The sequence below is a fragment of the Ranitomeya imitator genome, chromosome 6 (genome assembly GCF_032444005.1).
Source record: "Ranitomeya imitator isolate aRanImi1 chromosome 6, aRanImi1.pri, whole genome shotgun sequence".
Taxonomy (NCBI): domain Eukaryota; kingdom Metazoa; phylum Chordata; class Amphibia; order Anura; family Dendrobatidae; genus Ranitomeya; species Ranitomeya imitator.
The window spans coordinates 95,506,484-95,578,572 of record NC_091287.1 but is presented as its reverse complement, the minus strand read 5'-3'; the positions used below and the strand labels follow the sequence as shown (position 1 = coordinate 95,578,572).

The following is a 72,089-nucleotide window of genomic DNA, read 5'->3' as shown; positions in this document are numbered from 1 at the left end:
TAGGTTTAGGGGGCAATCACTTTTTTCACACAAGGCCTTGTAGGTTTGGAATTCTTTTTCCCTTAATAATAAATACCTTCATATAAAAACTGCATTTTGTGTTTATTTGTGTTACCTTTGTCTAATATTTACATTTATTTGGTGATCTGAAACATTTAAGTGTGACAAACATGCAAAAGAATAGGAAATCAGGAAGGGGAAAAACTCTTTTTCACACAACTGTATAAATTTACGCAAGGGCAAACATGTCATTGGCACAACCTGTCCTAAGTTGTAAAGGGGACCACTTCCACCTCCAAAGCAGGTGTAATTGTGCATTATGATAAGCTGTCCTTGTATACACACACACAGAAACCAACAATACATTTCGGGCAGTTATAAAACTTCCAGGATGCATACATTTAATATGAAAATATAGGAAAGTCCAGGACATTTGATAAGCCTCGACATGAAGACTTCCTCATAGATCACTGATATAAAGTATACAAACTGTATCTTTAGCTGTAAGTATTCTTTATAGTACATGTCATTGTCATGTCACGAGCACAATACTGAATGTCCCTTTGTATCTTGCTGCTGTATTTTATTCCACATTCCTGCTGTAGATCATCTTTCTTTATGCTGTAATTATAATGCTGTTTGTTTTCTTGCACATTCTTGTAAGTAATACTGCAGAATAGATTCATTATTGCTGTGGTTGGTTGCTGGTCATATATAAAAGTATTTCCTTTTAGTATCTACTATATAATTGTCTAAGGGTCACTTCCGTCTTTCTGTCTTTCCTTCTGTCTGTCTTTCCTTCTGTCTGTCACGGATATTCATTGGTCGCGGCCTCTGTCTGTCATGGAATCCAAGTCGCTGATTGGTCTCGCCAGCTGCCTGTCATGGCTGCCGCGACCAATCAGCGACGGCCACAGTCCGATTAGTCCCTCCCTACTCCCCTGCAGTCAGTGCCCGGCGCCCGCTCCATACTCCCCGCAGTCACCGCTCACACAGGGTTAATGCAAGCGGTAACGGACCGCGTTATGCCGCGGGTAACTCACTCCGTTACCGCCGCTATTAACCCTGTGTGACCAAGTTTTTACTATTGATGCTGCCTATGCAGCGTCAATAGTAAAAAGATCTAATGTTAAAAATAATAAAAAAAATAAAAAATCATTATATACTCACCTTTCGCGACGCTCCGGTGACCGCTCCATGCAAGCGGCGGGTTCCGGTGCTAAGGATGCTATGCGACAAGGACCTGCCTGCGCGAGAAGGACCTGCCATGCCGTCACGGTCACGTGACCGCGACGTCATCACAGGTCCTGTGTGCCTGCGCGAGAAGGACCTGACATGACATCACGGTCATGTGACCTCAACACCCTGGGACCGGAAGCTGCCGCGTGCACCGCGCACAGGTGACAGAACTAGAAGGGGCCCTCGGATCGGAAGGTGAGTATATGTTTATTTTTTATTTTTTAACCTTTGACACTACGTGTCTGTGCTGTATACTACGTGACTGGGCAATATACTACGTCACTGAGCAATATACTACGTGGCTGGGCAATATATTACGTGACTGGGCAATATACTACGTGGCTGGGCAATATACTACGTGACTGGGCAATATACTACGTGGCTGGGCAATATACTACGTGGCTGGGCAATATACTACGTGACTGTGCAATATACTACGTAGCTGGGCAATATACTACATAACTGGGCAATATACTACGTGGCTGGGCAATATACTACGTGGCTGGGCAATATACTACGTGGCTGAGCAATATACTACGTGGCTGAGCAATATACTACATGGTTGGGCAATATACTACGTGACTGTGCAATATACTACGTAGCTGGGCAATATACTACATAACTGGACAATATACTACGTAGCTGGGCAATATACTACGTAGCTGGGCAATATACTATGTGACTGGGCAATATACTACGTGGCTGAGCAATATACTACGTGGCTGGGCAATATACTACATGGTTGGGCAATATACTACATGGTTGGGCAATATACTACGTTGGCTGTGCAATATACTACGTGGGCTGTGCAATATACTACGTGGCTGAGCAATATACTACGTGGCTGGGCAATATACTACATGGTTGGGCAATATACTACGTTGACTGTGCAATATACTATGTGGCTGTGCAATATACTACGTGGGCTGTGCAATATACTACGTGGACATGCATATTCTAGAATACCCGATGCTTTAGAATCGGGCCATCATCTAATTATTACATAAACAGTTTTTTGAATTCTATAATTCCAATTACATATTTTATTTATTTATTTACCGGCTTCCAGCTTTATCAAAAGCGGTGTTTACTAAGTACCCTATTTATTTACATGCACTATTGCTTTTACTAATTTACTTGCGACATGGTATGTGTTTACTTTGTTTCAGTTTGGGTTTTGCTTCAATGTAAGTCTATGGAGTGTCAGAATGAAGCTGCATTGATCAACAATGTGAAAGCGACTTACAAATTGTGTAAGTCGCTGGTGACTCTGATGCAAAGTCACATGACTCAGAAGAGGGTTAGAGTGATGCTGGAAAGCGGGGAAGAAGGCAATCAGTAAGTATTTTAATACATTTCTTAAATAATAAGAACAATTTAGGGAACAATATGACTGAAACTTCAGTAAATCACCCATTTGTGCATTCTGCATTATGTTCTGCACCAGTATAATGGAATTTCTCTCTTGTGCTGTATGTGTAGGTGTTGTCATGCTGTGTAAACATCACAGGTAGCACTGAGTTCAGAATGTTCAATATTGACCTTATGAGAACATAAATCCTTCCACAGTAAAATCTACATTATATTTTTCAATTTTTTAAATTTTTTTAGTTTCACAGATTTGTGCCATGTTTACCTGCTATGCCCTGAAGGACATGCACAGTACATCACCACTGAAATTAAAGAAGCCTTCCCAAGAAGATTTTTTTTTAACATTCTGTGTATTTGTGCATATAGTGTAGTGTCAGTGTGTTCATATTCTCACCCATTGCTGCCGTCTCCTGGATCCGGGATCGTTCTGCTCCTCTTCTCAGTGACGTCACCGCTCTGCAGACTTTCTGGATCACAATGCACTCTGTGTGACCCGGGAGTGGCTTTTACAAAGCCTATGGAACGTCTGCAGAGGCATAACTTAGGGTTCAGCTCCGGGGGGTAAAACATCTGAGTGGGCTCCTATCCAGTAACCTTGATTACAATCACGGTGGAACACTGATATTACCGTCATATGGTGATATATAGTGGTAAATACCAGTCCTGCAGAACATAGAAGTGATCACAGCACAGTTATAGATGGTGAGGTACAGATGATGTTCTTTCTGATGGACCAACATGGCAACTTCTTCCAGCGGCGAGTCGTCTGCAGAGATTACAACAAAGACATATGTGACTTCTCACATTTACAGCACCGTCCCAATCTATTCCCAACTTGCACAAACGCCTCATCCTATTGATACCCCAATACTGAGCCTCTGCTGCTGTATGTGTGCCTATCGCTGCACCTGCTGTTTGGCACAATAACAATAGTATACAAGTATACTTCCGGGCCACAGAACACAATCACGTATGCCGGCGCATGCGCAATACTGTTTTTTGGCTTTGCCCACAGATGGGCAAAGCATACTGCGCACGCGCGAGAGGCCAAAACTATACGCGAACGCATAAATTCCCCGACAAGAATGCGTAGAGCAAGCCAGGAGAGGGGAGAGACGGATGATAAGCCCCGCCCATCGGACCGGACCGAGGATATTTATATACACCGCTGGAGGGATAAAAACAGCATTTATGGATCATAGGTGGGGAGCAAAGGGGTATCAAAAGTGCTTGTATAATGCATAGGGGACACTGAATTGACTGATATTTTTACCTGATATCCCCAAAAAAATGGTGACAGATTCCCTTTAAGGAGTTTTCTGTATACATGTATTAGAAAATGTCAAAATATATTTAGCTGGCCAGGTGCGTGCAGACTTCTGTTGATATACTAACATGGAGAAGTGCAATCAGCACATAGATAACTTATCTAATGGCAAGTATTACTAACAGATAGGTGAAACTGTGAGGTAAAGAGGTGCGGTTAGTGAGAAGTTAGTTACTATGTTAACATGACTCAAATATATTTTGATAAGACATTATGACACTTCAGATTCTGATATAAAGTGAACTGAAAATTGCTTTTTGCTAAGAAATTGCATGACCGTTTACGTGTTTGTAAGGTCTGAATGGCCCATCCAAGTACCATAGGAACGCACAGCGGCCTCGGTCATGTTAATGGACTCCAGGGAATCAGCAGACATTTTGAAACTGATGTTGGAGCCAATAGCTTGCCACTTCGATCTATTTCTTATGGGTTGAATAAAAACAAACATTAGATCTTAGTGATATGTGACGTACAATGGTAATAGATATATTAAAGAGGACATGAAAATTTCTTGTATAGATCGAAAGTGACCCTTAACATCACTTCCTCTGTTTGCCTTAAAGGGGTTGTTTGGACATTTAATATTGATGGTCTATCTTTAGGATAATAGGAAGAACTTGACATCAAATATAGAATTTCAAGGTGATTTAATTGAGAGTTGCAATCCAAGGTGAGAACATAACGTTTCGGTCTGTGCATAGACCTTCCTCAGATGCACTGTATATAGAACAAACAGTATAGAGGATACAGCATAAACAAATTGATGTACACAGAAGCTTAAAATAAATACAATTAAAAACTGGAAATAAATGAGAAAGTAATAATAAATAGTAAATAAATGCATACAGACTGAATTCAGTGATAGTAATAAAAGGTAAGTGTAAGGATATAAATCTGGAGAGGAGCAAATGTTAAAGCTATTAGGGTTACCACTGTTAGGAATGTCATTGTTATTAACCCCTAGAGAGAGAAAAACAGACAAAACTAGGGAGAAAATTCTCTCCAGTAAAATAGCAACACTTATACTCCCCTAAGGTGTCGGCGCTGGTCTAGCGGTGTTGGCACTGGTTCTCCTAGGACTCACATGACATTGTTATGTCACGCAATCCCTGCAGCCAATCAAACAGACATAATTGACATCCTTAGATAGTGAGAGAGCAGCTCTCACTTTCTCCCAATGTCTTGATTTATCAAGGAGGGGAGAGGGAAGCTAACGCTGATTGGCCTCACAGATCACATAACACAACATTGTCACATGAGCCCTGGGAGAGCCAGTTCCCACACCGCCGGAACAGGACTGGCACCAAAGGTGTTGTGTTTTTTTTTAATGGGGGAAACATAGGGAGACAGAAGGGGTTGTCTGAGTAGATTACAACCCCTTGACTTGAAAGATGACAACAGAGGGTTTGCATATATAGGACTGGCACATGTATAATGCATATGGTATTATTTTGTGAAATTTATACACAACAATTTTTATATCAATTCAATAAGCAGATAGCAAAAAAGACGAAGGGTAGAAATAAGATCTGGTTGGGGGCATAACGAGAGAAGGCTGGGCCCGATAGCAAACATTTCAGTTCCGGCTTCACCTTCCCCCCTCTTTGAAAAAATAAGTCAGAACAGAAATAATTTATGTTTCTTTTTTACAAGCCCGAAAGAAAAATAAGCTGCCTAAAACTTCAGACCCTTATGGCCTATGTGAGTTAGATATGAGAATATTTGCACATGTCATTTCATGGTACCAACATTGCGGATTGAATTTTACAAATTTCATCAAAATGCTGTGGAGAACATTTACATCATAAATTGACCAGAATGGCAGTACGTCAATTTCATTATGGACTTTACCATTTGCAATGCAAAAAAATGAAAAATGATGCGAAACTGAAGCATATCCTTAGTGAACTCCAAAGCAGTTTTCTGTGGATAAGTCCGATAAAGGCATAAAGTGAATGGAGAATATCTACTGTCTAATGCCTCTATAGTGGGAATGCCTTATTTACCATAGATAGCCTTTTACAGAAGATGGGTGGGGAGGTGTTAAAGTACCATGGATCAAGCTTTTATAGAAAAGAGGGTACCCATGCTGTGTGGGAGAAGAAGGCAGCAGGACAGGAAAGGGGTACAAAGGTATGAGGGGCTCTGTAGCAGGCCTCCTCTCATCAACATTTCTGTCCTCTTCATACTTATAATTGCTCATTTTGACTTTCTACCCACTTAATTATTCTTCTTTCCCTTAGGTCCATGACATCACATGATTAAAACCTCGCTAGCTGAATCCTTCTAAACTATTTGTAGAAACAGGAGGTACATTTTCCCTATATGACTCATAAGTCACTGCAAAAGTCAAAAGCGGGGGGGGGGGGGGGGAGTAGTTGAAGAGGGGAATGAATTCAGCAGGCACAAGACACTTCCTGTTTCTACATAGAGCAGAGAATTAGCTGGTAGAAAGACAAAATGAGCAATAGTAAAGTACAAAGTGCTATATAATGTGATGTCGGCAATATATTAAGAGGATAAAAACTTTCATGGGAATGGAGCGCCCACTAGGGCCGTGGGGGTGGTCACGGCAGCAGTGACCTGGTCTGTGGTAATGGTTGTAGTGAAGGACAGGTGACACAGTAAATAAATCTAAGGACACAACAAGGTGCAGTCTTCACACTTTTACTCACGGTCTTTCAGGTACAATCCCCAGCCAGGGTGCTGTCTCCTCCAGGTCAGTGGTCCAGCTAGCTCTCAGGTAATTTGGAGTCCACTTTGCCAGAACCCCCTTCTTATGTCCTTCTCTGGCCATCTCACTGTACTGGCTCCCACCTCTCCTGCCCTGCACCTCACGCACAGTGTCCCAAGCCAGCAGCCTCGGGTCCTGTCAGGCAACGTCCTCTTGGTCCCCTTGACCCTATGTGGCTGCCTTTTCAGCAAATGTGTGTGGATTTGGCTGTGGCACATACAGATACCACAGCCTCCGGTTTGCTAGCTGAGCCTTGCAGTTCCTCCACTAGTCTGGGGCCGGTCCCCAACTGCAACCTGGTCCCTCCACCTGACTACAGTTGGTGTGGATTTGGCACCACGGGTGGATTCTTCACTTCCCGTGCCCCTAGGACCCATTATTTCTCTTCTCATTTTCTCTAGTCTTGGGACGAGCTCCTCCCTGCTCCAGTTCCCTTCACAAACTCACGGCTAACTTCTAACTCCTCCCTCCTGTCTCCATGACAACTCCTCAATTGTCACTCTCTCCACCCACACCTTCTACCTAGTCCCTCCCTGGCCTGGAGAGGTCTAGTGTTGGGTGCTAGTGTGTGGGTACTGGGTAGTGTACCCTCCTTACCCGAGAGTGAAGTACCACACCTCTGGCTGAGGTGTAGTATCTCTGTGGCGACAGGACCCTCAAGGGTGCCACAGGAGTGCTTCTTTAAAGAAGAGATGAGTGATTACTGTGGCTCTCTGGGAAGGGGCAGGTGTGTCTTGGCTCTGTTAAAGGGGAGGGGGGAAGGGGGAAGCAAAGTTGCCAGGGCTCTGATGAGTGTGATGGCATTAGATATCGGTTACAAATAATGTATACATTATACTTGCTGCCCAAACATGGGTAGACTGCAGTTTCATGAGCTCCCTAATATCCTTCCCACATGCCCCCATAGTCTACCATCAGGGGCAGACTCTGCTGGACTTTGACCGCTGTGCAGAATGTGTGTCTGGATCCCCCTGTCAAGCACCCTGGGCTGACACTGCCATGTGGCGAGATGAGCATCTTGCTTTAGGCAGTGGTCTGACAAAGGGCAGCAAAAGGCTACTGCTTCCCTGTTAGGCTAAATGCAGACACAAGTATTTTTTGTCATCCGAGAAAATTGGATCAATTATGCCACTCATTGACTTACATGGCAGAGCGCGATCCGAATACTGGATCAAATTTGGGCATGCAGTGAAATTTTTTAGTTAGACACACATAGGGCTATCTTAACAGCATTATGCGCCCCTGGGCAAACCAGTGTGCTTAGGTCCCTGCAGTAACCACTCACAGGGATTAAAAGTAAATGGTCGATAAAATTAAACATATAATAATTTTATTGGCACTTCAACAAAACTGGTGTTAAAAGATTAAAAACATGCTGAACAGCAGCAAATAATCAACATGATAAACATTTGAGCAATACACAAGGCGTGAAAAACACAATAATATCCAGTAAGCCCCACAGATTGGATGGCACAGTATGAAAGTACGACCGTCTTATTAAAACAAGCATTAGTGATATTTCTTTCAGAGCATTGCTTTATTATTGGCTTGAAGTCAATGGTCTTCAGGATGTTATTTTCCATGCACATGAGTGAATGCCAGTTCAAACGATGTTGTCCCATTCGTCTACGAAAAAGATTTTCTATAAGTTTCAGTTTTGAAAAAGAACGTTCTCCAGTACACCATCATGCACATGAATTATTCGGAGTACAATTTCAACATTCAAGAATACAAATTTCAAATTGTCCGAAACGACTTTTCTGTGGAGGTGGAGTGCAGGGAGAGTCTCACAATTTCCATCAAGAACTATGACATGCTTGAGATCCTCACATTCATTTAAAATGTCATCATACTAGCCAGATGTTCACACTTATGCTTTAATGCATCAGAAGCAAGGTTTTCAATTCACTGAAGAAAGAAAACAGATTTCCAATCAGTGAATAACCCTCTGCACGTTTTGTCAGTTCAAAGATTAGAGTGTCCAGAATTGGGAGGAAAGTTTCCACCTTGAACTTTTCAGTTTTACTGAGAACTACTTCTTCTTCTGCTGATCCATCATTATCATATCTACTAAGACACACACTTCATTTTCGTTCCCGTTTCTTCCCATCACTGTAATCTGTATCTGGACACATACTTCTGACTTATTCACTAAATTTATCACTAGATTCCTGAAGACAGGTTTTCATAGACTCAAGAAGATTTGTGACAACAAGGTTGTTCACGTCCTTTGATTGCATTGCCTTGCTTGTTTTGTTAATTCTTCCTAGCATGTGATTCCAAAGAATTGTGAGAAAGATTGTTTTCAGGTTTTCCATTGTTTTGCTCAATCCTTCTGCCTCTCAACTTGAAAACTTGCTGTTCAATGTCAGTTGATAGAGAATCTAGTGCATGTGTTATTTTCTCAAAACCCCCACAAAGAGCATGGAAAGCATCAAAATGGGCTGACTATCGTGTGTCAGGCAGACGCTTGTGCGACACCCGCTAGGGTCGTGGGGTACTCGGAACCGGGTTGGACGATTCTTAAAGAGCTTAAAGGGGTGGTCACGGCAGTGGGACCCGGTCCATGGCCCTGGGCACACAATAAAGGGATGAGGGAATGTTTGTAGGGGATTTTACGTGATGCCACCTGTGGTGTTTGGCAATAGGTAGCCGACGCTGCTTAAGGGGACCGCTGGGGCCAATGGTGTCGCAGCTGAGATGGTTCTGCTCTCCACAGGTGGAACAAGGGCCCAGGGTTATGAGTACGGTCCGTCAGGGATCGTGGATGTTGGGCTGCAGGACTGAAGGTGCGGGAAAGGACTAGAGGAATGGAGGACTAGAACAGAGGAATGTACAGGTCACCCCCTGTAAAACCACTCGTTTATAGGGGTTGTCCTGCTACTTGCCTATCATTTCTAACTGCTGTCTGTTACACTTGCACAACAGCAGGGGAAATTGATTCACAATCAGTGTTGCTTTATAACTCGATGGGTTGATTTCACAGAAGTATGATTGACTTGTAATTACATTGTGATGTTTAAAGGGAACCTGTCACCTGAATTTGGCGGGACAGGTTTGTGGTCATATGCGCGGGGTTTTCGGGTGTTTGATTCACCCTTTCCTTACCCACTGGCTGCATGCTGGCCGCAATATTGGGTTGAAGTTCAATCTTGCCTTGCGCAGGCGTGTACTACGGAGGACACAGCATGAACTTCAACCCAATATTGCGGCCAGCATGCAGCTAGCGGGTAAGGAAAGGATGAATCAAACACCCGAAAACCCCGCCCATATGACCACAAACCTGTCCCGCCAAATTCAGGTGACAGGTTCCCTTTAAGGGTTCCCTTTATTTTTTTGAGCAGTGTATATATATATATATATATATATATATATATTTACATATCTACTATATAATTGTCTAAGGGTCACTTCCGTCTGTCTGTCTGTCTGTCACGGATATTCATTGGTCGCGGCCTCTGTCTGTCATGGAAATCCAAGTCGCTGATTGGTCGTGGCAAAACGCCCACGACCATTGCCACGACCAATCAGCGACGGCCATAGTCTGGCAGCGAAATGGCCGTTGCTTTACTGCCCTGCAGTCAGCGCTGAGCGCTCACACAGGGTTAATGCCAGTGTTAACGGACCGCAGTGTAATGCACTCCGTTAACACAGCTATTAACCCTGTGTGTGTGACCAACTTTTTACTATTGATGCTGCGTATGCAGCATCAATAGTAAAATTATCTAATGTTACAAATAATAATAATAATAAAAAAAGTTATTCTCACCTTCCGACATCAAGTTCGGTGCCGAGGATGCTAGATGTCACACGCTGTCCTCGGCAGTGCAAGCGGCAGGTTCCGGTGCCAAGGATGCTATGCGAGAAGCACCTGCCGTGACGTCACGGTCATGTGACCGCGACATCATCACAGGTCCTAAGCCCATACCAACCCTGGGACCGGAAGCTGTCGTGTGCACCGCACACAGGCGCCAGGACTTCAACGGGCCTTCGGAGGGTGAGTATATGTTTATTTTTTATTTTAAGTCTTTTTTAACCACGCATATAGTGCCCACATTGCTATATACTACGTGGGCTGTGTTACATACTGTGTGGGCTCTGTTATATACTACATCTCTGCTATATACTATGTAGCTGGGCAATATACAACATGACTGTGCAATATACAACGTGGCTGTGCAATATACTACGTGGCTGTGCAATATACTACGTGCTCTGGGTTATATACTACGTAGCTGTGCAATATACTACGTGGCTCTTTTATATACTACGTGGCTGTGCAATATACTACGTAGCTATGCAATATACTACGTGCCTCTACAATATACTACGTGGCTGTGTTATATACTACATAGCTCTGCTATATACTACGTATGCTGTGCTACATACTACGTAGCTCTGTTATATACTACATAGCTATGTTAGATACTACGTCGGTTGTGTTATATACTACATCACTGTGCAATATAGTACATAGCCTGTGCTGTATACTACCTACATATTCTAGAATACCCGATATATTAGAATCGGGCCACCATCTAGTATGTATATATATATATATTTATATATATATTTGTAGTCTTGTCACCATTAAAGGAGGGGCCCCAGACACATTTCTTTCACAGGGACCCCAAGCTGTTAGTGTCCGCCCCTGGCAAAACGCGGCCATTATTTTAGTGTAAAGTTGTCCAAAAGTTTAGTTACGCTTTAACATACACATACTATGCTCAAGGGGTCCCTGGTCAAGTGCCCATTTGGCCCATGCGTTAAGATGGCTTTGGACAGACTCTGAGTGAAAAATTGGATATGTGCACGGCTCCAAAGCATTGGTCCGGGTGCTATCCAGAGTTTTGTCGGATCACACTCAGAACGAAAATACGGTCATCTGCACCTGCCTTTAGTATGAGAACGTACACTCTGACCAGTATACAGGAGCAGTCGCAGCATCTCAGACAAGGGTGTGATTATTGCAGACCTGGGGCGGAGGGAGGCACGCTGGTGTCAGAACTATTAGTAGTGCAGGTGTCTGTACTACTTGTAATAGTAATCTGTTCTGATTATTTTGTTTTTGGTGCATTATTAAGGTGCTTTTTATGTTGTTGGTACATATTTGTAGCTTAGTTTTTCTTTATGCTTTTTTTTAGTATGTAAGCACTGGGATTCTCAGTTAAAGATGCACACGTGTTTTTACGTGTGTTTCTCAGGCTCCCAACAGAAGCTTCTTAACCCTTTTTTCAATTCTGAGCAGTGTCACTTTATGAGGTAATAACTCTGGAACGCTTCAATGGATCCCACTGATTCTGTCATTGTTTTTTTCACCTCAATGTCATCCGTGTGCGGGATCTTTTTGCGGCCCATGCTGCTGTTAAAAAACGGACATGTCAGCGTATTTTGCCCACTGACAAACGGTCCGTGGAAACATACTGACATGCACAGACCCATTCACTTGTGTGTAAGTGTCTGCGGTATGTGTGGAAACTGTCACCACATGTACCGGATACACTGACACATTTATCCATCAAACTTTACCCAGCATGAGCTTTACATTCCAAATTCTGATGGGGCAAAATGTCACAGAATATACATTAATTTTACTGGTTTCAGAGTTAAAATATTGTAATTCTTTATAACCTTCATTGGACAAAGAATAAATATCTACTGTATTTATCTTCATTACACATTAACTAATATCAATCTGTAACACATAGTGAGGAAATAAAGGTCCATCTTTATGTGCAGTTTAGAAGAATGCAGAGGGTGTGTTGTTAAATGTTAATGCTTCTGAAAAATACCATCCACAATGCCTGACTGTGTGCAGATCCCCTTGTAGGCATATAATTATTTATATAGTGCAGGACGTGCACACTCTGTTAGGCAAGAAAAATAACCCTCGTATTCTACTTACAGAAGAGGCAAATATTTGAAATTTGGGTGTTGTGCAGAATTTCCACAATCAGCAATTCTGTAAATGTGTTAGTTTAACATGAAAATCAAGATTACATAGATTAGTATTGCTAAAGGACATGGAGCAAAAAGGCAAAGGTGCTGTACTTTTGGAATTAAAAACTAATATGTAAAACTGGCATTGATAAATCAAGATTCCCCATGGCAATATACACAGAGCACAGAGGGGAAGATGAGCTAAAGACATAAATAAAGGAGAATTCCCATCTTAATAATTGAGAAGCATGCTTGATTATTTTTAAACTTCCAGAAAAATGAATGGAGAGAGACATACAAGATGGGACCCTGCTCTGCAGATATATCCCAGAGGTGGAACCTTCATGTATCAGACATTTATGGCATATTCTGTAGCTACATAGCCTCCAAAAAGCCGAGGGGCTGGGATAGTTTTCTTTCTGGAAAAAAACAACAACTTTTATTTCCTCCTTAAAAACCCATAGCAACAAGTATACATAGCATTTATACAGTCTTTTTCAAACCAAAAGATAAAATGCAGCCAGTGTACATGGTTATTCATGCAACATATTTATATGTCATTCCATCTTTTCCCCCTTCTCTGTGCCCACCCTCATCCTTAAAGGGAACCTGTCACCTGAATTTGGCGGGACTGGTTTTGGGTCATATGGGCGGAGTTTTTGGGTGTTTGATTCACCCTTTCCTTACCCGCTGGCTGCATGCTGGCTGCAATATTGGATTGAAGTTCATTCTCTGTCCTCCATAGTACACGCCTGCACAAGGCAAGATTGCGGCCCTGCGCTTAGTAACCCGATGTTTACCCTGGTTACCAGCATCGTTGGTCGCTGGAGAGCTGTCTGTGTGACAGCTCTCCAGCGACCAAACAGCGAGGCTGCAGCGATCCGGATCGTTGTCTGGATCGCTGCAGCGTCGTTTAGTGTGAAGGTGCCTTTAGAAGCATTGATAGGTATGAGAACTCGGCATCTCTACCTTTAAAAGAAGAAATCCAGGGAGCAGAGATAGATTAGGGCAACCCTAGTTCGAGGGATAGGGTAGGTGACCACAGTCCCTTGTTACTATGTGACTTTATCACTGGCCAAACCTTTTTGGATCTATTATTGATTCTGTGACTGCTCTGGCAGGACAGCTACAACAACTCTGCCTTGATGTGTCAGAGTTCTGTAAAGGTACCTTCACACTCAGCGACGCTGCAGCGATACCGACAACGATGTCGATCGCTGCAGCGTCGCTGTTTGGTCGCTGGAGAGCTGTCACACAGACAGCTCTCCAGCGACCAACGATCCCGAGGTCCCCGGGTAACCAGGGTAAACATCGGGTTACTAAGCGCAGGGCCGCGCTTAGTAACCCGATGTTTACCCTGGTTACCAGCGTAAAAGTAAAAAAAAACAAACACTACATACTTACCTACCGCTGTCTGTCCCCGGCGCTCTGCTTCTCTGCACTCCTCCTGCACTGACTGTGAGCACAGCGGCCGGAAAGCAGAGCGGTGACGTCACCGCTCTGCTTTCCGGCTGACCGACGCTCACAGCCAGTGCAGGAGGAGTGCAGAGAAGCAGAGCGCCGGGGACAGACAGCGGTAGGTAAGTATGTAGTGTTTTTTTTTTTTTACTTTTACGCTGGTAACCAGGGTAAACATCGGGTTACTAAGCGCGGCCCTGCGCTTAGTAACCCGATGTTTACCCTGGTTACCAGTGAAGACATCGCTGGATCGGTGTCACACATGCCGATCCAGCGATGTCTGCAGGGAGTCCAGCGACGAAATAAAGTTCTGGACTTTCCTCAGCGACCAACGATCTCCCAGCAGGGGCCTGATCGTTGGTCGCTGTCACACAGAACGATTTCCTTAACGATATCGTTGCTACGTCACAAAAAGCAACGATATCGTTAACGATATCGTTATGTGTGAAGGTACCTTAAGTGTTCTACTGATACTAGCTGGAATGACCCCACTCTCCATAGTAAGCTCTGTTAGGGGCTTTTTGAGGGGGTAAAGGATACCTTTGCTCTATATGAGACCCCGGTTTCCCTGGAGACAGCCATGTCTCTAGCTATCCAAGTGGATCGCCATCTATGTCAGAGACATAAAGAGACACCTCTATTTTCGGGGGGTAAATGGAATCTAGGGCTGAGTCTACCAAGGTACGCATGCAATCGAGAGGGGCAACTCATTTTACCAGTCCTCCTGCAGTTCGGCAGAAAGAGGGAGTGTGTTATTTTGAGAATAATATCCTTTGAGAATATTTTGAGAATAATATCCTTCAATAAAACCTTCAAAAAGAACCTGAAGACCCACCTCTTCCGACAAGCCTACAACCTGCAGTAACCACCGATTGACCAAACCGCTGCACGGCCAGCTCTACCCTCACCTACTGTATCCTCACCCATCCCTTGTAGATTGTGAGCCCTCGCAGGCAGGGTCCTCTCTCCTCCTGTACCAGTTGTGACTTGTATTTTTCAAGATTATTGTACTTGTTTTATTATGTATACCCCTCCTCACATGTAAAGCGCCATGGAATAAATGGCGCTATAATAATAAATAATAATAATAATAATAATAATAATTTTGTGGTAAGAAGGATCATTTTGTTGGTATTTGTCCATCTATATGTAACCGCAAACAGCCACCAGAAAACTAATGAGCTCTGGTGGCAGGGAGGTTAGCAACCCAGGTGTACATGTTTCCTCTGTGAGTAGGTCACAATTCTTTTTATCGACCAAGATCCATTTTGGAGAAAATAAGGTGGTTATTTCAGCATTTTTGGCAGTGGGGCGAGGTTTAATTGATTGACTCCCGGTTCGTCCAGGACCAGAGTTTCAATCCTTACACATTGTCTAGATTAACACCTATAATCACTATTGCACCAGGGATATTTTACTCAGGTCATTCAAGGGATATGGTTGCAGGTGGGGGCCATATACTTGGAACCAATCAACTGGTATGTGCTACAGGGCTTGCCATCTCTTGTTGTTCTTGGGCTACCTTGGCTGATGTTTCACAATCCTGAGGTGGACTCTCAGACTCTGGAGGTAGTAAGGTGGAGCAAGTACAGTCAAAGGCACTGCTTGGGCACCCATTTTGCCAGAGTTGATATTCGGTCCCTGACAGAATACCTGTCCGATTTTGAGGATGTGTTCTCGGAACAGGAATACCTTGAACGTTTTCCTCAACATCCTTATGATTATGCCATTAATTTAATTTCTGGGGCCAAATTGTCTAAGAGCAGGTTTATAATATTTCAGGTCTGGAAAGGCAGGCCATGAAGAACTGTATCTTAGAAAGTCTGGCTATGGGTGATACCAAACCTCCTTGTCTCCAGTTGCAGCAGGGTTTTTCTTTGTTAAGAAAAAAAGATAGAGGGTGGTTTACCTCTAGATTTTCATGAACAAAATCGAATCACAGTTTGGGATCTTTATCCTCTTCCTCTCATTCCGGACCTCTATAACCAGATCGTCAGAGCTAAGAGGTTTTCTAAACTGGACCTCAGGGGGGCATACAATCTCATTCATATAAAGGAGAGGGATGAGTGGAAGACTGCTTTTAACACACCAGAGGGACACTACAAAAACCTTGTCATGCCATTTGGGTTAACTAATGCTGCCATCATTTTTCAGCCCTTTATAATAATAAAATTTTTTGTTGCCTGACAGGTAGATTTGTGGTAGTCTATCTGGACGATATATTGAGTTATTTGCCAGACCTTGAGTCTCATTAAGTGCATGTCAGGCAGGTGTTCAAAATAATCAAGGCCAATAAATTTTATGTCAAACAAGAGAAATGTATGTTTTTGGTTCAGGAGATCCCTTTTCTTGGATATTTCTTATCGTCCACCAGTTTTCGCATGCATCTGCCGAAAGTCTGGGTGGTACCAGATTGAGATTGTCCTGAAGACTTAAAAACTTTACAAAGGTTTTTAGGGTTCTCCAATTATTACCGTAAGTTCATCAAGAAGGTTTTGGTAATGGCCAAACCACTTACGGATATGACCAGGAAAGGGAAGGACTTTTCAAAATGGTCCAGTCCAGCCAGTGAGGCATTTGCTACTTTAAAAAGATGTTTTGCTTCTGCGCCGATTCTTACAGGGGTTTCTTCTTTATTTTTTTTATAATGGTCTCAATCAATCAAATTCAAAATGGAGCCCCTTTGAGATGGGACCCTCACTATTTCATGTCCATCTCTGCAATTATGTAATAGTATGTAATAGTACTTGATATATGCAAGATGTAAGACTCCTGAACCAAATATGACAATGAATAACAGAGATTTCTTTTCTATACGTTGAAGATCATTTTCATTTTACTCTACTTACAACCAAAGTTCACACTGTCGAAATTTTATTACAGTGGTAATCTATTCTAAGGCATAAAAACCAAAGTTATTATGGACAGTACTTGTCAGCACAATATAGTTATTTGGTGCAATACATCCATAATAGTGATAAGCGACTGTGTACTCATTGCTCGGGTTTTCCTGAGCACGCTCGGGTGATCTCCGAGTATTTGTAAGTGCTGTGAGATTTAGTTTTCGTTGCCTCAGTTGCATGATTTACGGCTGCTAGATGGGCTGAATACATGTGGGGATTCCCTAGCAACCAGGCAACCTCCACATGTGCTCAGCCTGGCTAGCAGCCGTAAATCATGCAGCTGCGTCAACAAAAACTAAATTTCCGAGCAGTTACAAATACTCGGAGACCACCCGTGTGTGCTCGGGAAAACCCGAGCAATGAGTATACTCGCTCATCACTAGTCCATAACATACAGACTCTTCAGGTGAAACATTACCCACTAATGATATTGTTATAAATGTGCTTTCTGATGTGCCTTAGGTAGTTCATGTGATTTGTGTTTTAACAAGAGTCCTGCAAGAACAAGGAGTTGCCAAAAACTGTGCCTGTGGCTGTCTAGTTAGAAATATTGTACAAATGAAATCTACTTTCTGCTTTGATTTCTGAAACATCTGTGCTGGTGTTTGGGAAGCTTTTTACTGCAATATTCTTCTGGTTATTTTTAAAGTACTATAACATAGCTAGGGAAGTAATGACAAGTGCTCAGGAGCATTATGATACTACAGTGGATCTTCACTAATGTGTTCCCTTAGTTTAGTTCTACAGGCCAATCTGACATTGGAGGTGGCGAGACGCAGGATATACACTGCTGGGTTGCACACTGAAGACATAGAAAATGCTTGGTGCGCCAGAGTAATGCTGCTAGCAGAGTGAACAACCATAATATGGAATCTGACGCAGCATGGCATGATTCTGTATGAAACCAACTATGATATCAAAGGAGCACAGAAGTACAGAAATCCTCCAGAAACTTCTATAGGGCACTGAATTATGACTGTACAGAAACAGAATATTGGAGGTAGCAAAGTAAATTGATTAAAGGGTTTATCAAGGACTATATTTTTCTACGGGCTTTAAAACTAATGGGCAGGTAGTTGCTAACTACCTGCCTGTTGTACCCGGCGCCAGCATAAAGTGGTCATTGACCGCTCCTGCCAGCGATTCAGCTGCTCCATGTAAATATAAAGCAGCTCTTCCTTTTCCAGGCTGCTCTGTCGACAGTGCAGCAAGGAGTCAGCTGCCAGTCAGCATAATGTCAGCAGTCACACCAAGTCAACAGAGCAGAGCAGAATAGAAGCTCTATTGGAGTGACATCAGTGGAAGCTGCTGTTTTGCCGTCAGGACAGGGTCTGTGACCTCTCTGTTCTGGCAGAGATCTGGAAATCTTCCCGTGGGCACAGTAGGCAGGAAAGTAGCAACTCCCTGCCTGTTAGTACCTAGTCTCATAGTAAAAAAAATAGTCCCGATAGCCCCTTTAATTAGCCCCATACTACAATCTAATTTAGTATTCATATGTGACCACAATTTTTAGAAGAACATGTTCATACAATCGACAATCTTTTCATTTTTTTCTGATCATGTTTTATTTGTTAAAACATTTTTTTCCATATCTATCAATAATTATAGACTAATTTCTCAAATACAGGAAGAGACTGGAATACCGTGAAAGCCGTAACTAGAAACAAGTTAGACAACACTAACTGATGATTATTATTTCTAAGGAACTCATAAATGACTAATATCCTTGGCAACCTGGCATGTCACCTACTCATACCAAGACTTGGCAGCTATGATCAGAACAGGAACTTAGAGACCCAGCCGAGTGCCCAGGGCTCAGTGACAGATATTTTGTAGTTGTATCTCAACAAGTCAACGTTTTAAATCTTCTGCTGTCAAGTGGTGCTGTCAAAAATTGACAAGGTGGAGCAATGATTTTCATTATAATTAGAGAGGAATTTATATGCACACAGACAAGAAAAGCAATGTACAGTCATCATCAGTACAAGGAAGTGTTCTGAACCATGGCCAGTATGCAGTGCTCCTGCTGACGGATTTTCATGCACAGGCTCATTTTCTAATCGAGTTTGAGTTGTTCATGATATTCAGATTCAGAGTCTGAGAAGCTATAAGAAGTGTTCCCTTGATTTTCACACTGCATAAATTTTTTTTGACCCTAAACTAAGCCTTGTTTATTATGTTACACTGCATCCTGTTACTGCCCTTAAAGGAACACTACACCTAGAAATTAATGTTTAAATGAAACATTAAAATGATGTTGCTTTTTAAGTCTTCAGTATGGTATACCCTTAAAACAGTCCGTTTTGTATAAATTTTGCAGCAAACACTGGGCATAATCTGCTGCTTACAGTTCAGTCTTTGCCGGTGACCATATATGTGGGTGGGGCTTAGCGAGGGGCGGGGCTTAGTACTATTCTGCCTAGTGCACGCAGAGCATGGCACGGAGGCTTCTGCTGCAGGCAGTTATGTATAGTGTTATACATGTATCAGTGACTGTATTAACATTGCTCTTTGGCTCCTATTTTGATTGCAGGGTCTGTTCTTTATACATAGTAAGATATCTGGTCAATTATCTCATTTTGAGTTTCTTTTCCAAAATTCATAGAAAAGGGATTCTAGCTTGTTGCCTCTGCACATTGCAATTACTAGTGTCCTTTGGCAGGGAAAGTTGATGAACTGGCACTAACATAGTGGTTTGGCTAAACAAAATGAAATAGGATCCAGCTGACATTTGAATTTTCTCTCCCACTTTATATGTGATGGACTAAAAAGATCCGTCGGATCATCTTCCCTATATTCATAGCAGGAGTTTGCTCTTTCTACATTCATGTTCTGTTCATGTATATTTGTAGTTACTGTATCATAGAATAGAGTCTTTTGGTTCAATCAGCATAGTCACTGCAACTGGCTGACAGCAGTAACCCCTTAACGACCAGAGGTATTTTTGGTTTTGCATTTTCGTTTTTTGCTCCCCTTCTTCGCAGAGCCATAACTTTTTAAATTTTTGGTCAAAATGGCCATGTGAGGGCATGTTGTTTGCGGGATGAGTTGTACTTTTGAACGACACCATTGCTTTTACCATGTCATGTACTTGAAAATGGGAAAAACATTCCAATTCCTGTAAAATTGCAAAAAAAAGTGCAATCCCACAGTTGTTTTTTTTTTTTACCATGTTCACTAAATGCTAAAACTGACCTGACATTATTATTCTCCAGGTCATTACGGGTTCATAGACACCAAACATGTCTAGGTTCTTTTTTATTTAAGCGGTGAAAAAAAATCCAAAGTTTGTTTAGAAAAAATAAATTGTGCCATTTTCCGATACCTGTAGTGCCTCAATTTTTCGTGATCCTTCCCTGATGAAGGAGCTCGTCTGTCTCCGAAACGCGTAGGATTTGGTCCCACACGCTTTCCTTAGCCTGTCACGTGAACAATCACGTGACCGTGACGTCACGTAAGGTCCTGCAACTGCAGAGTACCGATCGGCTCAGCCCAGCAGCGCTGATACACTCCATAGAACACGCGAGCGCAGGTTCTTCTGCCGCCGGCCGGGGCAGTTCCTGCAGCCCGCAATTCTAAAGGCAACACGCTGAATTTACTCCATTTTACCTTCTTCTGGCATTGCAAGTGGACGGAATCGCTGAGGATCGCATATCACTACGGCAGCCGTACCAGGCACATCTGAAGGCAACATACAGCATTCATCTGACTTTATCCCCTTTTGGGCAACACAAGTGGACTAAACCACGGAAGACTGTACTCCACAATTGACAGCCTCACCAGGTAGATAATATATTATATTTACCAATGTCATTTTTATTAATGCCTTTTTTATGATACACTTTTAGGCCATGTTCACACAGTGCATTTTTTACTGCGGAACCGCAGCGGTTTTGCCGCTGCGGTTCCGCAGCTGTTTTCCATGCAGGGTACATAACAATGTAACCCTATGGAAAACAGTCACTGCTGTGCACATGATCCGGAATTTCGTTTAAAAAGCCGCGCAGAATAGCTGCGGCAAAAAAGAAGGAGCATGTCACTTCTTTTTCCTGAACCGCAGCGGTTCTGCACCCATAGACCTCCATTGTGAGGTCAAAACCGCAGTAAAACCCGCAGATCAAAAATATATCTGCGGGTTTTACTGCGATTTGATGTGCAGAACCGCTGCAGCAGGAAGTGCGGGGGAGCGGGCGGAAGTGCGTGGGCGGAGTGTGGCTGCCCCCCGTGCTCCGATCCCGCCCCCCGTGCTCCGATGCCCCCCCCCGTGCTCCGATGCCCCCCCAGTGCTCCGATGCCCCCCCCGTGCCCTAATCTCCCCCCCTTATACTTACCCGGCGTCCCGGTTTCCGTCCGGCCGTCTTCTCCCTGGGCGCCGCCATCTTGCAAAATGGCGGGCGCATGCGCAGTGCGCCCGCCGAATCTGCCGGCCGGCAGATTCGCTCCAAAGTGCATTTTGATCACTGAGATATAACCTATCTCAGTGATCAAAATAAAAAAATAGTAAATGACACCCCCCCCACTTTGTCACCCCCATTGGTAGGGACAATAAAAAAATTAAGAATTTTTTTTTTTTTTTTTCACTAAGGTTAGAATAGGGGTAGGGGTAGGGTTAGGGTTAGGGGTAGGGTTAGGGGTAGGGTTAGGGTTAGGGTTAGAAAACTGCATAAAAAAAAAGGATCAAAAAACGCATCAAAAAACGCATCAAAAAAGGACCAAAAAAAGGACCTGCGTTTTCTGCCAAGAGCTGCAGTTTTTTAAAAAAACAGTCCTGAAAAAAAAAGGATGGAAATCCTGAACGTGTGACCATACCCTTAATATTTCTCACGGTGGCTGTATTATTTCTAGATATCAGAAACCCCCATTTATTTTTAGAATATCACCATCTCCAATAATTATATACTTGGGTCCTCACTAGGGTCACAAATCTTGTTTCCAGCGCAGATAGTTTTTTCTTCTTTTTTTTCTTCTTTTTTATCATATGGCAGCTTCTAGTCTCCCATGGAAACTATTGAAGCATGTAAAAAGTAAAAAAAAAAATGTTTTTAGAAATATAAACAAAATATTAAAGTTCAAATCACCCCCCTTTTGCCCCTTTCAAAATAAAACAATAAAATTAAAATCAAACATACACATATCTGGTATCACCGCGTTCAGAATTGCCCAATCTATCAATATAAAAAAATAATTGACCCAATTGCTAAACGGTGAAAAAAAAAATACTAGAATTATGCATCTGCACCAAAATGGTATCATTAAAAATGTCAGCTCGGCGCACAAAAAATAAGCCCTCACAGAAACCGAGATCACGAAAAATGAAGACGCTACGGGTCTCGGAAAATGCCGCAATTTTTTATTTATTTTTTTTAGCAAACTTTGGAATTATTTTTTACCACTTAGATAAAAAAGAACCTAGCCATGTTTGGTGTCTATGAACTCGTAATGACATGGAGAATCATAATTGCTGGTCCGTTTTAGCATTCTTTGAACATCGTAAAAAAGCAAGACAAAAATACACTGTGAGATTGCACTTCTTTTGCAATTTCATCACATTTTGAATTTGTTTCCCGTTTTCCAGTACACGATATGTTAAAACCAATGGTGTCATTCAAAAGTACAACTCGTCCCACAAAAAAACAAGCCCTCACATGGTCATATTGACCAAAAAATAAAAAAAGCTATGGCTCTGGGAAGAAAGGGAGCAAAAAACGAAAACGCAAAAACGAAAATACCTCTAGTCATGAAATAGTTAACAGTGTCCCAGAGGTTGACAAATTCCATTTAATCCTTCAAAAGTGAAGCAATAGACTTTATCTGAAGGAGTTTATCTGGACACATATTATTTCTGTAACCTGCTCAATAATTGCTACTTAACATATAGAGTTCAGTGCACAGTGATCCTAATTGGGTGAAGCTAAACAGATTGCATCACTTTAGAATTCTATAACTACACCATTCTGTGATATTATGTGTTTATTAATATATTACCATCAGTATATCTCTGAAGAGCATTTAGATACAGCAATTCTAGATAAGGATGTACAAATTGCACAAGAAGTAAACTTTATATATCAGAAAGAAAAAAAAGCTCTATCCAATTAAAAAGAATAAAAAAAATAAAAAAAAGATTTTAAAAACAATCCCCTGAATCAGGTTTGGATTAATACAACCTATAAAAGTGAATCTATGACTAGGTTTTTGCAGATTTCAGAGCACCATGATATAAGGGCAGAGACCCTGATTCCAGCGATGTGTCAGTAACTGGGCTGTTTGCAGAAGTTTTGATAAAATCACTGTTTTATGTGCTACTGATCTACCAGTACTCTGAAATGCTGAGCTCTCTATAATCCCACCCACACCACCAATTGATAGCTGTTTGTGTACACTGTGCATAGGCAGAAAGCAGCCAATTAGTGGTAAGGGGTGAGGTTATACAGATCTCATGAATACGGAGGACTACATGGCAGCACTAGTCCTTTGTTAACAATCTTCAAGTAATAAAACAATGATTTTATAAAAAAAACTGCATTAATCAGCAGTAAATGACACATTGATGGAATCAGGGTCTCTGTCTTTACATTATGCTGATCTTAGATTAGGTGGCAAAACCTGGTAACAGATTCCATTTTTAAAGGTGAAATAAAAGGATAAACCTTACAAAACTTTACTTCACTCATATTGTAAGAAGATAATTTGGTCCATTGTAACTTCTATAAAATCTTTGCTGGTCAATATGGACTTAAATATGTATGTCTGTGATGGCAAAAAAATAGACATATCATATTTTGGTCCATTTTTCTTCCTTACTATTATTGTAAGCAGTCCAATAACAAGTGAAAGAACAAATATTAAAACTACACGTATGTTAATGTATAGAAGTCAATATAAACGCATGTCACTACAACATATGGCAGAAAATAACAGCTTTTATTGTCTCACTACTCTATGGCCCAATTTACAGCACATTACATTGTAACGTAACGCCGTTGGTAAATAATCTCAATCCTTAATGATTGCTATATGCAAAAATATCATTTTGGTTATTAAGATGTGTGACAAATCATAACAAAATAATCCCCCGATCCCTGGTTACCAGTTTGCCTCATTCTGACGTTGCACAATGACATTTGTGGACATGACACATTACTGTACGGTAATCATGTGATGAGATAATGATGGAAGATTAGCTGCGGACTTTGTCATTATACAAGCTTCAGCAATTTGTTCCACCCATGTACAGAATTATTTTCATTATCTTTAATCATTTTGTTTCTTGACTTTTGTTCTTTTATTTGGATTTGCTGCTATCGGACCAACAAACAAGGTAACGTAAAACGCATACCAGACTGTAGGCAGAAGTTTTCAAAGATTTAGGTGTCAAATTGTGTGTGGTTAGCTAATAAGGTCAGATTTATGAATTGCAACTTTTAATAAGTCTCAAAAAAAGTTGCCCACTCACTCCAGAACAAAAATGGAGAATCAGATCAAGTCAAAAGTGTATAATCTAAAAGTGCGCCAAATTTATCAAACATTGTGTGACACTTCAATACGTTTTGTGCAAACAATTGCAACACAGCGACAAGGAAAACTCACTTACAAATTCCTCTCATGATGAATACCTTCCTGTATATCCACTATAGGGGGGAGAATTCATCAATGGTTTTGTGTCAGTTTTGTTAAGAGAAAGTCACACGTCTGCTTCCATTTTGATATTTTACTCTGTTCTCCCCACTTTTAATAAGTGAGTGTAATCCGGGTGTGTTAGCCATGCAAATAAGGTGTGAAAAAGATTTATGAAATACAACTTTAAAAAAAAGTCTCATCCTCACTGCAGTAGTGGGATGACATAAAAAGCTGAAAATCAGACATAGGTTTTATATCTAAAGGTGCATCAAGTTATTCACACTTTGTGCTAAATTTAGTACAGACGTTGGCAACACAGCTACATACAAAATTAACTAAAAAAAAATATTCACATGATTAGAGTTGAGCAAATTTTTCAAAATTCGGTGCCGATTACGATTGGCAGCGAATATTGTATTTGCAATGCTCGCCGAACACAGCCAAACTAATACTGTATGTTCGGATTCGATCATCAAACGTAAATTCGGCACTAATATGGCAAATTCAGATTCAGCGACCAATTCCAAATATATTCGCTCAACTCTACTCATTATGAATTCCTCCCTACATGTACTACAGCCAAATATTACAACTTATAGAATGGGATTTCTTAACATTTGCACAGTATGGTTGAAAACCGGTTGTTGTTTTTTAAGATATGCATTGATTAAATTGAGAAAAAGAAAAACAGTTGGCACTAAAAGTGACTGTTTTTTATTCCACCAGGATGGACTTCAATTAGTATATGACTAATATGACAGCATTGAAGACATTTATTAAGACTATAGAGTTTAGCGAATATGTTCGGAAACAATCGCCAAATCTGAATTTACCATATTCGTGCCATATTGGTACCCTATTAATGCCAAATTTATGTTTGGCAATCCATTACAAACATTTTGGTTCATTTCTACTCCCATTCAATCCAATGACGTTCAGCTGTGTTTGGCGAATATTGCAAATACAATGTAATTTTGAAAAGTTTGCTCAACTCTAATTAAGACTGGTGTCTCATATGCCAGTCTTAATTAGATCTGTGCAAATTCAGTAAAATTCAAACGCCACTGACACTTAATTTGGTGTATAAGTTGCAAGAACCTCCGTGCCCCTCACCAAAAATGTTAAGCCAGTTAAGGACTGGAGTAACAATTCTGGCGTACAAAACATCGGCTCTTTTTGCTCAACTTGATGGATGAATGTGGCCATGTCCCTTTCTGCCCTGGCTCCTCCCCAGCGCTGCACATTTTGGCAGAGCTGCTTCAACTCGGTGTGACAACTCCAAAAATTGCAAGGTATTGCTGCAATTTCACATTGCGCAAAATTTTTAGGCTGTTCAAAGTGTTTTACAGCAGATTCCAGGCAAAACAGTTGATGAATCGCCTCCTGGAAGTGTTAAAACATGTATGTACTTGCATGTGGTGGAGTAATAGTACAGCTCTTTGCTGCACCATCACCTCTTCATGTGAGTATGGGGTGCCTTAGACCTCCCTACGTCATAACAATGGAAAGCGGTACACGGTGCCTTAGACCTCCCTACGTCATAACAATGGGAAGCGGTACACGGTGCCTTAGACCTCCCTACATAGTAATAACTATGGGAAGTGGTACAGGGTGCCTAAGACCGCCTTACATCATAACTATTGGAAGCGGTATAGGGTGCCTTAACCTCCCTACGTCATAACTATTGGAAGTGGTATAAGGTGCCTTAGACCTCCCTACGTCATAACTATGGGAAGCGGTATAGGATGCCTTAGGCTTCCCAACATGGAAATAACTATGGGAAGCGGTATAGGGTGCTTTTGACCTCCCTACGTGGTAATAATTATGGGAAGCGGAATATGGTGCCTTAGACCTCCCTACATCATAACTATGGAAAGTGGTATAGGGTGCCTTAGACCTCCCTACGTCATAACTATGGGAAGCAGTACAGGGTGCCTTAGACCTCCCTATGTGGTAATAACTATGGGAGACTGTACAGGGTGCCTTAGACCTCCGTACAGGCTAATAACTATGGGAAGCAGTACAGGGTGCCTTATACCTCCCTACATGGTAATAACTATGGGAAGCGGTATAGGGTGCCTTAGACCTCCATACGTGGTAATAACTATGGGAAGTGGTATAGGATGCCTTAGGCCTCTCTATGTGGTAATAACTATGGGAAGCAGTACAGGGTGCCTTTGACCTCCCTACGTGGTAATAACTATGGGAGACTGTACAGGGTGCCTTAGACCTCCGTACGGGGTAATAACTATGGGAAGCGGTACAGGGTGCCTTTGACCTCCCTACGTGGTAATAACTATGGGAGACTGTACAGGGTGCCTTAGGCCTCCCTATGTGGTAATAACTATGGGAAGCGGTACAGGGTGCTTTAGGCCTCCCTATGTGGTAATAACTATGGGAAGCGGTACAGGGTGCCTTAGGCATCCCTATGTGGTAATAACTATGGGAAGCGGTACAGGGTGCCTTAGGCCTCCCTATGTGGTAATAACTATGGGAAGCGGTATAGGGTGCTTTAGGCCTCCCTATGTGGTAATAACTATGGGAAGCGGTACAGGGTGCCTTAGGCATCCCTATGTGGTAATAACTATGGGAAGCGGTACAGGGTGCCTTAGGCCTCCCTATGTGGTAATAACTATGGGAAGCGGTATAGGGTGCGTTAGGCCTCCCTATGTGGTAATAACTATGGGAAGCGGTACAGGGTGCCTTAAGCCTCCCTATGTGGTAATAACTATGGGAAGCGGTATAGGGTGCCTTAGGCCTCGTTATGTGGTAATAACTATGGGAAGCGGTACAAGGTGCCTTAGGCCTCCCTCTGTGGTAATAACTATGGGAAACGGTACAGGGTGTCTTAGGCCTCCCTATGTGGTAATAACTATGGGAAGCGGTACAAGGTGCCTTAGGCCTCCCTATGTGGTAATAACTATGGGAAGCAGTACAGGGTGCCTTAGGCCTCCCTATGTGGTAATAACTATGGGAAGCGGCACAGGGTGCCTTAGGCCTCCCTATGTGGTAATAACTATGGGAAGCGGTATAGGGTGCCTTAGGCCTCCCTATGTGGTAATAACTATGGGAAGCGGTACAGGGTGCCTTAGGCCTCCCTATGTGGTAATAACTATGAGAAGCGGTACAAGGTGCCTTAGGCCTCCCTACATGGTAATAACTATGGGAAGTGGTATAGGGTGCCTTAGACCTCCATACGTGGTAATAACTATGGGAAGTGATATAGGATGCCTTAGGCCTCTCTATGTGGTAATAACTATGGGAAGCAGTACAGGGTGCCTTTGACCTCCCTACGTGGTAATAACTATGGGAGACTGTAAAGGGTGCCTTAGACCTCCGTACGGGGTAATAACTATGGGAAGCGGTACAGGGTGCCTTTGACCTCCCTACGTGGTAATAACTATGGGAGACTGTACAGGGTGCCTTAGGCCTCCCTATGTGGTAATAACTATGGGAAGCGGTACAGGGTGCTTTAGGCCTCCCTATGTGGTAATAACTATGGGAAGCGGTACAGGGTGCCTTAGGCATCCCTATGTGGTAATAACTATGAGAAGCGGTACAGGGTGCCTTAGGCCTCCCTATGTGGTAATAACTATGGGAAGCGATATTGGGTGCTTTAGGCCTCCCTATGTGGTAATAACTATGGGAAGCGGTACAGGGTGCCTTAGGCATCCCTATGTGGTAATAACTATGGGAAGCGGTACAGGGTGCCTTAGGCCTCCCTATGTGGTAATAACTATGGGAAGCGGTATAGGGTGCGTTAGGCCTCCCTATGTGGTAATAACTATGGGAAGCGGTACAGGGTGCCTTAAGCCTCCCTATGTGGTAATAACTATGGGAAGCGGTATAGGGTGCCTTAGGCCTCGTTATGTGGTAATAACTATGGGAAGCGGTACAGGGTGCGTTAGGCCTCCCTATGTGGTAATAAGTATGGGAAGCGGTACAAGGTGCCTTAGGCCTCCCTATGTGGTAATAACTATGGGAAGCGGTACAAGGTGCCTTAGGCCTCCCTCTGTGGTAATAACTATGGGAAGCGGTACAGGGTGCCTTAGGCCTCCCTATGTGGTAATAACTATGGGAAGCGGTACAAGGTGCCTTAGGCCTCCCTATGTGGTAATAACTATGGGAAGCGGTACAAGGTGCCTTAGGCCTCCCTATGTGGTAATAACTATGGGAAGCAGTACAGGGTGCCTTAGGCCTCCCTATGTGGTAATAACTATGGGAAGCGGCACAGGGTGCTTTAGGCCTCCCTATGTGGTAATAACTATGGGAAGCGGTATAGGGTGCCTTAGGCCTCCCTATGTGGTAATAACTATGGGAAGCGGTACAGGGTGCCTTAGGCCTCCCTATGTGGTAATAACTATGAGAAGCGGTACAAGGTGCCTTAGGCCTCCCTATGTGGTAATAACTATGGGAAGCGGTACAGGGTGCCTTAGGCCTCCCTATGTGGTAATAACTATGGGAAGCGACACAGGGTGCCTTAGGCCTCCCTATGTGGTAATAACTATGGGAAGCGGTACAGGGTGCCTTAGGCCTCCCTATGTGGTAATAAGTATGGGAAGCGGTATAGGGTGCCTTAGGCCTCCCTATGTGGTAATAACTATGAGAAGCGGTACAGGGTGCGTTAGGCCTCCCTATGTGGTAATAACTATGGGAAGCGGTACAGGGTGCGTTAGACCTCCCTATGTGTTAATAACTATGGGAAGCGGTACAGGGTGCCTTAGGCCTCCCTATGTGGTAATAACTGTGGGAAGTGGTATAGGGTGCCTTAGGCCTCCCTATGTGGTAATAACTATGGGAAGTGGTACAGGGTGCCTTAGACCTCCCTATGTGGTAATAACTATGGGAAGTGGTATAGGGTGCCTTAGGCCTCCCTATGTGGTAATAACTATGGGAAGCGGTATGGGGTGCGTTAGGCCTCCCTATGTGGTAATAACTATGGGAAGCGGTACAGGGTGCCTTAGGCCTCCCTATGTGGTAATAACTATGGGAAGCGGTATAGGGTGCTTTAGGCCTCCCTATGTGGTAATAACTATGGGAAGCGGTACAGGGTGCCTTAGGCATCCCTATGTGGTAATAACTATGGGAAGCGGTACAGGGTGCCTTAGGCCTCCCTATGTGGTAATAATTATGGGAAGCGGTATAGGGTGCTTTAGGCCTCCCTATGTGGTAATAACTATGGGAAGCGGTACAGGGTGCCTTAGGCATCCCTATGTGGTAATAACTATGGGAAGCGGTACAGGGTGCCTTAGGCCTCCCTATGTGGTAATAACTATGGGAAGCGGTATAGGGTGCGTTAGGCCTCCCTATGTGGTAATAACTATGGGAAGCGGTACAGGGTGCCTTAAGCCTCCCTATGTGGTAATAACTATGGGAAGCGGTATAGGGTGCCTTAGGCCTCGTTATGTGGTAATAACTATGGGAAGCGGTACAGGGTGCGTTAGGCCTCCCTATGTGGTAATAACTATGGGAAGCGGTACAAGGTGCCTTAGACCTCCCTATGTGGTAATAACTATGGGAAGCGGTACAAGGTGCCTTAGGCCTCCCTCTGTGGTAATAACTATGGGAAACGGTACAGGGTGCCTTAGGCCTCCCTATGTGGTAATAACTATGGGAAGCGGTACAAGGTGCCTTAGGCCTCCCTATGTGGTAATAACTATGGGAAGCAGTACAGGGTGCCTTAGGCCTCCCTATGTGGTAATAACTATGGTTAGCGGCACAGGGTGCCTTAGGCCTCCCTATGTGGTAATAACTATGGGAAGCAGTATAGGGTGCCTTAGGCCTCCCTATGTGGTAATAACTATGGGAAGCGGTACAGGGTGCCTTAGGCCTCCCTATGTGGTAATAACTATGAGAAGCGGTACAAGGTGCCTTAGGCCTCCCTACATGGTAATAACTATGGGAAGCGGTATAGGGTGCCTTAGACCTCCATACGTGGTAATAACTATGGGAAGTGGTATAGGATGCCTTAGGCCTCTCTATGTGGTAATAACTATGGGAAGCAGTACAGGGTGCCTTTGACCTCCCTACGTGGTAATAACTATGGGAGACTGTAAAGGGTGCCTTAGACCTCCGTACGGGGTAATAACTATGGCAAGCGGTACAGGGTGCCTTTGACCTCCCTACGTGGTAATAACTATGGGAGACTGTACAGGGTGCCTTAGGCCTCCCTATGTGGTAATAACTATGGGAAGCGGTACAGGGTGCTTTAGGCCTCCCTATGTGGTAATAACTATGGGAAGCGGTACAGGGTGCCTTAGGCATCCCTATGTGGTAATAACTATGGGAAGCGGTACAGGGTGCCTTAGGCCTCCCTATGTGGTAATAACTATGGGAAGCGGTATAGGGTGCTTTAGGCCTCCCTATGTGGTAATAACTATGGGAAGCGGTACAGGGTGCCTTAGGCATCCCTATGTGGTAATAACTATGGGAAGCGGTACAGGGTGCCTTAGGCCTCCCTATGTGGTAATAACTATGGGAAGCGGTATAGGGTGCGTTAGGCCTCCCTATGTGGTAATAACTATGGGAAGCAGTACAGGGTGCCTTAAGCCTCCCTATGTGGTAATAACTATGGGAAGCGGTATAGGGTGCCTTAGGCCTCGTTATGTGGTAATAACTATGGGAAGCGGTACAGGGTGCGTTAGGCCTCCCTATGTGGTAATAACTATGAGAAGCGGTACAAGGTGCCTTAGGCCTCCCTATGTGGTAATAACTATGGGAAGCGGTACAAGGTGCCTTAGGCCTCCCTCTGTGGTAATAACTATGGGAAGCGGTACAGGGTGCCTTAGGCCTCCCTATGTGGTAATAACTATGGGAAGCGGTACAAGGTGCCTTAGGCCTCCCTATGTGGTAATAACTATGGGAAGCGGTACAAGGTGCCTTAGGCCTCCCTATGTGGTAATAACTATGGGAAGCAGTACAGGGTGCCTTAGGCCTCCCTATGTGGTAATAACTATGGGAAGCGGCACAGGGTGCCTTAGGCCTCCCTATGTGGTAATAACTATGGGAAGCGGTATAGGGTGCCTTAGGCCTCCCTATGTGGTAATAACTATGGGAAGCGGTACAGGGTGCGTTAGGCCTCCCTATGTGGTAATAACTATGAGAAGCGGTACAAGGTGCCTTAGGCCTCCCTATGTGGTAATAACTATGGGAAGCGGTACAGGGTGCCTTAGGCCTCCCTATGTGGTAATAACTATGGGAAGCGGCACAGGGTGCCTTAGGCCTCCCTATGTGGTAATAACTATGGGAAGCGGTACAGGGTGCCTTAGGCCTCCCTATGTGGTAATAACTATGGGAAGCGGTATAGGGTGCTTTAGGCCTCCCTATGTGGTAATAACTATGGGAAGCGGTACAGGGTGCCTTAGGCATCCCTATGTGGTAATAACTATGGGAAGCGGTACAGGGTGCCTTAGGCCTCCCTATGTGGTAATAACTATGGGAAGCGGTATAGGGTGCGTTAGGCCTCCCTATGTGGTAATAACTATGGGAAAGGGAAAAGGGTGCCTTAAGCCTCCCTATGTGGTAATAACTATGGGAAGCGGTATAGGGTGCCTTAGGCCTCGTTATGTGGTAATAACTATGGGAAGCGGTACAGGGTGCGTTAGGCCTCCCTATGTGGTAATAACTATGGGAAGCGGTACAAGGTGCCTTAGGCCTCCCTATGTGGTAATAACTATGAGAAGCGGTACAAGGTGCCTTAGGCCTCCCTCTGTGGTAATAACTATGGGAAGCGGTACAGGGTGCCTTAGGCCTCCCTATGTGGTAATAACTATGGGAAGCGGTACAAGGTGCCTTAGGCCTCCCTATGTGGTAATAACTATGGGAAGCGGTACAAGGTGCCTTAGGCCTCCCTATGTGGTAATAACTATGGGAAGCAGTACAGGGTGCCTTAGGCCTCCCTATGTGGTAATAACTATGGGAAGCGGCACAGGGTGCCTTAGGCCTCCCTATGTGGTAATAACTATGGGAAGCGGTATAGGGTGCCTTAGGCCTCCCTATGTGGTAATAACTATGGGAAGCGGTACAGGGTGCCTTAGGCCTCCCTATGTGGTAATAACTATGAGAAGCGGTACAAGGTGCCTTAGGCCTCCCTATGTGGTAATAACTATGGGAAGCGGTACAGGGTGCCTTAGGCCTCCCTATTTGGTAATAACTATGGGAAGCGGCACAGGGTGCCTTAGGCCTCCCTATGTGGTAATAACTATGGGAAGCGGTACAGGGTGCCTTAGGCCTCCCTATGTGGTAATAACTATGGGAAGCGGTATAGGGTGCCTTAGGCCTCCCTATGTGGTAATAACTATGAGAAGCGGTACAGGGTGCGTTAGGCCTCCCTATGTGGTAATAACTATGGGAAGCGGTACAGGGTGCGTTAGACCTCCCTATGTGTTAATAACTATGGGAAGCGGTACAGGGTGCCTTAGGCCTCCCTATGTGGTAATAACTATGGGAAGTGGTATAGGGTGCCTTAGGCCTCCCTATGTGGTAATAACTATGGGAAGTGGTACAGGGTGCCTTAGACCTCCCTATGTGGTAATAACTATGGGAAGTGGTATAGGGTGCCTTAGGCCTCCCTATGTGGTAATAACTATGGGAAGCGGTATAGGGTGCGTTAGGCCTCCCTATGTGGTAATAACTATGGGAAGTGGTATAGGTGCCTTAGGCCTCCCTATGTGGTAATAACTATGGGAAGCAGTACAGGGTGCCTTAGGCCTCCCTATGTGGTAATAACTATGGGAAGCGGTATAGGGTGCGTTAGGCCTCCCTATGTGGTAATAACTATGGGAAGTGGTATAGGGTGCCTTAGGCCTCCCTATGTGGTAATAACTATGGGAAGCGGTATAGGGTGCGTTAGGCCTCCCTATGTGGTAATAACTATGGGAAGTGGTATAGGTGCCTTAGGCCTCCCTATGTGGTAATAACTATGGGAAGTGGTATAGGTGCCTTAGGCCTCCCTATGTGGTAATAACTATGGGAAGTGGTATAGGTGCCTTAGGCCTCCCTATGTGGTAATAACTATGGGAAGCGGTACAGGGTGCCTTAGGCCTCCCTATGTGGTAATAACTATGGGAAGCGGTATAGGGTGCGTTAGGCCTCCCTATGTGGTAATAACTATGGGAAGTGGTATAGTGTGCCTTAGGCCTCCCTATATAGTAATAACTATGGGAAGCGGTATAGGGTGCGTTAGGCCTCCCTATGTGGTAATAACTATGGGAAGTGGTATAGGGTGCCTTAGGCCTCCCTATGTGGTAATAACTATGGGAAGCGGTATAGGGTGCGTTAGGCCTCCCTATGTGGTAATGACTATGGGAAGTGGTATAGGTGCCTTAGGCCTCCCTATGTGGTAATAACTATGGGAAGTGGTATAGGTGCCTTAGGCCTCCCTATGTGGTAATAACTATGGGAAGTGGTATAGGTGCCTTAGGCCTCCCTATGTGGTAATAACTATGGGAAGCGGTACAGGGTGCGTTAGGCCTCCCTATGTGGTAATAACTATGGGAAGTGGTATAGGGTGCCTTAGGCCTCCCTATGTGGTAATAACTATGGGAAGCGGTATAGGGTGCGTTAGGCCTCCCTATGTGGTAATAACTATGGAAAGTGGTATAGGGTGCCTTAGGCCTCCCTATGTGGTAATAACTATGGGAAGCGGTATAGGGTGCGTTAGGCCTCCCTATGTGGTAATAACTATGGGAAGTGGTATAGGGTGCGTTAGGCCTCCCTATGTGGTAATAACTATGGAAAGTGGTATAGGGTGCCTTAGGCCTCCCTATGTGGTAATAACTATGGGAAGCGGTATAGGGTGTGTTAGGCTTCCCTATGTGGTAATAACTATGGGAAGCGGTATAGGGTGCCTTAGGCCTCCCTATGTGGTAATAACTATGGGAAGCGGTATAGGGTGCGTTAGGCCTCCCTATGTGGTAATAACTATGGGAAGTGGTATAGGGTGCGTTAGGCCTCCCTATGTGGTAATAACTATGGAAAGTGGTATAGGGTGCCTTAGGCCTCCCTATGTGGTAATAACTATGGGAAGCGGTATAGGGTGTGTTAGGCCTCCCTATGTGGTAATAACTATGGGAAGCGGTATAGGGTGCCTTAGGCCTCCCTATGTGGTAATAACTGTGGGAAGCGGTATAGGGTGCGTTAGGCCTCCCTATGTGGTAATAACTATGGGAAGCAGTACAGGGTGCCTTAGACCTCCCTATGTGGTAATAACTATGGGAAGCGGTATAGGGTGCCTTAGGCCTCCCTATGTGGTAATAACTATGGGAAGCGGTATAGGGTGCGTTAGGCCTCCCTATGTGGTAATAACTATGGGAAGTGGTATAGGGTGCCTTAGGCCTCCCTATGTGGTAATAACTATGGGAAGCGGTATAGGGTGCGTTAGGCCTCCCTATGTGGTAATAACTATGGGAAGTGGTACAGGGTGCCTTAGACCTCCCTATGTGGCAATAACTATGGGAAGCGGTACAGGGTGCCTTAGGCCTCCCTATGTGGTAATAACTATGGGAAGTGGTATAGGGTGCCTTAGGCCTCCCTATGTGGTAATAACTATGGGAAGCGGTATAGGGTGCCTTAGGCCTCCCTATGTGGTAATAACTATGGGAAGCGGTATAGGGTGCCTTAGACCTCCCTATGTGGCAATAACTATGGGAAGCGGTACAGGGTGCCTTAGGCCTCCCTATGTGGTAATAACTATGGGAAGCGGTATAGGGTGCCTTAGGCCTCCCTATGTGGTAATAACTATGGGAAGTGGTATAGGGTGCCTTAGGCCTCCCTATGTGGTAATAACTATGGGAAGCGGTATAGGGTGCCTTAGGCCTCCCTATGTGGTAATAACTATGGGAAGCGGTATAGGGTGCCTTAGACCTCCCTATGTGGTAATAACTATGGGAAGTGGTATAGGGTGCCTTAGGCCTCCCTATGTGGTAATAACTATGGGAAGCGGTACAGGGTGCCTTAGGCCTCCCTATGTGGTAATAACTATGGGAAGCGGTATAGGGTGCGTTAGGCCTCCCTATGTGGTAATAACTATGGGAAGCGGTATAGGGTGCCTTAGACCTCCCTATGTGGCAATAACTATGGGAAGCGGTACAGGGTACCTTAGGCCTCCCTATGTGGCAATAACTATGGGAAGCGGTACAGGGTGCCTTAGGCCTCCCTATGTGGCAATAACTATGGGAAGCGGTACAGGGTGCCTTAGGCCTCCCTATGTGGTAATAACTATGAGAAGCGGTACACTTTTTATGAGTAGAAAGATTTTGTTTTGTGTCACAGTAAGTACAGGATTCAGCAGTAAAGAGTGAGCGGCATTTGAATTTCTATTTCATAAATCAATAGTACACATGAAAATAATCCACTTTGTAATATATTTTATCAGAGAAATCGGCTTCTTTCTCCTCCAGAAGTAATCAAACATTTTCTAAAGTTTCAATTCATGGGTAAAATCTGTATTCAGTGAAGGCAGATTGTTACATTACTGACATACGATGATACTGATTTGACATTTGGTACTGATAATGATCAGTCCTGGGGGAGACAGAAGCACATTTGTTGCTGAAAAACTACTTTAACTTATTCTGCAGTCTGTGATACTGTGTGCTGGGACGCATAAAAGCTGAGAAAGTTAAATGGTTCAAATTTTAATGAAACATTACTGGAAAATGAGTTTTATTACAATATGTTTGCATTTAAATGATACATCCTATGATTGTTCTGTTTTTTCTCCAATAAAAACATTGCAGATTGTTGGGAGCCCACATAATAAGCGCCCACCAATCTCTCAAAAGGCTTCTCACACGCATACACTTCTGCAAGCACCAGCACTCTACTACTGCAGGGGCTCAATAGTAAGTCTAGGGGTCCACAGATTGCTCTGTGTGCACGCTCATACTGGAGCAGAGACCTACTGCTTGCAGAAGTGAATATAGTCTTTTGAGTGATCAGTGGTGGTTTCAGAACCTGAAGCCCCACTGATATATTGCATGTTTGAGGGGAAATAACATAGCATTATATCGCTCCGCTGATCGGCAGCCTCCTGTGTACGCTGTACCTTACACAGACTGGCTGGACTACTGGCACAAAATACTTCGTTCTGCAGTAATATTCTCTTGCTGATAAAACACTGATTGTTTTGAAACTACAGTAAATGACACAACCCTTGAATAAGGGTCTCTGCCCCTATACTATGCTGTTCTCAGACTAAAGCAAAAACCTTCTGACATATTCCCTTTAAATAATAGATAATGTTTAAGCAAAAAAATATGCTAAAATATGTCCATGTCCTATTAAAGGCACTTGCAACTTGATGACCTTACAATAGGCAATTAGACTTTCTTAAAAGGAATCTGTCACCCCCGGGACATATATAACCTATTAATATGGGCATTCAGGTGAAAGAAATAAGAAATGTTACACTAGTCCTACCTGTATGCCTCATAGCTGTGGTCTTGTTGTTGAGAAAGCTTATTTTATTTCTGTACGCTAATCATTTCTTCCAGGCTCCTGGGCTAGCGGTGGCCTCCTGTCTTCATTACAATACCGCCCCCTTCCATGCACGTCACACTGACCGGTGATGTGCAGTTGTGCCAGAATCCTGCGCCCGCGCCCTGCACTCCCTCCACAATCCATACCTCATCCTCCCGTCTATAGGCGGTGTATTCAGCGATCATCTGTGCAGGTGCCGGTGAGTCGCTGCGACTTTCGCTCCAGTGACCTCCGGTGTGCTCGGCATTAACCTGCTCTCCCCACTTCCTCCCTGCAGAGCCATCGCTATCTTCGCTTTACGTGGTTATTTCCAGCTCTTGATATTGGAATAACCCTTTAACGTTCTCCTTTTGCTATTTAAAAAGTATGATGAGATTTATTAACATTTTGTAAATTTTGCTTCCTATTAGCAAACTTTTCATATTCTCACAAGTCTACCCTGCATATTCCGAGAATAAATCTGTTTACCGGCATTCAGCTCCGGCTCTACATGTTTTATTAAACAAATTAAGAAGTGACTAGTTGTATTTGACAGGTTTGTATCTGTGCCAATAGCTCTGTGACTAATTTGTTTGCTACTTTCCATGGAATAATATATGCTAATTGTAAAGGAGATTGTCGGTGTAGGTGAGTGAAGGTGTATGTGAGTGTACATAGCAATTGCAAATAAAATTGATTTTCCATAACAACCTACACGGATGTCTTTAATGGTGTACACCAGTGGTCCCCAACTCCAGGCCTCGAGGGCCGCCAACAGTGCAGGTTTTCAGGATTTCCTTAGTATTGCACAGGGGTTGGAATCATCACCTGTGCAGATGATCACATTACCACCGATGCAATACTAAAGAAATCCTGAAAACCTGCACTGTTGGCGGCCCTCGAGGCCTGGAGTTGGGGACCCCTGGTGTACACCTACCTATGTCTTATAACATTGTTCATGTGATAGGAAAAGAAAAACCTTAAGACGTTTCCACTCATCTATCATGTATCATGTCCCGAGTATGGACCGCCATGTCCGTGCAGGACATTAGTCATTGGACCCAAACTCAAGAAGCCTCTTAATCATTTTTGAAGCTGTTGAGTTCAGATCAGAAGACCCGTGCCTTGCCTGGACATCAGGTCCATACTGGGACAATGAATATAAGACGTGTCATACTGTTCTTTGAGATAGATGATAGTGACATAAGTAATATTTGCAAGGCAACAAGTAGTGAACAGTCCCATAAGCGGAGCAAAGTTCACCCTCCTTTATGAAGACCCAAGCACTAACCTTACTCTGAGTTCAAAGGTCCGTGAAAATGGAAATGTAGAGAGCAATTAACTCCTTTAATGTTATTCTTCTTCCTCCAGAGCCCAATTTAATCCTGGTTACATGTAATAGATTCCTGGTATGAAGCAGCCTTAATATACAGAACACATTTACTCTCCTTGTTGTTCACTTACTCTACCTCTAGACTGGATTTGGAGTTATAAAGTTGTTACTCGGTTTCCTTCTACAGTCATGGCCAAAAGTATTGACACCTCTGCAATTCTGTCAGATAATACTCATTTTCTTCCTGAAAATTATTGCAAACACAAATTATTTGGTATTATTATCTTCATTTAATTTGTCTTAAATGAAAAAAAACACAAAAAGAATTGTCCTAAAGCAAAATTGGATATAATTCCACACCAAACATAAAAAAGGGGGTGGACAAAAGTATTGGCACTGTTCGAAAAATCATGTGATGCTTCTCTAATTTGTGTAAATAATAGCACCTGTAACTTACCTGTGGCACCTAACAGGTGTTGGCAATAACTAAATCACACTTGCAGCCAGTTGACATGGATTAAACTTGACTCAACCTCTGTCCTGTGTCCTTGTGTGTATGGATCGCCCCCAGACACAGGGCCACGGGTTCTCGGTACCGGGCCTCTCTGGTTCGGTTCTGAGGCTGTCACGGTGGCTAGACCCGGTCCGCGACCCATCCAATAAAGGTGATGCAGTCTGTCAGGAGTTCGTGACGCCATCTGTGGTGTTCAGTCAGGGTGACCGACGCTGCTGTGGGGTCCCGCTGGGGTGATGGAATGGCAGCTGGATGGTATATCTTCCCACAGGTGAAGTATGTCCCCAGGGCTTCCCAGTAAGGTGGATGATGATAGTGTGAGGTGCAGTCAATAACGAGGACACAAGGTTGCAGTCTCTTTACCTCTTTACTGAAGACTTCAGGATCCTCAATCCAGAGCACGTTTAACAGGGCTATCAGAGACCGGCCGGCCTGATGGGCACTTCCAGAGTTTCCCTCGCAGATGGAAATCGTTGCCCACCACTAGCGCCTGTGTGTTGTAGTCCTACCCTGCTGAGCATTCGGAATAGTCCTCACAACTGCTGTTCTCGTTCGTTCGTTCTCTACAGCTCTCTCTCTCTTTAGTTCCAGATGTTGCTAGTTTCTCGTCCCCCAGTATGTTTTGGCTAGGACGCACCCGTATGACGGGAAGGCCTGGAGGTCTTCCGGGACCCTAGAGACGCCCCTCTCCCACTGTTGCCCCCTATGTCTTCTTAGGAAATTTAAGGTAGACAGTCAACCTATAATTAACTGTCTGTTGTGAATTCTGTTATCGAACTCCCTCCTGTGGTCATGAATGGTACTTCAGCGAGTTCTGTCCATGGACTCTCTCTGGTGGCTGTGAGTGGAGCTGCTGCTTCTGAGGTTCCTTCCACAGGTGACGTAGTTTATTCTTTGGCTGGCTGCTCTATTTAACTCCACTCAGATTGTTACTCCATGCCAGCTGTCAATGTTCTTGTACTGGTTCAGTTCGCTCTTGGATCTTTCTGGTGACCTGTCTACTCCAGCAGAAGCTAAGTCCCTGCTAGTTAATTATTTGTTCATTGTTTCCTTGTCCAGCTTGCTATCATGATTTTGCCTTGCTAGCTGGAAGCTCTGGGATGCAGAGTGGCACCTCCGCACCGTGAGTCGGTGCGGAGGTCTTTTTGCACACTCTGCGTGGTCTTTTTGTAGTTTTTTGTGCTGACCGCAAAGTTACCTTTCCTATCCTCAGTCTGTTTAGTAAGTCTGGCCTCCCTTTGCTGTAACCTGTTTCATTTCTGTGTTTGTGACTTTCATCTTTACTCACAGTCAATATATGTGGGGGGGCTGCCTTTTCCTTTGGGGAATTTCTCTGAGGCAAGGTAGGCTTTATTTTCTATCTCTAGGGCTAGTTAGCTCTTAGGCTGTGAAGAGGCGTATAGGCAGAGTTAGGTACGCTTCACGGCTATTTCTAGTTGTGTGATAGGATTAGGGGTTGCGGTCAGCAGAGCTCCCACTTCCCAGAGCTTGTCCTGTGAGAGTTTAACCATCAGGTCGTTCCGGGTGCTCCTAACCACCAGGTCCATAACAACTGTCATGCGGAGTTTAAAGTTAAGCCTAAAGTCAGTTACTCCCGCAGTGTTCCGGCCACCGGCTACGCGCCTCAGTAGGATGTTGCCTCGGTCTCACGGCATGACTCCTACTGGTACTCCTTTTTGCTTGATCTCGTTTACACTGTTCACAATATCCTTCGCTTCGTGTCTCTTTCTTAGGATACCGCCGCAAGGAGGTGCACCTGCCAGGTTCCCACGCCTGACAGGGACCCCCCTGTGTCTTCTCCCTGCAACACCTCCTGCCACGGGATGTTGCCTGAATTCAACCCAGTCAGCTTCTCACTAACTTTCTATCCAACCCCTAGTTTTACCAGTGTGAGGAGGGGCCCAATAAATAAAGCCTTTTGCTCCCCCTAGTGGCCGGAGTGTGAAGTGTAATGTGTGCTGGTGATACCTGGTCAGTGAAATTCCTTCAGTGCCATCAGACGTACCATCACTCCCTTTAGTGGCAGAGTGTCATACTGCAACGACCAGATCTCTGGGGCGCTGCATGTACCACATTGAGCATAGAGAAAAGAAAGAAGACCAAAGAACTGTCTGAGGACTTGAGAAACCAAATTATGAGGAATCATGAGCAATCTCAAGGCTACAAGTCCATCTCCAAAGACCTGAATGTTCCTGCGTCTACCGTGCGCAGTGTCATCAAGAAGTTTAAAGCCCATGGCACTGTGGCTAACCTCCCTAGATGTGGACGGAAAAGAAAAATTGACAAGAGATTTCAACGCCAGATTGTGCGGATGTTGGATAAAGAACCTCGACTAACATCCAAACAAGTTCAAGCTGCCCTGCAGTCCGAGGGTACAACAGTGTCAACACATACTATCCGTCGGCATCTGAATGAAAAGGGACTGTATGGTAGGAGACCCAGGAAGACCCCACTTCTTACCCCGAGACATAAAAAAGCCAGGCTGGAGTTTGCCAAAACGTACTTAAAAAAGCCTAAAACGTTTTGGAAGAATGTTCTCTGGTCAGATGAGACAAAAGTAGAGCTTTTTGGGCAAAGGCATCAAAACAGAGTTTACAGAAGAAAAAAAGAGGCATTCAAAGAAAAGAACACGGTCCCTACAGTCAAACATGGCGGAGGTTCCCTGATGTTTTGGGGTTGCTTTGCTGCCTCTGGCACTGGACTGCTTGACCGTGTGCATGGCATTATGAAGTCTGAAGACTACCAACAAATTTTGCAGCATAATGAAGGGCCCAGTGTGAGAAAGCTGGGTCTCCCTCAAAGGTCATGGGTCTTCCAGCAGGACAATGACCCAAAACACACTTCAAAAGCACTAGAAAATGGTTTGAGAGAAAGCACTGGAGACTTCTAAGGTGGCCAGCAATGAGTCCAGACGTGAATCCCATAGAACACCTGTGGAGAGAGCTAAAAATGGCAGTTTGGAGAAGGCACCCTTCAAATATCAGGGACCTGGAGCAGTTTGCCAAAGGAGAATGGTCTAAAATTCCAGCAGAGCATTGTAAGAAACTCATTGTTGGTAACCGGAAGCGGTTGGTCGCAGTTATTTTGGCTAAAGGTTGTGCAACCAAGTATTAGGCTGAGGGTGCCAATACTTTTGTCTGGCCCATTTTTGGAGTTTTGTGTGACATGATCAATGTTTTGCTTTTTTGCTTCATTCTCTTTTGTGTTTTTTCATTTAAGACAAATTAAATGAAGATAATAATACCAAAGAATTTGTGATTGCAATCATTTTCAGGAAGAAACTGAGTATTATCTGACAGAATTGCAGGGATGTCAATACTTTTGACCATGACTGTAAGTTGTCAGATTATCCAGGAAAATAGGCAAAAAATGGATTGACGTGTCTGTCCTCTGCAGTGTCATATCTACATAGCTCATCCTGTTCATTGCTAGCTTGGACTGGGTTCTCCGACTGGTCCAATTGAATTATATGTCAGATACTGAGATCATCTGCCTCTGTGCTGCCTATTGATATCACTGACTCGTCAACCTATTCATTATTTTATGGCCCATGACTACAGAGTTGATCTGCCCGTCCTTTGCAGCTACGTCATGTACTGAGATCATCTCCTCGTCTTGGTCCCATGCCTCCTGGCTCATCTATCTGTCCACTATCAGCTATGTGCCATTACTACAAAGCTCATATGTTTGTTCACTCTCAGCTGCTTTTAATAACTATTGGGCTGTCTAGTATGGCTCTGAGTCCAAAGATGGGCAAACGACACTGTGCTACATTCTTCGGAAAACTAGCTTGTGTTCCTGTAATTGCGTTCTTACGGCGTAAGCGTTACGTGCCACAGTCCTTCCAGCCTGTAGATGACATAGTATGGCAGCTTCTTCTCTGGCTGGTGTGTGGTGCAGGTCCCAATGGGTCTCATTGTTACACGTATTCCTGAAAATACCAAATGTAATCCAGAAAATGGCATGACACACTTCATTTGATGCTACAATTGTGCAAAGTTTTACTGAGGCTTCAGTAGCAGAACACTACAACATTAATGAGACTGTGAAGCGGGACCTACAGTTTCTGGTCCCTGCAGTGTTAGATCGGTGTCACACACGCCGATCCAGCGATGTCTGCAGGGAGTCCAGCGACGAAATAAAGTTCCGGACTTTATTCAGCGACCAACGATCTCCCAGCAGGGGCCTGATCGTTGGTCGCTGTCACACATAACGATTTCATTAACGATATCGTTGCTACGTCACAAATAGCAACGATATCGTTAACAATATCGTTATGTGTGAAGGTACCTTTAGAGAAAAAGAAAACTTAAGCCTAGTGTGATCAGAGTTTGATAAGAGTGGGACCAATTTTTTTTAATGGACCCATAGAATTGAATGGGTAATTGCCATCTGATTTTCAGAGGCAAATTTTAAATGCTGCAATTTTTTTTCCTCTTACCATTCGGTCCAAGGAAAAAAAAATTGGACATGGGCACCGCACCAGAGAATAACATCAGTACGAGTGCTAACCGTCACTACCATGGGTAGCATTTCATCCGATTTTCACAGTTGTCTGTAGGAGCCCTTATGCTTATCTCATTTATATGTATAAATATGTGCGTAGTCACTTGCAGAAGATTTATGTCTTCCAAGGACCTTATAAAGAACCAGTGGACATGTTATTTTTTGTATGCTACGCAGTGCCAGCAGTGTAAATCTATCCTAAGGCCGGCGTCACACACAGCGTAAAACAATACGGTCCGTATATTACGGCCGTAATACGCTGAAAAGTCCCGAAAAAAGTGGTCCGTAGCTCCTCCGTAGGCAGGGTGTGTCAGCGTTTTTTGCGCATGGCATCCTCCGTATGTAATCCGTATGGCATCCGTACTGCGTGGTTTTCTCGCAGGCTAGCAAAACCAACATACCGCTATAGAAGTGATCCATGTGTCCCAAAAAGAAAAGAAAATATATATATACTGTCTATATATATATATGTCAGTAGACACATATATGTATATATATTAATATTTATTCCAGCGCTATACAGCTTGAAAGCCGGTAATTCAATTACCGGCTTTTTCTTTCTCCTTCCTAAAACCCGACATCATTTGAGACATGGTTTACATACAGTAAACCATGTCTTCTCTCCATTTTTTTTGCAGATTCCACACTACTAATGTCAGTAGTGTGTATCTGCAAAATTTGGCCGTTCTAGCTCTTAAAATAAAGGGTTAAATGGCGGAAAAAATTGGCGTGGTGAGGCGCCCTCTGCTGGCTGTTCATAGATCGTGGGAAATTACCTAGAAAGCCAGGGAGCTATATTTAGCTTCATTTGCGGTGAGGCGCCCTCTGCTGGCTGTTCATAGATCGTGGGAAATTACCTAGAAAGCCAGGGAGCTTTCTAGGTAATTTCCCACGATCTATGAACAGCCAGCAGAGGGCGCCTTACCGCAAATGAAGCTAAATATAGCTCATTGATCTATTTTTAGCCTCATTCCCTGGGGTTTTGCAGCGAGGAGCAGCCTGCATTAGCACAGCTCCTTGCTGCAAAATGTTTTAACCCCTTCAGAAGGATTTACATCGTTGGACGTTACAGATCTGCGGAGGGTAAGTATATTGTTGGTTTATTATGTTTTTTCTTTCACAGAACGAGGGTCTTCAGTGACTGGATTGGGCGTTGAATAAAATACTCCAACAACCATTGTTTTTATTTCATTAAAATAATTTTAAATAATGTGTTTGTGTTTTATTTAACCCTTCACTACAATTGGATTAATAATGGATAGGTGTCATAATTGACGCCTCTCCATTATTAATTAGGCTTAATGTCACCTTACAATAGCAAGGTGGCATTAACCCTTCATTACCCCATATCCCACCGCTACACGGGAATGGGAAGAGAGTGGCCAAGTGCCAGAATAGGCGCATCTTCCAGATGTGCCTTTTCTGGGGTGGCTGGGGGCAGATATTTTTAGCCAGGGGGGGGCCAATAACCGTGGACCCTCTCCAGGCTATTAATATCTGCCCTCAGTCACTGGCTTTACTACTCTGGCGGAGAAAATTGCGCGGGAGCCCACGCCAATTTTTTCCGCCATTTAACCCTTTATTTTAAGAGCTAGAACGGCCAAATTTTGCAGATACACACTACTGACATTAGTAGTGTGGAATCTGCAAAAAAAATGGAGAGAAGACATGGTTTACTGTATGTAAACCATGTCTCAAATCATGTCGGGTTTTAGGAAGGAGAAGGAAAAAGCCGGTAATTGAATTACCGGCTTTCAAGCTGTATAGCGCTGGAATAAATATTAATATATATACATATATGTGTCTACTGACATATATATATATATATATATATATATATATATATATAGACAGTATATATATATTTTCTTTTCTTTTTGGGACACATGGATCACTTCTATAGCGGTATGTTGGTTTTGCTAGCCTGCGAGAAAACCACGCAGTACGGATGCCATACGGATTACATACGGAGGATGCCATGCGCAAAAAACGCTGACACACCCTGCCTACGGAGGAGCTACGGACCACTTTTTTCGGGACTTTTCAGCGTATTACGGCCGTAATATACGGACCGTATTGTTTTACGCTGTGTGTGACGCCGGCCTAAGGCCTCATGCACAATCCCATATTTCTCCATTTTGCACCTGTCTGTCTGTTTGTATGTCTCCAGAGTATGTCTTCTAGAGGAGAATATATCTGTATATACTGAACACATAGAAACCTGTATGGCAGCAATGGAGACTGTACAGGTTTGTACTGGAGAGGCGAATGCAATACAACCTCACCCTTTTCTCCAATATGATTTTTTTTTTACTAAATTCTATTTTATACCAATGATATAAACAAACAAAAATAAAATAAAAGCTAATTTAAGCATTGGAAACCTATTCTGCAGCTCTGCACATGGAATGTATTAAATCATTATAAGGCCTCATTCAAACGTGCTGTGTAATGATGTGTTTTTATCAGTGTGTAATTTGCAGCCGTTTTTAGTCCATGTGTTCATTCTTATCATACCATCCATATTACTTGTATGAAAAAATAAATTCCCAAGCTTCTCCTACTTTCTAAACAGTAAAAAAAAAAAAAAAACACACTGCACTCAGATGACAAACGGATGGCATCTGAGTACTATCCTCTTTTTTTTTTACAGACCCATTCATTTGGAGTTAGATCAGCAAACTGGATAAAAATGGTGGCTTTATTTATTTTTCGACACAAAATATGTCCATAGACTATTAGGGTGGGTGCCTACAATCCAGAACTCATGCGGGTTAGGCGCTGCATATTTATGTAGTGTCAAAACCGCAGCGGCCAGATGTTACAGCATGGTGTATGGGATTTCACCTGTGGAGACTGACATGCAGCACGTTTTTCAAGACTGCAGGATGTCAATTTCCGATGTGGAGACTCAACAAAAGTTACATCTATAGAAATATATTGAATGCGGTAAATCCACTTGCGGACTTACCTGTGTTCAAAATAAGACAGCGCTTTGGACGCAGTAAAAATACTAGTTTGTACCCCAGGAGTGGGTGAAAAATGCAGAAGTGTGGTGACATGTTTCTGTTATACTTTTCCTCTGATTGTTCCACTCCTGGTTCTGTCTTACAAATACTGAGGTAAAAAACATACCAAATACTCCATGTGTGCACGTGGCCTAACTGGTACAAGATCTATATGTGAAAAAAATGGATTGAACATGTACGTGAAAAACAGACATCTGAATGAGGCCTATATTTATTCTAGTAAGTTCAGACCAAAACGTTCGAAATAAAGCGATGAATCGTGCCTCAGTGTCAACATTTTTTTTTTAATTTTCATTAGAGCAATGGCATTTCGGCATCCATCTTCACGGATGGAATGAACACCAATTATAAAATATTTGATCAGAAGTTTTTTTTTCTTTAAACATACAAAAGCAGCCCCTCCCTAACTACACGACTAGAAAACTACGAAAATATTCCAGTTCAAAGTGCACTTGAGGAGAGTGATTCTTTATAAAGGTTCTAAATCAGAACAAAATTAATCTGCTCAGCGACTCTTCAAAGCAGTAAATCCTTTTAGCCTTTATCAAAAAAGGCCCAAATTTTACATTAAGAAATAAATTTAAATGTTATCAGAATATAGAAAAAAAAGTTGTGATATAGAAATCTCCGCTATCTTTAAAAAAATAAATAATGGATCCTTCAATTATGAAATCTTTGACAATAGGCAAGTCGATATTTTTTCATGTTACAATCGTCTTGGGTTTCATGAAAAGCATTGGTGCTATTACTGTATCTTCACACATGACAAACTTGTTACAAACATTTCTATGCCTTTTCCATTCATTTTACTGGAGTTTGCAACAACAAAAAACACAGGGGGAGCTTATCATTTAAATTTGAAAACGTCTTATTTCCCAAACATTTTGTGACTTTTTTACTTTTTTGTACCAACTTATCACTTTTCTAAAAAAAACTTGATGAGGCTTAGCTAAACGGGGTGCAGGGACTGTCCACTGTGTGACAAATTGTACTGCAGAAAATCTATGGCAGATTTTATTTTCTGGCACACCAGCAGCTCAGGATGCACCAAGCTTAAAAGGGGTCTGCACCTCTGAATAAATTTGGTGCACCTGACGTCCGCGTGTTTTTGATGTCAACACGTGTATGTGAAATGCCAGTCTTGAAATTCTCCTCATTGTGATTGTTCCAAAATAATCATATTTAGGCCGGTTTCACACGTCCTGATATTTCCAGTACCTGTAAACACGGTACCGGAGACATCCGTGTCCATGTGGAACATCCGTGTGCTATCCGTGTGTCCGTGTGTACCATCCGTGTGGCATCCATGTGGCATCTGTGTAGTGAAGCAATTTGTTTCAATTTTAACCGCATGACTTTAAAAAAGCACACGGACAGCACATGGATGGCACATGGACGGAATCTGTGTGCGGTACGTGTTTACGCGGACCCATGATTTGTATGGGTCTGTGTGATCCTTGCAGCTGCACAAAACAGACATGTCAGCGTGTTTTGCACACGGACACACGGTTTGTGAAATCGTGCTGACTTCTGCATAGACCCATTCATTTGAATGGGTCTATGTGTGTCAGTGTCTCCGGTATGTGAGAAAACTGTCAGTACACGTACCGGAGGCACTGACGTGTGAAACCAGCCTTATAGTGATAGGACTAATTTTAAAGGTAGTGTCTTCTAGCTTCTGACCAAGGCAGTGGAGATAAGAATACACAGGGTTTTGTAGACCAGGAGTGAGGAACCTCAGGCCTGCAAGCCATTTACAGCCCTCGATGACCTTTTATCTGGACATTGGGCAGATTACCAGGCACCGCATTGATTGTGCCGGTGGGTATATTTGATGGCCGCGGGCCCATTAATTTCTTCTTGCTCTGTGATCATGATCACACAGTGTTCACTTCTGAACTCTGAGGCATGTGCAATGAAAGCATACGCCTTGACATCAGTGCCAGCGTCAAGATGTACATTATGGTTGGAGTTGGCGCACAATTTGTACGGCCCCAGAAGTGTGGTATAAATATCCAAATGGCCCTTCGCAGGAAAAAGATTCCCCACCCCCGTTGTAGACTCCAATGGAGGTGACCACATAAGTCTGTATATAGAGGTACAAAACAGTAGGTGGTTTTATAATCAGTAGTACTTGCAAAGTTGCTAATCTGTGTATTTTATAGGCATTTGGACAATAACTAGAAATACGTATGCTTAAGTTTTAGAAATTTTGTAACAAATTCTACACTTGTGAATATCCATTAACCTGACATGTTAATGCAGCTAAATGGCGACATAGAACAGAAGTAATGAAGCAGTATTGTCCTACACTACCTGTCACTCATCTGGTTTTGCAGATCTACTACTCCAAGTCAGCTCGGAATAGCAGTTCGGCAACAGCTGGAGAGATGCAGCTTGGAAGCCACTGTGATAAAGCTTCTCAAGTCACCAGAAATTAAAAAATAATTAGTGCTACATCTTAGCACCATGTATCAAGTACAGACCTTAATCTTCATCTTAGATTTGTTTCTCAAAAGTCCTTGCTTTTATAGAGATTTATCTTTTCATAGATAAATCTATTGTACAATTACATTTTATAAATGCAATTAACTTTCACGAACACCAACCTTTAGACAGAAAACTTTTTTTTTTGCCCTTTGACTATGAAACACACAATATGTCCTTGTTATATTGATGAACTAACTCCCGTACCAATAAGCATGGCATTAAACCACAGTGACACAATGCAAAGTGTTGATGCCAAGCGAATCACAAAAAAAGCAGAAATGGCCCTTCAGCAGCCTTTTGATGCAATATTTGATTGGTCTCTAGTTAGCATGATTCCTTAGACTTCATTGTCTCTCATCGTTTGAATGTGAAGATGGGTTCTCTTGAAAGAAATTTGAGCTATCTGGTAAAGTGGCACGAACTTTCCTCTTCTCCTTGAACCTTCCTGAGCGAGAAATCTTGAGGTTCCTCCTACCAGTGTTGGCAGCATGTGACTTATCCGACTTGGCGTCATTATTGAGTTCTGTTGCACTACTAGACATTGAGTTAGGGTGTTGATTTTCTCTAGACCCAGGGGAGGAACTTAGGGATCCACCGACTACTCCCCATGACCTGTCCTCAGAGTTTTCTGAAGTATAAACAGAAATCTCCTTAGGTTTTTTACGAACAGTCAGTGATTTCCACCAGTTGTTGGTGCTACTCTTTCCTGTAGCACTTTCTGCCATGATCAGTTTTATCCTTAGTCCAAGTTGACGTGAATATCCTCAGTTCTTCTTAACTCTCCTTCTGCAATATTGAGAAATATGGGGTTAGATACAGAAATGTTATATAAGTGAATAGGAAAGATTGTGTAAAGAATGGCTTTAAAGCAGGTCTATCACGAGACTTCATAATAAAAAATGACATACTGTATTTTAACATTTGTTAACATTAGGTTATGAAAAAGAAGTATTAAAACGCGTCAAGCAGGACAATACATTTGTTTTGGGACTTTCTCCTCAGACAAACACAAAGCTACTCTGCGACTTTGAATATATGAATTAGACTATTGCTGCAAACTTTAAAATATGAGGCACTTTCCGCATATTTTCATCAAAGTCTAAAAACCAATCTGCTAGCCTTGGCGGTGTATGAGCATCTTCATGCTAATTTGATATGATAGATGGTGCTTCCCACACAAGGATAATGTGCCTACCTCTACGCTGATCATGTACCCTATCCCCCCATTTGACCAAGTCTGATTTAAATTAGAATAAAGCATACCCGGATCCTGTTGCTCCCCATTTGAGATCTAAGCATAACGAAAGTGTTCCATATAAATAAGAATATAGGGTCCCATCTAAATAAGGCTGCCTTATTGCTGCCATATGGGCTGACACATTTTGATTAAAATGTGCACTAAGAACCTCATGTCTTTACCCGTGTAATAAAAACTAGGCAAACACCGGTTTGACCATGTTGTATCTAACGTGAATCAAGCCTCCCTGTATTCATTTTCGGAGTATGCACCCATCCTTAGTCAAACACTGCAAACAGTGGTCAGGCCGAAACAACATAATTTGTTGCAGGCCTTTCTAATCAGACAGCTGAGTAGGGCGTGCTGTGTAAATTCGCTGAAGGAACACGTAGATACAGACATGAACAGATACAAATTAGATTTTGGTTTCGCCTGTGCGTTTGGTTTACTTAGTTATTCGGAGTTGATTGAGCAAAGCAAAACAAGTTATTTGTGAGCATTTCTTAAGAAAAACCCTGTTATTGAAACTGTCTATTTATATATCGAATCAGTCTACAGTGGACTGTTTTCTACAGTGCCATACTGTTTTGTGAAGCTACATACATGAAGGCAATTGTTTGGCCAAGACTTGGCTCTCCTCAGAAACCACACCTAAGCGCCTTTATCAATGATCTGGAGACTTATGCGGGTCACTGCGAAGGGACCCACATCTATCAAACAATTATGCCATATGCTTCTATATGCCTTAAAAATGGGACAGCCCCTTTAAATTCATCAGAGCTAACTTATAACCATATTTCCTTGTGTTGTCCTCTACCATCAGACTGAGCCATTTTTTAGTTACACCTGTTTTACTATCATAATAGAGATTCAGGAAATTGCCTTTTGATGTGCCTGATAAAACTAATAGTACAATGGTGTTGGGGAACTTCATTTTCGAAGATATCCTTTATTAGTTTATTGCATTTATTCGATTGGATTTGATGATATTGAGAAAGGACAATATTTCCCTTTATGTGAATTATAGGAAGTAACTGATTGCAATATAATACGATGTGCTTGACATGATCACGTCCATTGTTTAATTATACATAGGGAGGGGGCACAATGCATGAAATGTTATCACGTTGTAAGCAGAAATGGTGACATGGTTTCTCGGTGGATCAAGTCTATAGGAAAGTTGCCACCAGTTCTTCTAATCACTGTGTCAAATTATTTCTCATTTTACTACTAAATCGTGCTACATGGTGGCTACTTTGTAGAGGCGCTTTAAACAGGGGCAATTTTATTATGATCACAAAGTGCAAACTTTATCATAAACTCTTCTGCCGAACCTAGTAGTCTCTTCTAGCTATGTCCCTGGAATGGACGCTGCATTAAAAATTCATAAATCAGAACCTGGCTATAAATGTTGCTAGAGATATTTCTAACAAATCTATTGCAAAACTGCACTAAATAATTAAGCACATGTAGTTTATAAATAAATAATAATAAAAATTATATTAAAGTCTTCTGAAGCAGCAGTTGATGTCATCACATGCCCGTGTCAACAGACATGGACAACTGGTACATGTCCTAAGGACTGGGGAAGATTGGAGTTTATTCCTATTCCAGAGAAGAGAGATGCTACCAACTGTGGAAACTATCAGACTATTGCGCTCATACCTTATGCCACAAAAAACTTCTGAAGATCCTACAAAGAAGGCTACAGCCTTACTTTGACAAAGAGCTGCCAGAAGAATAAGGATTCAGAAAAGGCAGAGGAACAAGAGGTGTACAGTAAGTGCTAATATTAGATGGATAATGGAAAAGGCCAAAGAATACAAGATCTATTTTGCTTCATCAACTACAGCAAAGCCTTTGACTGTGTTGATCACCAGAAACTTTGGAATACCATGAATGATATAGGTGTGCCAAACCATTTGTTTAGCCTCATTAGGAACTTTACATCGACCTAGAAGCAACAGTCCGAACGGAAGATGGCGACACAACATGGTTTAGAGTAGAGCGAGGCATCAGACAAGGCTGCAACCTGTCACCATTTCTGTTCAATTTATATGCAGAAGCTATTTTGAGGAAGGCTGAAATTTGATGGACGAATCATGAACAATCTAAAAATACACAGACGATGCAACATTGATTGCAACAAGCGTATATGGAATGAATTACTTAGTAAGTAGTGTAAAGAAGGAAAGCTCGAACAGGGGACTCCTACTCAATACAAAGAAGACAAAGATATTGACTACTGCCAGGTAGGACCGGGATACATTTGAGATGAACGACAACAAACTGGAAATTGTAAAGGACTTCAAACAACTCGGATCAATAATCACTCAGGATGCAGTGATGACACCAGAAGTCAATAGGAGAATAGCTATGGGCAAATCAACAATGCAGTCACTGGACAAGGTCTTCAAATTGAGGAACATTTCACTGGCAAAGAAGACACGGCTCTTACAAAGTCTGGTCTTTTGTGTAGTAACATAGAGGCGAAACTTGGATATTAAAGAAACAAGACAGAAGAAGAATCAGTACCTTCAAAATGTGGTGCTGGAGAAGGATGCTATCAGTACCATGGATGGCAAGAAGAACAAACAAATCAATCTTGAAATAAATCAAGCGAGACATTGTCACTGGAAGCAAGGATCACCAAGCTACGACTTCCCTACTTTGGCACAATCATATGGAAAGAGCAATCGCTGGAGAAGGACATCATGGTTGGAAGAATAGAAGAAACAAGGTGAAGATGTTCTGATACAATCAATATAACAGCACAGAAGACCCTGGTGGACCTACCTAGGCATGGACAAGATAATCTTCCTACACAGCGTTCATCCATCAAGTCACCATGGCCAGAGATTGAGCTGAAGCTCATTAAATAAAATAGTTTATAAAAGTCCTTTCTCTGATTTACATCAATAGGAAAAGCACCACAAAAACTCAAGGGGAAAGGGAATGCTGTAGTATTAATATGTATGATGTAACACAGGTAATTCATCCACCTAGCATTGCCTTTGTCAAGTGACCTGGCCCTGAATACACCTGTTCATTGCTTGCAGTGTAAACATTTTATCGTGCCAGGGATTTGGCATTACCATTACTTTCAGGGTTAAACATTTGGCAGACAATAGTCTTTACAGCAAACCAGCACTGCCCTAAGAATCCTGAAATCAGATGAGAGGCATCAGTCACATGTGTATACCTCTGCATGGCATCAAGTGTTACCTACAATATCTAGTGACCCATAGCATGCTTACTAAAATCGAACAGTGCTATGAAATATTACTAGTATCACAGTGAAACAGGTAGTTTTATCACAGGAGTAGTAGTCTCACATGGCTACCGAGTGTCAGCTCTTTAGCGCTTACTACTCTTCATCATCCTCACTTTATGAGACCCAGCCACATTCAGCTCATAGAATAAGAAAAGGGAAAATTATTTCTTGCGTTAGTCAATCACTTTTAAATCATATACAGTACATTTTCCAATATCCATACCCTACACAAGTATGTCCTGTAAATCAGATTTATGTGTCAGTACTTGGCATTCTGCTGTACAAGATCTTTTATTGGGCAATGATATAGAATAGATGTACTATAAAATAAGCTCTGCTCCACTATGTCATTACCCTATGGACACCATTATATCATTACAATGGACACCACTATGTCATTACACTATAGACACCACTATGTCCTTATATTATGGACAACAATATCTTATGACACTATGGGCACCACTATGTCCACACGCTATGGACACCATTCTGTCCTTACACTATAGACACATTACATCATTACACAATGGAAACCACTATGTCCTATCACTATGTACACCATTACAGTGGCTTTTGAAATTATTCATCCCCTTCGGCATTTTTTGTGTCTTGCTACCTCACAACCTGCAATGTTACTGTCTTTTTGAGGGTTTGCATCAGTTCATGTAAAGAACATGACTACAACTGAGAACATTTGGTTTTCTTTTTATTATGAAAGAAACATCTAATAGGACAAAATAACTGAAACTTTAAGTGTGCATAATTATTCACCCCGTAAAGTGAGTACTTTGTAGAGTCTCCTTTTGCAGCAATTACAGCTGCAAGACATCTATATATATAATTGTCTAAGGGTTTTTCGGTCTGTCTGTCTGTCTTTGTCTGTCTGTCTGTCTGTCCTGGAAATCCCGCCTCTCTGATTGGTCGAGGCCGCCAGGCCTTGACCAATCAGCAACGGGGACAGCATCGACGTAGAAATCCCGTGTCTCTGATTGGTCGGGGCCGCCAGGCCTCGACCAATCAGCGACCGGCACAGCGACGATGATGTCATAATGGTTGCCATGGCGACGATTATGTCATAAAGGTTGCCTCGACCAATCAGCGACGGGCACAGTCTGCCGCGAATTCTGGAATCATCATTGCCCATATACTACGGGGACATGCATATTCTAGAATACCCGATGCGTTAGAATCGGGCCACAATCTAGTTTTGGATAAGTGTCTATGAGCTTTCCATACCTTGCCAGTGGGATTTTTGCCCATTTATCAAGGCAAAACAGCTCCAGCTCTTTCAAATTAGATGGCTTCCTCTAGTGAACAACAATCTTCAAGTCTGGCCACAAATTCTCAATTGGGTTAAGGTCTGGGCTTTGACATTTACATGTTTCCCCTTAAACCACTTGAGTGTTACTTTAGCAGTATGCCTTGCATCATTGCCTTGATGGAAAGTGAACTTCCATACCAGTCTCAAATCACTGACAGAATGAAACAGCTTTTACTCAAGAATATTGCACCATTCATCTTCCCCTCAAGTCAGACCATTTTCCCTGTCTTTGATGCTGAAAAACATCCCCACAGCATGATGCTGCCACCACCTTGTTTCACTTTGAGGAGGCTGTTCTTGTTGGTGACGAGTTGTGTTGGTTTGATGCTAGACAAAGCGCTGACCATGGTGACCAAAAAGTTACATTTTGGTCTCATCTGACTACAGCACCTTGCTACACACATTTGGGGAGTGTCCTACTTGTCTTTTGGCAAACTCAAAAACTAGCTTTACAATTTTTGTGTGTAAGTAAAGGCTTTTTTCTGCCCACTTTTCAATAACGGCCACCTTATGAAGCTTATTGTAGTCGTATGGAGAGGTACTCTAGTCTCTGCTTAGGAACTCTGCAGCTCCTTCAGGGTCACCTTTGGTCTCTGTACTGCCTCTCTGATTAATGCCCTCCTTGACCAGGCTGAGAGTTTTGGTGAGCGACCCTCTCTTGACAGGTTTTGCTGTAGTACCATGTTCCTTCCATTTGATGATAATGGATTTGATGGTGCTCCGGGGGGATCATCAGAGATTGGGATATATTTTTGTAACCCAACCATCACTTCTCAACAACTTTGTTCCTGACTTGTTACATCTTGGTCTTCATGGTGTTTGGTTAGTGGTGCCTCTTGTTAATGGTGTTGCAGCCTCTGTGGCCTTTCAGAAAAGGTGTGTATATGCTGACAGACCATGTGACACTTAGATTGCACACAGGTGGACTTCCTTTTCATTAAGCATGTGATTTATGAAGGAAATTGCGTGCAATAAAATTTTGGGGGGGTTTCATAGCAAAAGGTGTGAATACAAATGCACATGCCAATTTTTAGTTACCATATATACTCGAGTATAAGCTGACCCGAGTATAAGCCGACCCCCCTAATTTTGCCACAAAAAACTGGGAAAACTTATTGACTCGAGTATAAGCCTAGGGTGGGAAATGCAGCAGCTACCGGTGAATTTCAAAAATAAAAATAGATGCTCCATACCTTTCATTATTGCCCCATAAGATGCTCCATATAAAGCTGTGCCACATATAATGCTCCATACTGTTCATTATTGCCCCATAAGATGCTCCATATAAAGCTGTGCCCCACATATAATGCTCTGCACCGTTCATTATTGCCCCATAGATGTACCATAGAAAGCTGTGCCATATAGTGCTCTGCACCGTTCATTATTGCCCCATAGCTGTGACATATAGTGCTCTGCACGTTCATTATTGCCCCATAGCTGTGCCATATAGTGCTCTGCACCGTTCATTATTGCCCCATAGCTGTGCCATATAGTGCTCTGCACCGTTCATTATTGTCCCATAGCTGCCATATAGTGCTCTGCACCGTTCATTATTGCCCCATAGATGCTCCGTATAAAGCTGTGCCATTGCTGCTGCTGCAATAAAAAAAAAATGCCATACTCACCTCTCTTGCTTGCAGCTCCTCAGCGTCCCATCTCGGCGTCTCTCCGCACTGACTGATCAAGCAGAGGGCGGCGCACACTATATGTGTCATCGTGCCCTCTGACCTTAACAGTCAGCGCAAGAGGACGCGAAGACAGAACGGCGCCCGGCGGGTGGAACGTGGACAGGTGAATATGTAATACATACCTGCTCCCGGCGTCCAGCTCCTGCCCCCGGACAGATGGTCTCCGGGTGCCGCAGCCTCTTCCTCTATCAGCGGTCACCATTACCGCTCATTAGAGAAATGAATATGCGGCTCCACCCCTATGGGAGTGGAGTCCATATTCATTACTTTAATAAGCGGTCCCACGTGACCGCTGAACAGGGGAAGAGCTGCAGCACCCGGAGACCGTGGGACTGCAGGGACAGCGCCAGGAGCCCCGGAAGCGGGTAAGTATGCCTCAGCGCCCTCTCCCCCTCACCCGCCAACCCTGCCGCCGACCATGACTCGGGTATAAGCCGAGAGGGGCACTTTCAGCCTGAAAATCTTGGCTTATACTCGAGTATATACGGTATTTGATTCCGTAAACTTTATTTATTCCTATATTTTTCTCACTTCACGAATTTATACTATTTAGTGTTGATGTATTACACACAAGTTGGATTACAAAATTATTTAAGCACTGGTTGTAATGTAACAAAATAGGTAAAAAGCCAAGGGGGCAAATATTTTCGCAAGCCATTGTATATCATTACTATGGACACTACTATGGCATTATATTATGGACACCATTATGTCACTACACTATGCGCACCCTTATATATTTACTGTTACGTTGTGACGGTCTTCGGTAAGGAAGGGGGACCTCAAACTGTCGTTGGAACTGGCAATCTAACTATCCCTGTCCCGGGGATACTCTTGAAGGTAGAGAGGCCCGAGTCTCTGTCCTTACTATTCCCCTGTTAAACCCTGATTCTTTCCCCTCCCCAATCCCATGAGGTATGGGACAGAAATGAAAGGTAGACAAAGACAAAACAGGGATAACAGAAACCAACAAACATACAAACACTCATGAAAAGTAGAGAGGTATATAGGGAAGGATAGGAATGTACCAACCATATGGGAATAAGCTTCGTTCCCACAATGAGTTTTAGCTGTTTGAGACTTTCTGCACATATTAAGCAGATTAGGTTACTTGAGTTTTTTCATTGTGTTTTTTTTACATGCATACATTTTTGGCACTGCATGTTTTGCCTCTAGTTCTTTTGTTTTTGATACCTCCTGGTGTTTGGCTTTGACAAAACGTTATTAATATAGTCATGTGCGCATTACATGCTTTTTATGTGTATTCGCTACAGAAATGTGATAAAAACGCATTCATTTTTTTTCTGTGGATTTTACACATCTGATGCAAGTTTATTAGAAAAATCTGCACTTAAAACTCAGCGTCCAAGAAATTGATACGTTGCGGATGTCAAACAAGCACCGCAGTTCAGATAGCGCTGAGTAAAATAAAGCACAGTGGGCAGAAGATTTTTACACCTCCCATCCACTTAGCTGGAACTGTAAGAAGCCGCGTTATTGAAGCAGCGAAAATATTCAGCATTAGAAACTCATCGTGGGCACACAGACTTAGAATATGTTCATGTGTAGCAGTATATCTGCAACATGTGGAATTTGCAACAAATTTGACATAAAGGCCTCCCTTTGCATGGCAAAGTATGAAATCCATGTGTCCTATATAAGGAATTGACATACGGTACTACACTTTTTTTGTGTAGAAATTTTCTGCAACTTGTTGTTGCTGAAATCTGCAAAGGAAATCTGCAGCAAATATGCAATGTGCAAACTTGCACTTAGGCCTTATTTACATGTACGTTTTTAAACACATACGTGAAAAAATGGTACCGGTGTCATCATTGTTTTGGATAAGTGTGTTAATAGTGTATGATTCTTGCGTCCATTTTTACCATTAGCGTACGGTCCGTTTGTCCGTTTTACCATCAGTGTATGGTCTGTGTGCCCGTTTTTACCAGCAGTGTACGGTCCATGTGTCCATTTTTACCATTGGTGTACTGTCCGTGTGTCTGTTTTTTCCATCAGTGTACGGCCAATGTACCCTTTTTTACCATCAGTGTAAGGTCCGTGTGTCCGTTTTACCATCCGTGTATGGTCCGTGTGTCCCTTTACCATCACTGTACGGTCTGTGTGCCCCTTTTTACCATCAGTGTACGGTCCGTGTGTCCGTTTTACCATCCGTGTATGGTCCGTGTGTCCTTTTACCATTACTATACGGTCTGTGTGCCCCTTTTTACCATCAGTGCATGGTCTGTGTGCCCGTTTTGCCATCAGTGTATGGTCCGTGTGTCCCTTTACCATCACTGTACGGTCTGTGTGCTCCTTTTTACCATCAGTGTACGGTCCGTGTGTCCGTTTTACCATCCGTGTATGGTCCGTGTGTCCTTTTACCATTACTATACGGTCTGTGTGCCCCTTTTTACCATCAGTGTACGGTCTGTGTGCCCGTTTTGCCATCAGTGTACGGTCTGTGTGCCCGTTTTGCCATCAGTGTACGGGCTGTGTGCCCGTTTTACCATTACTGTATGGTCCATGTACCCTTTTTTTACTATCTGTGTACAGTCCATTTATCCGTTTTTACATGCAGTGTACAGTCTATGTGTCTGTTTTTACCATCGGTGTACGGCCTGTGGGTCCATGCCGTCTGTATGCCCATGCGTTTTTATTACAACAGGGGAAATTTGCGAAAAACGAATGTAATCCACACATGATTTTATCTAGTTTTACCACAGCCAAGTGATAGGAAGTTTTCAAAGCAAGGCAGTTTTATTTAAAATATGACGCCCCAAAAGGAAAGAAACACTGCAGCGGGAAAGAGAGAGATAAAATGCATATTAGGCCGGTTTCACACGTCAGTGTCTCCGGTACGTGAGGTGACAGTTTCCTCACGTACCGGAGCCACTGACACACGTAGACACATTAAAATCAATGCATCTGTGCAGATGTCATTGATTTTTTGCGGACTGTCAGTGTTCGTGGGAGCGCATGGATTACACGGACCCATTAAAGTCAATGGGTCCGTGTAAAACACGTACCGCACACGGACATTGTCCATGTGCAGTCCGTGTGCCGTGCAGGAGACAGCGCTACTATAAGCGCTGTCCCCCCCACTGGTGCTGAAGCCGCCATTCATATCTTCTCTGCATCAGCGTTTGCTGTAGAGAAGATATGAATATTCCTTTTTTTTTTAAAGTTTCTCGCGTTTAAAATAAAGCTCCATGTCCCCACCCCCCTCCCACCCCCTGTGCGCCTGCCCGCTGTTCTTAAAATACTCACCCGGCTCGCTCCCTCGCTGGCGCTGCTTCCTGTCCTGGCCGCACCTTCTACTGTATGAGCGGTCATGTGGGGCCGCCGATTAGTCATGAATATGCGGCTCCACCTCCCATAGGGGTGGATCCGCATATTCATTACTGTAAATGAGCGGCCCCACGTGACCGCATACAGTAGAAGGTGCGGCCAGGATAGGAAGCAGCACCAGTCAGCGAGGGAGCCGGGTGAGTATTTTAAGAACAGCGGGCAGGCGCACAGGGGGTGGGAGGGGGGTGGGGACATGGACCTTTATTTTAAACACGAGAAACTTAAAAAAAAAAAGGAATATTCATATCTTCTCTACAGCAAACGCTGCTGCAGGGAAGATATGAATGGCGGCTTCAGCACCAGATGCTGGTGTGTGTGATACCCAGCACGGTGCGTGTGGTACCCAGTGGGCACATGGGCGGCACACGTCTGCCACTCATGTGCCACACTGATGTGCCACAGAAACGCACGGGCACACGGATAATTCCGGTACCGATTTTTCCGGTACCGGAATTATCTGGACGTGTGAGACTGCCCTTAGGCTACGTTCCATGCCGCAGAATTTCTACACCTATTTAAATTAGGCTATATGCTATTTTTTATTGCGTTTTTGTGCACGTTGTTTTTTATCATGCATTTTATTGCATTTTTGACCCTGCGTTTTTATCTCTTGTTGGTGTGTCGTGTTGTAAATAAAGCTGCTTTGTTTTTGATACTTCCTGAAATTTGGCTTTGACAACATTTTATTGATATAGTTATGTGCAGATAACATGCATTTTGATATGTTTCTGCCAAAGAAACGTACTAAAAACTTATGTGCATTTTTTTCCTTGGGAAAATCCACACATAAAACTCAGCATACTCACAAGAGAAATGGACATGTTGTGGATTTCAACAACGCACTGCAGGTCAGTCTACGTAACAAATAAAGTAGCACAATGAGCAGGAGTTCTCCATAAATCTCATACACTTTGCTGGAACTGTAAAACGCCGCATTTTTGATGCATCAAAAATATACTGCATCAGAAACGCAACAAAATCTCGTCGTGGGAACGTAGCCTTAAAAATGCACTGAAAAACAGAAATAACCCAATGCTGGTTGGTGCAGAAATGCTGCAACATCAGAAACGCTCCTAAGGGCTCCTTTTCACTTGCGAGACATACGTCCGAGTCTCGCAGGTTAAAATCCTCCTCTGGCGCCGGCACTTGGGAGCGGAGCGTCGGCACCAGAGGAGGGTTTTAACCTGTGAGACTCGGACGTATGTCTCGCAAGTGAGAAAGAGCCCTAATACTTATTATGAAAACTTGGTTTCTGTTGCAGATTGTCTGCAGTATCTCTGCACCAATTAGCTACATAAGGTTCCTTTAATTTTCACTGCATTTTTTTTACATGCATTTTTATTGTGGTTTTATTTTTTCAGCTGTGACTTTTTGTCTCTTTTTGGTATGTCACTTTTTAAATAAACTGCTTTACTTTGAAAATCTCCTGTTATATTGCAACGTTTGAAAATCCAGAATATGGAAAATCTGCAATAAATCTAAGGTAAATATTGCCTTAAGTTTATATAAAAATTGGCTAAAAGTTTTAATTAATTCATAGAGCAGATAATATTAGGAATAATGTATGTGCATTTAGTTCCCTCCTACTATACACCAGGGAAATCTCCCAAGCCCATGGAGCAATTTTTTTGGCCTGGTGTACGTCAAGTGGTCAGAGTACCACAGTCTGGACTGTATTGAGTAATTTTTGTTTATCTGCATATATGGGAAGCACGGTGGCTCAGTGGTTAGCACTGCAGCGCTGGAGTCTTGGGTTCAAATCCCACCAAGGACAACATCTGCAAGGAGTCTGTATGTTCTCCCCATGTTTGCGTGGGTTTCCTCCGGGTTCTCACACTCCAAAGACATACTGACATGGAATTTAGATTGTGAGCCCCATCGAGGACAGAGATGATAATGTGTGCAACCTGTAAAGCGCTGCAGAATATCTTGGCGCTATATAAATAGATTATTATTATATAGGACAATTTCTCTTTGAACACAATTGACAAGGGGAAGTTGAAGGACAGCTCTAATCAGGGATTACCTTTCATGCAGTTACCTGCTACAGCCAGTTAGCAATCATTTCATTGTCAAGGTGAATTATCCCAAGCTGTCAGCCAAAAATGACCTGCAAGTAAATTACTGCACACTATTTCTGTCTCATAAACAGCCAGAGGCAGATAAAGTCATAGCATACTGCTGACTATGGAACGGATTATTAACTGGTAAGGTCCTAATGTGTTTCGTCACAAGGCACGTTTTGAAAATGTTTTACCAGGACACAAAAGCAAATATTTTATATTGTATACCCCAAATGTGTATTTTTGTTGTTTTAAAATGCAGCATCTTACAATTCCAGTAAAGATTCTTCTGAGTTTCTCCAGTCACCTTCCATGACAGGAGAGGAGGAGTCAGCTGGGATCAAATGCCTCTGAAGGTGCTTACAACAGATGTGAGCCAGAGAGGTTGGGGCGCCATAATAAAAGGTTCCCACTTCCAGGGGTTGTGGCCCCCAAGCATCAGGTCCAGATCCTCAAATCTGAGAGAACTGAAAACAGTGGAGGAGGCGCTAAAAGCTGCATCTGTCCTCATCCAGGGTCACCATGTACGGATAATGTCCGACAACACAACTACAGTGGCCTACCTCCGACACCAGGGAGGCACGAAATACACCAGCCTAAAATCAAACACTGCAAGGATTTTATCCTGGGGAGAAAGACATCTCCTGCCCATCTCGGCAGTACACATAAAGGGGTCAGACAATGCCCAGGTGGACTTCCTAAGCAGGAGAGATTTCCATCCTGGAGAATGGTCCTTGAACCAAGAAGTGTTCCTATCCCTAGTCCGGAGATGGGGAAGTCCCAATGTGGATCTGTTTGCCAACAGTCACAACACAAAGTCAAGAACTTTCTTCTCCCTCAACCGATCAGGCGGGGCTCAGGAACTGGACGCCATCTCCATCCTTGGAAGTTTGCTCTGGCATACGCCTTTCCACCAATTCCCATGTTGCCAAGAACGTTACAGAAGATCCGGGCTGATCGAGTCACAACAATTCTGGTAGCACCGATGTGGCCAGGAAGAAGCTGGTACGGCGTACTAACAGACATGTCTCTGGAAGGCCCGATATTTCTACCTCAGATAGTAGCCCTTCTTCAGCAGGGACCACTACTACACCCAGACATACACAGGCTGAAACTAGCAGCCTGGTTACTGAGAGCTAGAGGTCTCTCAGATGACGTCATTCAAACCCTACAAAAAAGTAGGAAACCTATAACTAATGCCAGCGTCGGACTGGAGTACCTTGGGCCCACCAGAGAAAAATCATTCTTGGGGCCCACCATGCCGTTTAAAAATACCACACAGGATATATCCTATATACCACCCCACACAGGAGAGCTGACAGATCCTCTATATACCACACCACACAGGAGAGCTGACAGATCCTCTATATACTACACCACACGGGAGAGCTGACAGATCCTCTATATACTACACCACACGGGAGAGCTGACAGATCCCCTATATACTACACCACACGGGAGAGCTGACAGATCCTCTATATACTACACCACACGGGAGAGCTGACAGATCCTCTATATACCACACCACACAGGAGAGCTGACAGATCCTCTATATACTACACCACACAGGAGAGCTGACAGATCCTCTATATACTACACCACACAGGAGAGCTGACAGATCCTCTATATACTACACCACACAGGAGAGCTGACAGATCCTCTATATACTACACCACACAGGAGAGCTGACAGATCCTCTATATACTACACCACCCGGGAGAGCTGACAGATCCCCTATATACTACACTACACGGGAGAGCTGACAGATCCCCTATATACTACACCACACAGGAGAGCTGACAGATCCTCTATATACTACACCACACAGGAGAGCTGACAGATCCCCTATATACTACACCACACAGGAGAGCCGACAGATCCTCTATATACTACACCACACGGGAGAGCTGACAGATCCTCTATATACTACACTACACGGGAGAGCCGACAGATCCTCTATATACTACACTACACGGGAGAGCCGACAGATCCTCTATATACTACACCACACGGGAGAGCCGACAGATCCTCCATATACTACACCACACAGGAGAGCTGACAGATCCTCTATATACTACACCACACGGGAGAGCTGACAGATATATATATACATACATCTCTATTTACTACACCACACAGGAGAGCAGTAATGTAGGTCCAGTGTGTGTAGTAAAATACTTACCGGTGGCCATATTTCAGACAGAAGCAACGACACAGCGGCAGAAGACGGCGACTGCTGCGTATTTTATTACGCACAGGGAAGCTCTCTGTTGGGGGCGAGACATTGTTTTTATTAGTATGATTTTGGTATAGATGTGATTTTTTTCATCACTTGTTATAGCTTTTTTTGTGGAATTGTGGCGACCCGAAAAAAGGACATTTGGCGTTCTTGAGTTGTTTCTGTTTACGGTGTTTACTGATCGAGTTAATTGTTTTTATATTTTGATAGATCGGACGTTTCTGAACCCAGCAATGCCAAATATGTGTTGTTTTTTTATTTTTTAAATATATTTATTTTCAATTGACTAAAAAGGGGTGATTTGAACTTTTAGGAATTTTTTAAATTTTGTTTTTACCTTTCACTGGTACAGATAGCCCCCTTAGAGGACATGAGGATGCGATCATCCAATCGCATGTGCCATTAAATACAGTGATGCCACAGCATCACTGCAGATAGCAGAAATCACAGTCTCCTTTAAAGCTCGGCTACAGGAAGAAGACCCCTGGCTGTCATTACAACCCATCAGCGACCCACGATCACATCATGGGCGCCAATGGGTGAGAGAATGATGCGCACGCATGTTGGCATGTGTTATATGCTGCTGTCAGAGATTGACACTGGCATTTAACACGCGCCATACATGTAAGGCTGATGTCGTAAAGGTGTTACCTGAGGACCCCCTTCACCACTGTGTCACCCAATATCCTGTGGGCTCCCTCCCCCACTGTCACCTCTATTTTCCTGTGGGCTCCCTTCACCACTGTGTCACCCAATATCCTGTGGGCCCCCTCCCCCACTGTGCTACCTCTATTTTCCTGTGGGCCCCCTCCCCCAGTGTGTCACCTCTATTTTCCCGTGGGCTCCCTCCCCCACTGTGTCACCTCTATTTTCCTGTGGGCCCCCTCCCCCACTGTCACCTCTAGTTTCCTGTGGGCCCCCTCCCCCACTGTCACCTCTATTTTCCTGTGGGCCCCCTCCCCCACTGTGTCACCTCTATTTTCCTGTGGGCCCCCTCCCCCACTGTCACCTCTATTTTCCTGTGGGCCCCCTCCCCCACTGTGTCACCTCTATTTTCCTGTGGGCCCCCTCCCCCACTGTCACCTCTATTTTCCTGTGGGCCCCCTCCCCCACTGTGTCACCTCTATTTTCCCGTGGGCCCCCTTCACCACTGTGTCACCCAATATCCTGTGGGCCCCCTCCCCCACTGTGCTACCTCTATTTTCCTGTGGGCCCCCTCCCCCACTGTGTCACCTCTATTTTCCCGTGGGCCCCCTTCACCACTGTGTCACCCAATATCCTGTGGGCCCCCTCCCCCACTGTGCTACCTCTATTTTCCTGTGGGCCCCCTCCCCCACTGTCACCTCTATTTTCCTGTGGGCCCCCTCCCCCACTGTGCTACCTCTATTTTCCTGTGGGCCCCCTCCCCCACTGTGTCACCTCTATTTTCCTGTGTGTCCCCTCCCCCACTGTGCTACCTCTATTTTCCTGTGGGCCCCCTCCCCCACTGTGCTACCTCTATTTTCCTGTGGGCCCCCTCCCCCACTGTCACCTCTTTTCCTGTGGGCCCCCTCCCCCACTGTGCTACTTCTATTTTCCTGTGGGCCCCCTCCCCCACTGTCACCTCTTTTCCTGTGGGCCCCCTCCCCCACTGTGCTACTTCTATTTTCCTGTGGGCCCCCTCTCCCACTGTCACCTCTTTTCCTGTGTGTCCCCTCCCCCACTGTGCTACCTCTATTTTCCTGTGGGCCCCCTCCCCCACTGTCACCTCTTTTCCTGTGGGCCCCCTCCCCCACTGTGCTACCTCTATTTTCCTGTGGGCCCCCTCCCCCACTGTGCTACCTCTATTTTCCTGTGTGTCCCCTCCCCCACGGGGCTACCTCTATTTTCCTGTGGGCCCCCTCCCCCACTGTCACCTCTTTTCCTGTGGGCCCCCTCCCCCACTGTGCTACCTCTATTTTCCTGTGGGCCCCCTCCCCCACTGTGCTACCTCTATTTTCCTGTGGGCCCCCTCCCCCACTGTCACCTCTTTTCCTGTGTGTCCCCTCCCCCACTGTGCTACCTCTATTTTCCTGTGGGCCCCCTCCCCCACTGTCACCTCTTTTCCTGTGGGCCCCCTCCCCCACTGTGCTACCTCTATTTTCCTGTGGGCCCCCTCTCCCACTGTCACCTCTTTTCCTGTGTGTCCCCTCCCCCACTGTGCTACCTCTATTTTCCTGTGGGCCCCCTCCCCCACTGTCACCTCTTTTCCTGTGTGTCCCCTCCCCCACTGTGCTACCTCTATTTTCCTGTGGGCCCCCTCCCCCACTATGTCACCTCTGATTTCCTATGGGCCTAGTCAGAGAGGGAAAGGGGAGCCACAGTAAAATAGAGGTGGATGACACAATAGGGGAGGGGACCCACAAGAAAATTAGAATATCACTGTGGGCCCCCTCCCCTATGTCACCTTTAGGATGAATGGGACCCCCTCCCCTAACTGCCTCTGTGCAGGCATCATAGACTTATTTACTTACAGTCACAGTGACTCTGACTGCAGCCATCAGACTCCTTCTGCTCCACTGCTGCTTGGGTAGGACTGCTGACCAATCACAGCACAGCTCCTTGCCTGAGCTGTGCTGTGAGCTCACACAAAGAAAACTAACGCTGATTGGCTGAATTGCAGCTAATCAGCGTTTACACTGCTGCCCAGGGCTTTGTGGATTGTGGAAGAGGAGCAGAGATCATACCCAGCACAGGAAACAGGTGACTGCCGGTCAGCTGCTGTGTGCAGCTGTGCATGTCTGCTCTCAGCCTCACAGTCAGAGTCAGCTGTTCCTCTGACTGTGCTGGCTGAAGTGAGCGTCGGCACTCTGCACACACAGCTCTCCTGGCAGAGTAATGGCAGCGGCAGCAGGTGATGTGAAGGAGCTGCTCCTGCACTTCCCATCACCTGTGCAGTCTGCCAGCTGTGCCGTCTATACAATAAAGTGCGCACTGCTGTGCGCAAGCTATGAGCATGCAGGGCAGGCACAAATGAAGGAGGCAGGAGATGGGGGGCGGGGCCCACCGGAGGATTCTCCGGTGTCCCGGTGCCCCAGTCCGACCCTGACTAATGCCATCTATGGCAAGGTTTGGAAAAAAAATTCATCCTGGTGTGCCCCAAACATACCTGATCCATTTCATCTCAACATCGCTCAAATATTACAATTTCTCCAAAAGGGATTGGAGTTAGGGCTCTCACCTAGCACCTTAAAAGTTCAGGTGTCGGCACTAGGTTCATTTTTTTCATCAGGATTTAGCAGGCCACCGTTGGGTTAAATGTTTCATGACATCTGCGGCTAGGATTCATCCTAGGCTCCAGGTCCAGACCCCTCCTTGGGATTTCAACCTTGTACTAAATAGTCTGACCAGAGACCCCTTTGAGCCCTTATCAGACATCAGCTTAAAAATCCCGACCCTCAAGACTGTCTTCCTAGTAGCAATCACTACGGCTAGGCGTATAGGAGAGTTACAGGCTTTATCAATACAGGAGCCATACCTAACCATAACCATGGATAGCATAATCCTTAAGCTAGACCCTTCCTTTATACCTAAGGTGGTCTTGGACTTCCACAGAAGTCAGGATATCATTCTACCCTCATTCTGTCCAAATCCCTCTAATCCGAAGGAAGAAACCTTTCACACCCTGGATGTCCGCAGGGTGGTCCTCTTCTACCTCCAACAAACGAAGGGTTGGAGGATAGACCAAAACCTTTTCGTCCAGTGGTCAGGATGGAATAAAGGCAAGAAAGCGGCTAAAAGTACGATCGCTAACTGGATCAAACAGGCCATTTGTCTTGCATACTCATCCCAGAAGCTTGCACCCCCGGCATCGCTAAAAGTTCACTCCACCCATTCAGTCTCGACGTCCTGGGTAGAGAGAGGGAACGCATCGTCTGAGCAGATATGCAGAGCTGCCACCTGGTCGTCAATCCATACTTTCACCAGGCATTACAGGCTAAATTTCGATAGGGACCTATCGTTTGGCAGACGTGTTCTGCAGGCAGTTGTCCCTCCCTAAAGAAATTAGCTGTTGGTATCACTCCGATACTGCTGTCGTGGAAGGTGACTGGAGAAAATAGAATTAGACTTACCGGTAATTCGGTTTCTAGGAACCTTCCACAACAGCACTAATTTCCCTCCCTATCTGATATTCTTATTGTATGATTCCTGCACTAAGTGGTAACTATACATGCTACTGTGTCCAGAAAAAACACTGGTGGTTGCAGGAAGGGGAGGGTATTTAACCTCTCTGTTTCCTGTCCCCTATTAGGGCGGGGTGACATCCTCCGATACTGCGATACTGCTGTCGTGGAAGGTTCCTAGAAACCGAATTAGCGGTAAGTCTAATACTATTTTTTAACCAAAAAGCACAGTGGGCATGAGATTTCTATAAATCCAATCCACTTTGCTAGAACTGTAAGACACAGAGTTTTCAACCCAGTGAAAATACGCAACATCAAAAAATCATCATGGGAATACAGCCTAAGGCCATGTTCAGTATTTTGGTCAGTATTTTGCATAATTTTTACATCAGTATTTGTAAGCCAAAACCAAGAGTGGAACAATCTGAGGAAAAGTATAATAGAAACACGTCATCACTTCTGTATTTATCACCCACTCCTGGTTTTAGCTTACAAATACAGATGTAAAATGCTGATCAAATACTGAATGTGTGAACATGGCCTTTGAGGAGCACTCAACATTTCACATAGATCCTCTCTCAGGCCTGTCCCACACGTCCAGATAATTCCGCTAACGGAAAAATCGGTACCATAGTTATCCGTGTCCGGGTCCACCGTCCCCCTATGGGAGGTGGAGCCGCATATTCTTCACTGTAATGTGTGGCACCACGTGACCGCTCATACAGGACAAGCAGCGACGCTGAGAGGAAGCATCGAGGTAGCTGGGTAAGTATTTTAATGTCAGCGGGCGGGCGCACAGGGGGTGGGAGGGGGTAGATTACCGGGAACTTTATTTTAACAACAAAAAAAATAAAAAAACAATGATTTTTCATTTCTTCTCTCCAGCAAACCTGCTGGGAAGAAGGAATGAATTCCGGATTCAGCACCCAAAGCAGGGGACAGCTCTTAACTCTAGCGCTGTCTCCTGCACAGTGCGTGTGGTATCCAGTCGGCACACAGACGGCACTCGGACAGCATCCGTGTGCGGTACGTGTTTACATGGACCCATAGACTTTAATGGGTCCGTGTGATACGTGCCCCCCCACAAACACTGACATGTCTCCGTGTTTTTCAAACAGACACACTGTCTGTGAAAACCCGCTGACATGTGCAGGAGACACATTGATTTTAATGTGTCTACGTGAGTCAGTGTCTCCGGTACGTGAGGAAACTGTCACCTCACGTACCGGAGCCACTGAATGTGAAACCGGCCTCATTCACAAGCTATGATGTCCAGAATAGTATGTGTGATCTTGATCCGTGTACTTGGATAAAAAATGGACATGTCTGTGCTCGTTTTTTTTTTGCCAGTACGCACACTCTAAAAATACATACTTGTGAAAAGTCCCATAGACCATAATGGGTGTGCCTTCTACCCGTGAATAACTCGTCCTTGAGAAACAGATACTCGAAAAACAGATGTCTGAATGAGGCCTTAAGCTAAGTTTTTGCCCAGAGCTTTGGCCACTTAACAACATAAGGCTTGTTGGTAGCGAAATCACAGTTAAGATATATATATATATCAAGGAAAATGATATACAGTACATATATGTCAAGGACACCTTGACGGAAACCCGTGGAACACCATTATAGTCAATGCAGTCCATTGGGTGCCTCCTGGTGTCCATCGTGTGACAGATCCACCATTACCATCAGGTTCATTATTCTGCTCCTATTACAAGGAAGGACAATGGAAAATGACAAATGCAGATGTAAACTGAGTCTCTCTGATGATTTCCTAGATTGGATGCAATTGTAATCAGTCTTATTCAGCGTCTGGATGTAAACATGAATGTTTCCAGTTACTGACAAGTAATGGAGACCTTGAATATGGTGAGTTAATGAAAGTCAGAGCATATTAGAATGTTGCATAACTTTTCCTCATACAATGACTTCACTTTATTTACACAAAACCGAAGGATCAGATAAAATTTTTATCACACAGCTAAATGAAGCCAACGCTTCTAAAAAGAATACGTAGTATAGCCATAGACTGGCTTAGAGAAACCTTTACTATTTGCATGCGTGTGTGTACCCAGGGAAATATTCACATATTATTCTGCACAATGCATGTTTCCTATTTCCTCTCATAATTGTAGCCTTTTATAAATTTGGTTGTGGTACTACATTTTTACCATCTGGTCATACATGGTATTTAGAAGAAAGCTCAGCATTTGTAAACAGTGAATTAAAAGGGGAAATCCATCTATCTTGTGACTCTTCATGGTTGGGGTCTGTGAGTTTGAGGCTCCTTGTGGGGGTTTCCTCAAGTACTTAAACGTCATTCCAGGTGGTTTCACACATAATGCTTTTCTGTGCCAAGGCTATAAGTGGATTCAAAGTTACAGGAAACAAAGAAATAACTTGTACGCCTCCCTTTCGCTGAATAACCTTCTGGTTTTGGCTTGAAAAAAGTGCATAAAAAACTACTGTGTTTAAAAAAAAAATCCACTGTGCATGGAACTAGATTTATAGATTTGCAACACTGGAAAACTCTAACAAACCACACAAAATGAAGAGTAAGTGTTTTCAATGGTCCTCCAGTATATTAGCCCAGAGACAGCCATCACTGCAATGCAAGGGGTTCAAGCGTTCATCAAAGGGTCATGTCCACCTCTAGAATCAGTGCTCACAGACACCCCAAGAAATGATCATTGCAGCTATATACAGTATATCTAGGAGATATATATGGGAATTACCTTCTAACATGCAAAAATGAATTTTTTAGAAGTCCCCTGGAGACAGATGTTATCAGCTTTCACGCTTTTTTCTATTTTGAGCAGTCAACTCAACATCAAACATATTTCTGCTACATATAATCAAAGTTAACAATAAATAGTTAATAATAAATTAGCCATCTAAACTCAAGTACCCAGAACTTTACTTCTAATATATCCTAATTCTGAAAAACATCCCGAATGTAGGCGTTCTAGCATCCAGTATGGAGGACTTATACACTGGATACACAATATCTCATCACTTCTACTGTTCTGGGTGCCATAGCCGCAGGGTCCCAGGAGGCCAGTGCTCACCTGTAAGCAGCACCTCTGTGTTTTCTTACGAATCTCACAGGAGCAGGGAAGGAAAACAGCAACAAGGAGAGCAGGTGTCCAGCACAGTGCCAGCTATAGACCCTTGGTCAGGGCGGCAGGTGACATTCAGGTGTCTTTGGGACTCATAGTCCTCAGTAGATCCAGGTGGAGAGACGTAGCAATCCCAGCACTGAACAGCGAGTAATGTGCAGGAGGCTGTGGGTTTGTACAGGTAGCACAGGTAGGAGGTGCCAGTCACACGTCACTGCAGACAACCCTGCACCTGTTAACCTCACTCCAACACAGGACATAATGAAAGGAATGTCAGTTCCATACAGCAGAAGGGATGATGCCTACTGAGCATAATGACCAGACAATATAAATATTCCTAAACAATTACTTGGGTTCTCGGATTACCATCCCATCATATTTACAGATTACACCTTGAATATATATATTCAAGGTGTATAAGGTATGTATGCGATAATGTGCATTTATAGGATATGACACAACAAAATAAAATCAAACTCTAGAAGTCTTCTAGATAGACTTGTGCACTACTATGACCCACAGTTGAGATTTCTTATGAAAATTTGTTGAAGATTGCTAAAAAATAAGAGGCTGCAGTGTCATGCCCCTTCCTTTCTTGAAGATCTGTTATTGAAAATTCCCATTCACAAACAGTAGATGAGTGAATCGATTTGATCTAAATTGAATTTGTGTTGGATTTTTTAATAATTTTCCGAACCCAGCGAACTCAAATAAATTGCAGTTTGA

At 43.7% G+C, this 72,089-nt stretch overlaps 1 long non-coding RNA gene across 1 annotated transcript; it reads right to left on the bottom strand.

Annotated features, from left to right (window-relative positions):
• Positions 1-46,697: 46,697 nt before the first annotated feature.
• Positions 46,698-71,520, bottom strand: LOC138642040 (uncharacterized). Its single transcript, XR_011313988.1, has 2 exons — positions 71,313-71,520; positions 46,698-49,709 (listed from the first exon to the last, which is right to left on the bottom strand). It is a non-coding gene; the product is annotated as an uncharacterized lncRNA (long non-coding RNA).
• Between the last annotated feature and the right edge of the window lie 569 nt (positions 71,521-72,089).